Source organism: Oncorhynchus mykiss, chromosome 26 (genome assembly GCF_057628025.1).
Source record: "Oncorhynchus mykiss isolate SJ-2025 chromosome 26, ASM5762802v1, whole genome shotgun sequence".
Taxonomy (NCBI): domain Eukaryota; kingdom Metazoa; phylum Chordata; class Actinopteri; order Salmoniformes; family Salmonidae; genus Oncorhynchus; species Oncorhynchus mykiss.
Genome location: NC_143047.1, coordinates 20389743 through 20457500, shown reverse-complemented (window position 1 = coordinate 20457500; position 67758 = coordinate 20389743). Strand labels below are relative to the sequence as shown.

At 44.3% G+C, this 67758-nt stretch overlaps 2 protein-coding genes across 2 annotated transcripts; one reads left to right on the top strand and one right to left on the bottom strand.

The window, feature by feature from the left end:
* Nucleotides 1-9232: 9232 nt before the first annotated feature.
* Nucleotides 9233-28301, bottom strand: LOC110506591 (C-type lectin domain family 18 member A). Its single transcript, XM_036964197.2, has 12 exons — nucleotides 27862-28301; nucleotides 26925-27016; nucleotides 15700-15930; nucleotides 15341-15438; nucleotides 15062-15183; nucleotides 14382-14489; nucleotides 14132-14224; nucleotides 12489-12595; nucleotides 12229-12358; nucleotides 11990-12086; nucleotides 11348-11439; nucleotides 9233-9767 (listed from the first exon to the last, which is right to left on the bottom strand). Exons 1-12 carry the CDS (start codon nucleotides 27986-27988, stop codon nucleotides 9730-9732), a joined length of 1335 nt encoding a protein of 444 aa, XP_036820092.2. The 5' UTR covers nucleotides 27989-28301; the 3' UTR covers nucleotides 9233-9729.
* Nucleotides 28302-32759: 4458 nt separating this feature from the next.
* LOC149971417 (fibulin-7-like) lies at nucleotides 32760-40825 on the top strand. Its single transcript, XM_090223402.1, has 8 exons — nucleotides 32760-32825; nucleotides 36650-36809; nucleotides 37263-37433; nucleotides 38184-38309; nucleotides 38537-38668; nucleotides 39717-39812; nucleotides 40221-40356; nucleotides 40462-40825. Exons 1-8 carry the CDS (start codon nucleotides 32760-32762, stop codon nucleotides 40823-40825), a joined length of 1251 nt encoding a protein of 416 aa, XP_090079528.1.
* Nucleotides 40826-67758: the final 26933 nt, after the last annotated feature.

The window sequence follows — 67758 nt, the reverse complement described above, 5'->3', positions numbered from 1 at the left end:
GAAAGAGTGACAGGAGGAGTAATGGAAAGAGTGACAGGAGGAGTAATGGAAAGAGTGACAGGAGGAGGAATGGAAATAGTGACAGGAGGAGTAATGGAAAGAGTGACAGGAGGAGTAATGGAAAGAGTGACAGGAGGAGTAATGGAAAGAGTGACAGGAGGAGTAATGGAAAGAGTGACAGGAGGAGTAATGGAAAGAGTGACAGGAGGAGTAATGGAAAGAGTGACAGGAGGAGTAATGGAAATAGTAACAGGAGGAGTAATGGAAAGAGTGACAGGAGGAGTAATGGAAAGAGTGACAGGAGGAGTAATGGAAAGAGTGACAGGAGGAGTAATGGAAAGAGTGACAGGAGGAGTAATGGAAAGAGTGACAGGAGGAGTAATGGAAAGAGTGACAGGAGGAGTAATGGAAATAGTAACAGGAGGAGTAATGGAAAGAGTAACAGGAGGAGTAATGGAAAGAGTGACAGGAGGAGAAATGGAAAGAATGGGGCTGTTTTCTTTGGACATTCAAATAGCCAGTTTGTCCAGGAGGTTTGTCTTTCTCAGACTGAATGGAATTCTCCTTCACTGCCTCTAATCTGACCTAATCCCACCTCAATAATCCTGTTGGTCTTCGTTGATTTGGGCTAAATAAACTGTGAAGTCACTGTGTGTGCGTGTGTGAGTTTGTGTGTGTATCTGTGCGCTTGCACGGGTGTATATGTGTGTCTTTTCCCACCACTCTATTCTCCTCACGTCAAGACACCCGGTTTAAAATGTGGTCTTTCCAGCGCTGAGGGGAAATCAATATGGCACGACGCTAAATACAACAGAGACGACTAGCTCCACACAATAGAGAGCTGGATAAATACCCCAGAAAATAAAAGAGCAGGAATCTCACCACAGAGTGGAGCTCTATCCTCATACCAATGGACCTTCGATCAAGACTACAGTGTTTAGCTGCTCTATCAACGCATGGATACTCTGTGGTATGAGTTGGTGAAAGACAGGGAGGGGGTCACTTTGGAAGATGAGAGAGAGAGAGAGAGAGAGAGAGAGAGAGAGAGAGAGAGAGAGAGAGAGAGAGAGAGAGAGAGCGACCCATACTGAGAGAGTGCTTGGAGTGGTGACTAGTGTTGTTCCTCGCTGTAGGGAGTAGAGTAAGAGAGCTGTGTAAAGTCATGCCGACCACTCCTCCTGTCCAACTGCCTGCACAAACAAACAACAACAAACTCTGTCAGTCTTCTTTCACAATCAACTCATGAAGAGGATCAAAGACAAATAAATGTTTCAAAAATGTATCTGTCATCCAGCTCCATTCTTGTCTGCTCCTCTCACTCGTAGGTCAGACAGAGTAGGTGAGTGGGTGGCTTCCCTTTACACAGAAGGACACCCTTTCATCTGCTCTTTCCCTCTTCATCCTCACCCTTCCTCACCCCTCTCCTTCCCTTTCCTCCCACTTCGACTAACGATACCCCGCCCCCCCTCCCGTCGCACTGCATCGCCCTTTGAAGTTAATAAGACAAACTATCAGCCGTACCCATTTTAATTAGAAAACGGACAGAATGATTACATTTTTAATTGAAGCTGTCATTTTCAATTAAGATATGACGTCCTTGAGAGGCCCTCTCATCTCTCCCTCTGTTATTTATTCATTTATTGGCACACTCCCTCGCTTTTCTACTCCTCTGCCAGATCCCCTCCTCCCCTCTACCTCTCCTCTTCCCCAGAGCTAAAGACCCGTCTCATCAGTTGACCAGGTGCACCTCTCCACTGTAGAGGACCATCCTCTCTCTCCTCTATGCCCTTTTCCACCCTTCCTCTCTCTCTCTCCAGTCCAACTCCTCTCTCCTCTATGCCCTTTTCCACCCTTCCTCTCTCTCTCTCCAGTCCAACTCCTCTCTCCTCTATGCCCTTTTCTACCCTTCCTCTCTCTCTCCAATCCAACTCTTCTTATCGCTTCTCTTTTCCCCTCCCATCTCCTCTGTTTCTGCCTCACGCTCCGCTCCATGTTTTTGCTTGATCCCTCACTCCTCCATCTCACTCCTTCTTCCCTTGCTTCTCCCTGTCTCGTTTCGCCACACTCCTTCTCCCCCACATCCCACTTTCACTCTACTCTCCTCGTCTATCCCTGTATCCCTCCCACTCTCCAACACTCCTCATCCTCCCCTCCCTCCTCTCCGATAAATGGTTCTAATCAGAGAGCTGAAGAGATACATTAGCCTCTCTGGCGTGTCTGAGACGAGCCTTGTCTCTCCGCCTCGCCATCTCACGAATCAGCTCCACACACACACACACACACACACACATACACACACACACACACACAGCATTCCGCATTTAACAGAAGTATGCTTGCATCTGATTTTATTTTATTTTGATTTGATTTGATCGGAGCCTGACGATTATTTCGTATCCTCCTTGAGGACATTAAGTGTTTATAAATCAAATGCTAAGGAAGACTTTATTGGAATGAAGTAAACAGCAGGTCAAATCCATTATCTTCACAGTAGAGGCTCATGGACATTCTGAAATGTTCTCAATTTCCATAAAGACACTGGGACTAAATGTCGGAAAAACAGAAAGTCATGATAGATGCTCATTAAAATAAATGGATGTTACACTTTGCTTATGAGAATTATGAGTTCTATGATTTGCAATGAGCCTAGTCTATCTATCATGGCTTAATATCATCAGGTGGAACTAACGCATCTAAAGCAAACCAATCTACTCTATTTCCCATGTCCCACTCCAGTGCAAGTTGAATGTCTTGGCCTGAGCTGAACACGACCCTCTTATAAAGAGTGTGGTTAGAGGTCCCATTCAGGTTAGGTGCTGTAGATTCTGAGGACGGGGGACGCCATTTTGAGATGAAACCTGCAGCCGTAATGGAGAACATGTAAACAGAGGGAAAGTAGGGTAAATGTTTAATAAGAAGACAAAATGGTCACTGACTGAAAATGTACTGTTCCTCCTCCCTCCCCGTTATCATCCGACCTCTTCCCCATCCTCCCCATCCTCCCCCCTCCTATTGCCAGACATACCGTAGGTAGAGTGGGCAGCTCTTTTCTCTCCATCTTGTGGTGAGGGGGTCCTTAAGAGCAGCCAGGGCCATTCTGTCCTCACAGCACAATGCTACTTTCTCATTAACTCTTATCAAAGTTCATCTGGCATCCAAACGCAATGTGCCGGGCGCTCGGTCTGCAATAAAGAGAGGAGTAGACAAAGACAGAGGGAAGAGAGAATAGGGAGAAAATGTTCCCATAATGTAGATAAAGGGCTAAAAGATATTGGTTTAATGATGAGGGGAACTGTAGCGTATTCACAAGCTCCCTTTGAATAGATTCAGTTATTGGTTTGGGCTAAAATTAGTTACTGTTCCTATTAGGCAGCGGGCCTTGATAATTCTCTCTCCCCATAACCATATAATTGGCTTTGTGTGTATGGATTTGGAGGGCTGGGAAATAAATGAGAAATGCATTAGTACCTTGGAGAGAAATAAAGATGCAACCTTATCAACCTATCCTACAGAGTGTTTCTCTGAGCAGTGGCATGTTATTTACTCTTCAACTAGTTCTCCCAAACACAATGAGGTTATACAGGGGACAAGGGGTTCACATCTGCGTGGCTCTCGGGGGCAACAGTCTCTGATGCTGGCCCTTAATTTGGCAATCAGGGCCATTGATTGGTTGGAGAATCCCCTCACCTGGTGTCTCAGGTCTTAATCAGTTAGTAAAAGGTAGGGATGAAAACCAGAACACACTGCATCCCCCAATGACTGGAGGGACATAGGTTTATGATAACTCTATAGGCCTTGTCTGCAAATGTCTATCCCCTACCATCAACCTCCCCATAAGAGTCGTAATCAGACCCCTCCCAACCCCCCATCCCCTCCGCCCTCCCTCCTCGCAGGTGGGCATTGGAGCCCTCATTACCATTGGAATGTAAAAGGCTTTAATTGACTACTGATTGCAGCCTTCAGTAGCCCTGCTGCTTTGAGATACTTATACACCCAGAGAGAGAGAGAGAGAGAGAGAGAGAGAGAGAGAGAGAGAGAGAGAGAGAGAGAGAGAGAGAGAGAGAGAGAGAGAGAGAGAGAGAGAGAGAGAGAGAGAGAGAGAGAGAGAGAGAGAGAGAGAGAGAGAGAGAGAGAGAGAGAGAAACACCTCCAGAATAAATGAGCCATAGCAGAGGAGAGGAAAGGAAGGGTTGGGTCTGAAGGGGAGCTCAGTTATCTGTGGGCTCTGAGTAATTGGCTCTATTGTTGTGGCTGATTATCAGCCGCTAGTTTAACCAGACTTATCTGGAGCTCTCCTCCCCAATGAAAGGCCCACATATTTCTCCACATGCCGCCAGCTACACTACCACTACGCTGCTATTCAGGTACTTTATTCTTCTTCTGTGAAAGAGAGCAGTGAACGGCGTCACCATTTTTACCCCTGGCTTCCTCCATGGTGATTCACAGGGCACTTCGTTGTGTCGATAACTATCTGTAGGAATCAGAGGAGACTGTCTGATCCCATAAACACCACAGGAGCGTTTAATCATGACGGATGGTGTCTGTGGGAGTGGATCCATGCAGCTCAGACGAACCCCCGCTGCATTATGAAGTCCACAAACCCAAATATTTAAACGTGTTCAAATGAATAAGTCATGAGACTCAGTGTAACGTTAAATCAAACTCCACTAGAGTTATGCATGTGAGAGAATTCATTTGTGGGTGTGTGCTTGTGTGTCTGCTTGTGTTTGACAATGAGAAAGAAGTGCCTCAGTCTGTTCCTCTTAACGTGTGTGTGTGTGTGTGTGTGTGTGTGTGTGTGTGTGTGTGTGTGTGTAACCCTGAATAAGTGTGTGCGTGTAAGAGCTGTGGGTTGTGGGGATGCTGCTCTTCCCCTGCTCCCACTTTAATTGGCTCCTGGCCCATTGGCCTTGCTTGAATGGAGAGTCATTTAGAGACTTTCCCTCTCACACACAACAGTAATTGTCATCCTCCTTCCGCTCGCTGCCCCAGGAGAAATTGCATTCCTGTTTCCTTACAATGGTGGGTCGGTGGCGGACTAGGGCAGTAATATCACTGTTATTACCATGACAATGGGAGCTAATTCCACTGGCACTGCTTCCATTCTGAGGCAAGCTACGGCGCCAGCTTATCAGAGGGCACCATGAGACCAGCGGGCTGCAGGCCGGCCAGCCACGCTAACACTGGCTCTGGGATAGGGCTCTGTCTCTCACATGGAGCATGGGCGCACAGTCACACACACACACACACACACACACACACACACACGTGAAGGTACTCTCATACACACACACACGTATAGAACATGGGCAAACACACACTTTCTGTAACATGCATGATACACACATACAGTAGTATATCCAGTGCACGCTATGGCTGGGCGATCACATTCATTTGATTAATTCAAATGAACGTTTTTGCGCCATATTCCAAATGTCTGTATTACATTTTCATTTTAATGAATGTTTATGTCCTCTTGTTCTCAAGTTGTTTGGTCTCGTCTCCTTCACTCGTTCTGTGCTGTGTCAGAGAGGAAGAGGCGAAGCTAGAGGTATGACTCGCTCCAGAATCTTTCCAAAATAAACCCAATGCGTTTCTATGGGCTTATTTCGACCTAAGTTTGTCGCTGTCCTTCCCGCCTATGGGACAATGACTCCCATTGTTAGGGCGGAGACATGAGTATCTCATCATTATATACAGATCTCTGGCGGTGTGCACCTTCCCATTTACACACACACCAAGCCCCTCCCCCTCCCTCTCAAAACAAAGATGACATCACTTCTTCCTCTCTGATAAGCGGTTTCAACACGCTATTTGCATTTGAGGTTTGGTGGTCCAACAGAATCGGTCATATGGACACAGAAACCCATTGAGACATTATTTTACTGTAATAGAATAGAAGGTATTGATACTCTTTTTATGTCTCAACGTCTCTTAAACTGGAGTCTCAATGAACATTGATTCTGGAAATGCAATGCTCTGCACAGAATGACAGTGGACAGGCTGAGAGTAAAAACACTAGCATCAAACACCAATACAGAAAATACAAACTTTTCATCTTTACAGTTTGAACAATTTCAGTGACTTCATACAAAGTAATATTTTCTTCGAAGAAAAGAGTGACATTCTTTCACATGATTTATTACAATTTTTAGAACATAATTATTTAAGGTAAATGAAAATTAGCAGTTTGCTTCAATAGTCTGTAGTAATTTACGGAATTACAGTAATGAGAAAAAAAAGGTAGAAACTTAAAGTACATACTGTAATTCGAACAAATAATTGAGGGGCTAATCCTGCCTCTCTCTAGCATCAGGCCACAGGTTTTCTTCAACATCACATCTAATGTTTTCTCTTGCCATGCACCTGGGGAAGAACCTTCTGGAGTGCCTTATCCATCCCTGGCAGTCCCCTGGACTCGTGTCCTCACATCCGGCACGCATGGCTTCCAAAAGAGACATTTGGTCATGTGGGTTGTGACCAAACACTTTCCACCTCCAGGCAGAGAAAAACTCCTCTATTGGGTTGAGGAAGGGTGAATATGCAGGCAGGTACAAAACCATAAATCTGTGATGTGCTGCAAACCAATCTGTGACAGCTGCAGAGTGGTGAAAAGCAACGTTATCGCAAACTATGACAAAAACTTGGGGGTTTCTTACTGGCTCCCCCTGTTCTGCTGGCACTAGCTGAGCATAGAGCTGTTCTAGGAAAGCTATAAGCCTTTCTGTGTTGTATGGGCCAATGAGTGGTGTGTTGAGAAGCAAACCATCATTGGCCATTGCGGCACACATGGTGATATTTCCCCCCCTTTGGCCTGGAACCTCCACAGTGGCCCTTTGACCTATAACATTCCTTCCTCTGCGCCGTGTTTTGGCAAGGTTAAATCCAGCTTCATCGATAAATACAAATGAATGTGGTCTTTCCAGTGCTTCCACATCCATTACTCTCTGAAAAACAGTAAGTGCACAGTTTTACTGTAGAAATGCTAGTGTTTTTTTTTTACTGTAAATATTTTGTATAGCTGTGTACGTAACCTCAGACGTCTTACCTGGACATATTGGTATCTTTGCTCTTTTACCCGTTCACTGTTTCTCTCGAACGGTACAGTGTATAACTGTTTCATTGTAACTTGGTGTTTCTTTAGGACTCGAGCAATAGTTGTTGTGCTGACAGAATTAACATTTTCAAATATATCAGTATCAGCCAGCACTCTATCTTGAATCTCCCGCAGTTTTATTGCATTGTTGACAACAACCATGTCAACAATAGCATTTTCCTGCGCATCTGAAAATATTTTTCCTCTTCCCCCTGTTGGGGGCAGCCTTTGGGTCCTATTGTAAAAATATATTTTACAGACAAACTTACTGTAATATATATCTGTGTAAATATTCTATAATTGCAGTACAAAATAGATTCCTGTAATGTTTTCATTTACTGTAAGGATGTAACTCTCACCTGTTTGCATGATGGAAAATTCGCATTACAGATGCCACTGTGGATCTTTGCAGATTGGGTTGCACCCTCAACCCTGCCTCTCTCAATGAGAGACCATGGTTCACGACATGGTCTATAAGTGTAGCCCTTATTTCATCTGAAATAACAGCTCTTTGTCTTCTTTGTCTTCCTCCACGCATCCGCCCTCTCCCTGCCACCCTTCTCCCTCCACGAACCCATCTTCTTCCATTTCCAAAATGAGTCTTTCTGAGCTCTACCTATATATACTGTAATATGTGTGTGTATTCACTAACAAGTCTAAAACAAGACACCTGCTTAGCCTTTCAGCTGAAATTGCAATCAGCAGTGTTTGAAAGGCACAAGGCTGAAATCTATTCCGTTTTGAATGTATGGTTCACAGTTTTGACAGCAGTGTGTTAGCATTTGAACAAAGTGCTGTAAATCCACAGTGTTGTGCAGGTTGTGGTTAAAGTCATGGGATAAGTGTGTAGAGTTTTGAAAACTGTGTTCAAGCAATGAAAAACGAACTAGAGTTTGGTCCACATGAACTGCTGCTGTGCAGACTGTAGTTAGAGTTTTGCACATGTGACTCCAGTTGTGTCCACTTTCGTTTAGCAATCGAAAAAAACTGTAAACTATTTAGATAAAATAATTATGTTTAGCCTAGCCATAATTTCACAAGCCCTGAATTCATTAGATTATTGCTGACTGTTTGAAATGCAGTGGATTTGACCTTTAATTGTACAACAAAGCTTAGCTAGAAAAACCTTTAAATAATCTAGATACTGTATACCATGAATCGACCCATAAGTGAAATAAGAAATCCGAAGAAATTGAGATCTGATTTTTAGGCCATATCAGCCAGCCCTAGTGCACCCACACACTTTACATGCATACATGTAAATCAAGACTCAGTCGCAGCACACGCATTGTCATACAAACAGTTAGAAGCTCGAAAACCAGTTTCATCTGCATTATGGCAGGCACGTCTATCACACAAAGACATGAACACAGTATCTACGTATCTGCATCTACAATCAATATCATGTTATCAGTTTGTTCAATGTAGAGCAGAACAACCCTGACTATGACCTACTGTAAGTCAAAATACCTCCCTGTATTCTTGACTGTAAATTCAGTGATTTCTCAAGTCTGATTGCTGTGTAGTGAATATGGGTGATTGTACTTCCATTTTAAAAACAACTTTTTCAGTAGTTTTGTCTTTTGCACCAATCAGCTGTTGAGTGGCAGCGCGGCAACGCAGTGGGCTTGGCATTAACACCACTGTTTAATGCAGGTATGGTAAACACACACACACATACACAGATACACTGTTATTGCTCGTCTTCCTCCTCCACTGCCCACCTGTTAACCTGGTGACCTTCTCCCAGCTTTGTTCATTTGCATGATTCCACTGCAGCACTGCAGGTTGGTTTAATCCCTCTCTCTGCAGCCGACTCCTCCCCTCATACTCCCACCCTCATCCCCCTCTCCCCTCCTAGTGCTGCCTGACAAACAGCTGAACACACTCATCCCTGGTCCATAGGGATTCCTGGACACGGTCTGTGATGTCACCTCAGAGACGCTCCCAACACACAGGAGTAAAACTGGCCTCTTCCCAAACTATTGTAGAAAGACACACAGTGCCACGTTCACAAACTATTCCTAACAAACACTCACATACTAGAACACAAACGTTCCACTAAACACCACACACACACTAACAAACACAGAGACCAATAGAATTACCGAGTCTGGAAAAATACCCCACAGCACATTGTAGCAAACCGTTTTAATTAACTTACTGGATGACTGAGAAAGCAAAAATAGTGGTTGTCATGGTACTGTACATTCAGTGCATTGGGGAGAATTGTACATTCAAACTGACAATGCAGGGAGGCAGGTATGACAAACATCACAAATGAATCATAATTTAGCTAAGTCAGAGAAAAGAATATGCAATACAAAAAACAGTATCATACAAAACACAGATTTGTGCTGCCATGGACCATCTACAGTTGAGCTCAAACTCTGTTGGTTTGGAAGTTCTCCCATTGTGTGCTTTTTTCCTGCACTGGATAGACAGACCCAGTCCTGACCAGCAACAGGGGATATGTGCAACAAGAGTTGGCGTGAAAAACACTGGATGAAATAAGACCAATAAGACCAGCTTCTGCTTGACACACACCCAGACCGGGTCCAACGAACGGCCCAAACGACCCACCTCCCCAACCTCTCCAATTCTGTGCTCTCCACCCTCGAGTGCCGAGTTCATCACCGGCCAACCTCCCACAGGGCTATGTGCTCTGGAGCTGTGGATGTACACACACACACACACACACACACACACACACACACACACACACACACACACACACACACACACACACACACTGTATCTGGGTAATTGTGTGGACCCCTCAGGCTCCCTGTGCTTTCAGCTTATCATTTTATTGCCAATTAACAGAACACATCAATGCAGCTTCACAATTATACCTTCAGGGGGGTACGAGATAGAGTGTGTGTGTGTGTGTGTGTGTGTGTGTGTGTGTGTGTGTGTGTGTGTGTGTGTGTGTGTGTGTGTGTGAGTGTGTGAGTGTGTGAGTGTGTGGGGGAGCTATTAATCACAGTCAAATCCATTCATTTCACTCTTTGTTGCTCCAATGAATCTTTTGTTTTAGTTAGAGTGCTTGTGTAGAGGAGGGAGTTGAGTAAAACATGCTCCCCTCTAGTCCAGCTGTGTTCTCATGTGTTCTGTTTTCACCAGCCTTATCACTCCACTTTAAGCTCTGGTCAGGTCCATTCCACCCACCCACCCACCTACCTACCCACCCACACACACACACACACACACACACACACACACACACACACACACACACACACACACACACACACACACACACACACACACACACACACACACACACACGCTCACCTACCCACACACTCCTCTCCAATCCTCTATACTGACCCTTCTCTACACAAAGGCCTCTCGCTCTAAGAAGCCTATGGTTTTCCATCAAGATTCAGAGCTTTTAAACGGTGAGCTGTTAGAAACGTCCAGCAACACTGACTGGATTAGGACGGCCCTGGATGATCAATATGAGATTGCAGCGCTCGCCTCCTGCCTAGAACGCACACAATTAACCAAAACCAAACAAACAATACCACCCTCCAATTCTGACTCCATCACTCTGGTGAATTATAGAGGGGAGAAATGTGTGTGTTTGGTTCCATTGTAGGCCTGACGTATATCGATCTCTAAAAGGCTCTTTATGAGGAGCCCTGAGTGCCATTGATTCCAGCTGAGTGTATCATTAAAATGTGTGGGCCGTGTCACACAGCCTCTCCCTTGTAAACACAGACGGTAAACACTGCACCCAGATCAGGAGTTAGGGCTGTGATGTGTTTATGTGTTTATGTGTTCTCTGCTTGGGTTTTATACTGAACACTCACTTTGACTCCAGCATCCCTCAGCCAGAGAGACCAGGTAGGGTCCTGATGTCTTTCCCTTGCATGCTGATTTAAGGTCAAAATTTGGGGATAGTAAGCTGATCCTAGATCTGTGTGTACTGGTAACTTCTACCGATAGTGTATGAACTCCGCTCTGTCTGTCAGGAATTTTTACGAGCTATTGTCAGTCTCTCTTAATATGTTGTCACGGTGATGTCAATGTCCAACAGGTGTTTTAAACCACCTGCAGGTTTAGAGAGTTTTAAGATATATCAGTGAATGCTACATCTAATGGTAATGAGTCTGGATGCAGTGTGAGGACAGATTTCCTTGATTATGATATCTCAGCATCTCTCTGTTTCTCTCCACCTCTCTCTCCCTCCCTCTCTTTTCACCTCTGTCTCTTTCTGTCTCTCATAGAGTTGTGTTCTCTCACCGTACTGGCAGATGTATCGGTTGCATGTTTTACAGCGCTGGTCGTTCCAGTTGAAGGCGCTGGAAGCCTGCAGCTCCACACAGTTCCCGAAGCTGCAGGGAGAGAGACACAAGGGAGAGGAGAGAGGGAGGAAGAGTGAGATGGAGATAGGGGACACAGAGACATCTGGTGGTCAGACAGAAAATGACAGTTCTGCTTTCAAACACAGTAGCCTCAATGTCCAGGGCCCGTATCCACAAAGCATCTCAGATAAGGTGTGCTGATCTAGGATCTGTCCATATAATCATATTAATTTTGATCTAAAAGGAAAAACTGATCCTAAATCAGCACTCCTACTCTGAGATGCTTTGTGGGTATGGGCCCAGGCTTTTCTCCCCCTGACACAGAGGGTGAGGTGATAATGTGAGACTACGTGAGACTATACCTGTGTTCCACACAATATAGAATAACCATGATGGTATCAATATGTTCATTCCAGTAAAAAATTTAGTGGAGTCGCATTTGCAGTGCCACATTCCACCTGCTTACTGTAGATTCTAATATTATTTTATGATTATCCATTCAACAAGGTGACGTGATAATACAAAGTTATAATTGTTGTTACTATTATCATTAAGTTGTCAAAAGTTATGACTCTCTCACCCCTGGTTGTCAGGCTGTCCAAAGGCGAAGCTGTTGTATGTGGGGATTTCTCCTGAGTGCCAGCGGAAAGAGTCCTTCAGGGGTTTATATGTCAGCCCTGGACACAATACACACAACCTTACAGGATGCTTATCCTTATCTCACCTTGACACATCTCAAAGCTGCTCACACAAACTCCCAAAGTCAGTCTGTCAAAGCTATTTGGCTGTACGTATAGAAGGACAGTGAAAGTGACGTACCGATCCAGAAGTTGCGTGTCTCAAAGTCAGGGTCTGTGACCTCGTTGCTGGGCTCCAGCTGGCTGAGGTAAAATGCGAGGATGTCCTGAACTTTCTGGTTGTGGATCTGGGCCAGAATCCCTCCTCGCTCCTGGGGTCCAAACACACACCACAACATGGGTTACACACACACACACACACACACACACACACACACACACACACACACACACACACACACACACACACACACACACACACACACACTCTCTCTCTCTAACCTGACAGTGGGTCTTGGCTCCATAGTAGGTGTTGACCTCTGGAGACACCATGAAGCACTCTCCATCTATCCTCACGTCACAGTTGTGGAAGGGAAACTGCTGCTTCTCTACAGAAACATAAGCAACACACATTAGGCCTCAGTAAAGGAGACACCAGACACTGACCATCCATCTTGGCTCAAACTTAGTGTACAGACCGCAGTCCATTCTGATCACAATAAACACTATGACCTTTTATCATTTCGATTTGCTCACCTCCTGCGTCCTCTCTCCTCTGTCCTCACTCGCCACCTTTTGAAATCGTTCAAAGTTAATCGAGGAGAGTTGGCGAGCAGAGTGAACGTGGATGAAAATGTGCTTGCTTGAAATTAGATGGTCCTTCTGCAATCGCGCGTCAATAGGCAAATTATGTTTAAAGAGGTGGATCCCAAAATAAATGTGTAAAATGATCCAAATTAAGTAAGTTAGTTGTGCAAGACATTTTATAGATAAAACAATAAGTAGCATATTGTTTTTAAATGTGTGCATGTTCTTAGTCTCTGACAAAACAAAAGCTGATTCAAATGGGGGTGTGACAGATTTCAAAACTCTGGCTATCGAGGGGGGAGGACACTCTTCCTACTTACAAATTGACACACTGCTCGACGACATGACCACTTATCGGTTTCCAGTTCTAGGAGGAGAGAGGATGGAGGAGAGAGGACGGAGGACGGTCTTTTGCCCAAACAAGAAAAACCCCTGAGATGCATATGGCTTGATAACACAGTAAACATTGAATCTAATCAGGCTGAAGCTTAATAGAAGAGAGGGTGCATTGACTTAGATACAATGATGACAGGAGTTCATTCTGGTTTAAAGTAATGGTGTGACAGTAGCACAATGGCTACCTAAACGTATTCCCACCAGGGTTGGGGTCAATTCCATTTAAATTAATACAGTAAAGTTTCAATGTACTTCCTGAATTGACTGGAATTGAAATGGAATTGACCCCAACCCTGATTCCTACACACATATACACTCACCTGCACACTCAGCACCCCCATAACTAACATCACACTCACCTGCACATTCAGCACCCCCATAACCAACATCACACTCAGCAACCCCATAACCAACATCACACTCAGCACCCCCATAACCAACATCACACTCACCTGCACACTCAGCACCCCCATAGCCAACATCACACTCACCTGCACACTCAGCACCCCCATAACCAACATCACACTCAGCACCCCCATAACCAACATCACACTCAGCACCCCCATAACTAACATCACACTCACCTGCAAATTCAGCACCCCCATAACCAACATCACACTCAGCAACCCCATAACCAACATCACACTCAGCACCCCCATAACCAACATCACACTCACCTGCACACTCAGCACCCCCATAGCCAACATCACACTCACCTGCACACTCAGCACCCCCATAACCAACATCACACTCAGCACCCCCATAACTAACATCACACTCACCTGCAAATTCAGCACCCCCATAACCAACATCACACTCAGCAACCCCATAACCAACATCACACTCAGCACCCCCATAACCAACATTACACTCACCTGCACACTCAGCACCCCCATAACCAACATCACACTCAGCACCCCCATAACCAACATCACACTCACCTGCACACTCAGCACCCCCATAACCAACATCACACTTGCAGGAGCACTCCTCTTCTTTGTAGCGGCCGTGCACACACTTCACACTGCAGCGCACTGAAACACACACACAGTCACATACAGTATATCGACCATGATGCACCTACAGAGATACCTGAACACACACACTGCAGAGCATGCCTAGTCAGACACACAAAGATAATAATGACTATAGTAGACTGTCAGACTGGTAAACAGGCACATAGACTGGTACCCTGACAGAATCGTCCGGTGAACCTAGGTCCACAATGACACTGGCAGGAGGAGATGTTCAGACGACCATGCTGCCCACAGCTCATACGACATGGGTTCCTGGGGGTCTCTGGAACACAGATACAATTTCCTAAATACCTATGCTTAAAAGTCTTCATTTTTCCATTAATAGATTTAGCCTCCAGTTAGTGCTTGTTCTCTGACAAGGCCATCATTGCATGGTAAGTGGTTACGTGTTGGCTATACAGTTAAACCGGATTAAGAGAAAACCCCTTCACATGACAATACTTCAGTGAGGCAAAAAATACACTTAACGTCTTTGGCTCAAAATAGATAATGAACTGTCATCTTCAATAGAGGTGATAGGTCGCTTTTAGTGCACTAAAGAGATTCTAAGGCAACAATCTGTAGAGAACAGAGTTGGTTGAAATAGATACTACTTTGAGTAAGGAACAGCTAATATGATTAAAATGCTAACATTTCTCACTAATTTAAAGGTAGACTCAACTATATGCACAAAGTAAACAGCATAGTGGGTCCATTTCGACAACAACTAAGAGCGTTGATGTGCGAGGCTTCACCGCTGTTTTGGTCCCGTGGCTCTGCGGTGCTGCTCATGGCAACATCATATCACTGAGTCTACCTTTAAATGAATGAGAGTGTTCTCTATAGGGGTCTCACCACACAGTCCTCCCACATGGTCCCACAGTCTGAAGCAGCCTGACATGGAAGAGGTGCAGAGAGAACAGGAGAAACCAGTAACATAGGGCACCACCAACCTCCCATTCACCTCCCAGTTACCCCTGCAGAGAGACATATATCACGCACGTATACATGTACACACACACACACACACACACACGCACACGCACACACACACGCACACGCACACGCACGCTAAGGCTGAGTACTAAAACAGGAGGAGAAGTTTGACATCAGGTAAATTAATTGTGTTCTTACCCAGGGGAGTATGCACAGACAAACAGCTCCCAGAGAGCATCACCCCTCAGACACAACTGTCTGGCACAGCCCACATTACTGGAGGTGGCCCACACCAACTACAGCAGAGAGAGAGAGAGAGACAGACAGACGGACAGAGAGAGATTGACAGACAGGACAGACACACAGACAGAGTTAGAGAGAAACAGAGTGGGAAAGGGAGTATATTGGCAACACAATGTATTGGCAAGTGGGCAACACAAACTCAGTCACACCAATTAGTCAAATTGAAATGATAGTTGAATTGAGACTGCTTGTTTTGACACAAAGTTACTTGGGGTTGCTGCACAGTTGGCAGATCCAGTACTGTTAACCATTACCTGTGTGTAGTGTTGGCAGGTAGCATTCTCTCTGCATTGCCCACTCAAGTACATGAAGTCCCTCCCTTCCTCGAACCATGAGTCAATGACCTCAGCAAATGAAGTTGTGGCATGGGCTGAGTGATGGGTGTTCCAGCCAATGTGGCGGAGCTGTTGGTCCTGAGGAGAGGGGTCTGTGTGGCAAGACTCCGCCCTCTCCTGGGCAAGTAGAACCAGCTTCTCACTCCAGTCCTACAGATATGGGGAAGGGGGAGAAGACAACACACACACATACACACACACGCACGCACGCACACACACACGTTTAAACTAATACAAAGGGGAACAACCTTCCATTGACTGAGGGTGACAGACCGACTTCCTCTCTTTGTGACCTGAAGGGCCCTTTTTCAGGGACACATTTAGCTTTTGGGACACTCCCCATGCCAGGCTCACCATTTGGCCTCCCATTGTTAATGTTCACTGACAATGTTTCTTCTGAAGACTTAGTCGCAGAGCTCTGGAAATCTATAGCCTAAAATGGATACGGTATTTGTGCAGGAACTGATGGGGAGATCGATAAAAAAGGAGTATGGGAGGGAAATAAATAAATAAAGTTGGTTGTATGATCACAGACCATGGCAGAGTGACTCTGCTGCTCGGCCAGCTGACCATTAGGTCACTGAGTATACTATCTCATCCTCATAGGCCTTAAATAGATCAACAACAGCAAGTGTGCTATTCATCGCTAAAGGCCAGCACAGGCCATGTGATGGTACCTGATCTTAAACAGGACAGTCCTAAAGAAACTACACAGTCAGGATGGTGAACAGCGAACACCCTGGGAGGCTGAAAGGTGATCTCTGCTTTCAAAGCTGGTGCACTTAGGAGAGGATTCCGGCTAAGCAAGGTGTCCTATGAGCCCTGTATTTGTATTTGTGTTTATTATGCCAAGGCAGCAGCTACTCTTCCTTGGGGTGCAGCAAAATTAAGGCAGTTATACAATTTTAAAAACATTGCATTCACAACACACTGTGCCCCCTCAGGCCCTTACTCCACCACTACCACATATCTACAATACAAAATCCATGTGTACTTGTGTGTATAGTGCATATGTTTTCGTGTGTGTGTATGTATGTGTCTGTGCCTATGTTTGTGTTTCTTTACAGTCCTCACTGTTCCATTCGATTTTTTACATCTAATTTTACTGCTTGCATCAGTTACTTGATATGGAATAGAGTTCCATATAGAGCCTCCCATAGTCTGTTCTGGACTTGGGGACTGTGAAGAGACCTGTATTTAACATGAGATCCTCTAAGCTTTACAGGAATGTGGTTCTGAATATTAACAGCAACACCTCCACCATTCGCATTTCTGTAAATGTTATAACCTTGTATTGCTGCCACTGTATCAAAGGTATTATCAAGAACCTTGTTTCTTAAGCTACATATGTTAACGTGGGCTATTTTGAGCACTTTTCTGGGATGCTTACTTGTTTTCATTGCTTTACTGGGAAGCTTAGCAGAAGTAGATATGCTCTTGTTATTTATGTTAGTGCAGGGTGATCTGCACACAGTGGACTTCCTACTAGGGCACACTGCCTCAGTGCTACCAGTATAAATCTGGTTCATAGGCACATGATTACAGCATACAATAGCTGTAGGATCAGCAGAGGCAGTTAGAGGGACATCAATTAGGTTACTTACATTGTGTCTTCCAATGCCCCTGGTATAATATACATTTGCTTCAGCATTATGACAACTCAGTGTCACAATGGTAGGGATTAACTGAGCTGGGCTTTGGGTCATTAGTAAGTCATTGTCTCAACGCAGCCTTGTAAATGCTGTGAAAGGATCCAGGAGCCCAAATTATTTGGGTGGATCCCATCCTCCTTATAAAACATGTTTTGTTTCCAAAGGGTATTAAAATTGTCAACAAAAGTTACACACATTGAGCTCCTCTATGTCTCTCCTCTCACTATGAGAGGAGAGATATAGACACTGGTGGACTGGGATGTAGGGGGAGAGAGAAGTAAGGGGAGTTGGAGAAGGGGTCATGGAGTGTAGGGGTAAATTGGGGGTGGGGAGTAGGGGGCCAGAGGCGGGACAGTCTGGATGGGTTAGCGTCCTTTAGTCATGCCCTGGTCTGGTGAGAGGTGCGTGTCTCTAAAGTGGAGGAATCAAATGAAATCCCAACGTCACACACCTATTAACATTCTCTCCTCTCCTGGCACAGAGCCTGCTACAACATAGACAGACTCACAGGGTTATGCTTAAAGACACAGTACAGTCAGAGACATGATGGGCCTGTCAGTATCAAGTACTGAGTTGGGATATCCGCCCACTAAAGAGACACAAGGCACTGAGGCAGATGAAGAATTGAGTGTCTAAACAGTGTCCCAGTAGACACATTTATAAGCATACAGTGCATTCGGAAAGTACTCCGACCCCTTGACATTTTACACATTTTGTTACTTTACAGGCTTATTATAAAATAGATTATATTGTTTTTTTCCCCACATCAATCTACACACAATACCCCCTAAAAAGCAAAAATAGGTTTTTAGAAATGTTTGCAAATGTAAAAAATATTGGTGTGAGGATATATCACTGTGTTCTTGGGGACCTTCAATGCTGCAGAAATTGTTTTGGTACCTTTCCCTAGATCTGTGCCTCGACACAATCCTGTCTCGGAGCTCTACAGACAATTCCTTCAACCTCATGGCTTGGTTTTTTACTCTGACATGCACTGTAAACTGTGGGACCTTTTTTAGACATGTGTGTGCCTTTCCAAATCGTGTAGAAATCAATTGAATTTACCACAGGTGGACTCCATTCATGTTGTTGAAACAGGATGCACCTGAGCTCAATTTCGACTCTCATAGCAAAGAGTCTGAATACTTATGTAAATGAGGTATTTCTGTTTTTTATTTGTAATACATTTGCAAACATTTTATGAAAACCTGTTTTCGCTTTGTCATTATTGGGTATTGTGTGTAGATTGATGAGGATTTAAAAAAAAATATATTTTAGACTAAGGCTGTAACATAACAAAAATGTGGGAAAAGTCTGAATATTTTCTGAATGCACTGTATAAGCAGCATATAAACAGTGTGGGTTCTTCTGTTTTGCTGATGAGGAACTGATGAGGCAGCCTCTGCCTCTGTTAGGACAGGGAGACAGACAGTGGCTGTCACTCATTGGCTAAGCCGTTTGACCCCTGTCTCGTCTTGTGCGTGTCGAGTGGTAGCAGAATGTCTCCGCTCAGCGTTAGCTGCCCCGACAACTGCAGCCAGTTATCGTGGAGACGGCTGTCAGCACTCAGGACCCGAATGTGAAAGGGGCGTGTTTCCACATATGCCGTTTCACGACTGGCCCCCAAAGAAGCGGTCCTGTTTCAGAGATGGGGAGAGGGGACAGAGGGGGAGGAAAGGGGGAGGGAGAGAGGGTATCCTGGCACACATCAGTGGGATGTCATGCAAAGCTATCCGAGTCCCATTCGCTCTTCAGAGAGAAAAAAGTTAGCCAGGCCGTCAACATCCAACATCCAACATCCAACCATCTCCCCATTTCACTGACCCCCGTCTTCTCCTTCACCATTACTACAGCCCCCACCAGTCGCATCTTTCCACACCTTCTCAACGTTGCTCCTCAGAGATTCTGCCAGCCTTCCATCACCTTGAGAGGGACCCCAACACAAACACTCTCCAGGCCACTCCTGTCCTACTGATAGCCACAGCTCACAGCCTGCCTGTGTGTACTCAGCAGAGCTCACAGCTGGTGTTTTCACCTGAATGTGTGTTATATAAAAACACCCCCCTTAGAGGGGAGCAAGAATGAGACAGCCAAACAAATCAATGTCATTTCCTCCACAGTGGCTTTGACTGGGTCCACTGACGGGGTGAAAAGAGGGGAGTTTTCATGTTGTCACCTTTTAAGTTAATCTTCATCTGGTGCATCAGTGTTAATATTTAAGGGCCTTCTAAAAGGGAACACTGACCCGTTTGTCAATTATTCAACCTTGCAGTGAAGTAAGAGATCCTCAATACTCAGAAACACTAACTGGAGACATGTGTTTCAATTTATTAAGGAAAATACCTACTAAAACTCAGATGGTCTTATGACTGACACATGAACACATTGAAGAGAATACAACAGGCCCAGTGTATGGGAATATACATGCCGTACTATAAAGAGCTTGGAAAGGATGATGTTGCTTCCTGTAGGACTAACTTCATCATTAGCACTACTTCCTCATCATAGGACATTTGTTGTTTGATGAATGGAGGCATGTCCAGATGTCAGGGGAGTGACAGCTAATTCAGAGTCTGTGCTAAGCCCCTTTGAGCACATTGTTCCCTCTGATGTCCTCTGGTCAAAATCATCAGCGCACGCTTTGATGCCTCCAGAGGGGAGCAGGGTCACCGGGCAAGTCCCCTTCTTGAATGTTCCATTTTCACATCACAATGCATCAGTGCAAGGAATTAAGTAACTACAGTAGTAAAGCAAAGACCAGACATAGGAATATGTTTAGTCTTCCTCTGCTATGGTCCGTAAATTCAACAACTTATAGCCGAGGAATTGATGTTGGCAAGTAGTGTAAAATAAGCCAAGACAGCGGAGCTTTTAATAGCAGTGACAATCAGCAGGAACACTGTTTCCCAGTCGATGTTTTCATGCCCACTCAAATCTGTCTGTTAGCCGTGTGAGTCCTCAGCTAAGTGGAGACATTAAGCGGGTTGAACTTTGACCTAATGTACTGTAAATTACTTAGCTGCAGACATACACATCGCCCATACACTTTGTCTCACACATACCCAGCAGGCAAAACTTGAAATGATGTCATTACAACGAGAAAACAAGTTTCTGCAATGTGTAGACGTAAAACAAACGCCTCCCTCTCCTGTCTTACACCAAGAGAAAATACCTCATTTCCATTTCTGTATTTGAAGCAAAGTACCTCCTATTGTCAGACAGGCTTCCCCAGCCCTAGGTGAACCTCCAGAGGGCATGGACTGAGTACAGAGAGAGAAGAGCCTCATTTGTGAAACTGTGTGAAGCGCTGCTCTTTTATCTCCTGAAGAGAAGAAGAAGAGGGAGAAGAGGGAGGCTGCTGCAGGGCCACACTATAATCTCTTTACCGACACAATCAGTCAGTGCTTACCCACGCCTGCTGCCCTGCCTGGGTGGAAATTCCTCAAAGAGAATCACAAACGCAGCTAAAGCCCTGAGCCTTTTAAGCGTTTATCAGTAAAGCTCCTTAATATGCTTCTTCAGCTCGCCCGGGATTCCTCCATCGGCCTTTGCAAGCAAATTACCTGTAATACCACAGTCCTGAATGCAGCATGATAATATCCTCATCCTCTTTTTCTCATTACGTGTTATCAGCTATGTGCAGTTTGCCGATGCTTAGCAGCAGTCTAGGAACTCTGCTCTATCATTGGCTTTGAGAACGCAATCTATGATAAGTGACGGTTTTGGACAAAATGGCCATTAGGCCTCTAGGACATACACTATTCAACCCCACCGTTGTGTGTTTCATTATCCACTGATTATCCTCTGTCTTCGTCTGTCCTCATGCAATGTAAGCAAAGGGAGATAAGACTGGCACAGTAATAGATGGGAACAGATATAGAGCAACTGCCCAGTGGATTATCATTGGAGGCTTGTCACACATTCGTGTTGTTTCAGGTTGCACAGTGCCCACCCACACTGATCAAATACTTATTTTCCACCATAATTTGCAAATAAATTCATTAAAAATCCTACAATGTGATTTTCTGGATTTTTTTTCTCATTTTGTCTGTCATAGTTGAAGTGTACCTATGATGAAAATTACAGGCCTCTCTCATTTTTTTAAATGGGAGAACTTGCACAATTGGTGGCTGACTAAATACTTTTTTTGCCCCACTGTATGTGCAATAATAGTGTATAACATGATTTTTGAATGACTACCTCATCTCCGTTTCCCACACATACAATTATCTGTGAAGTCCCTCAGTCGAGCAGCGAATTTCAAACGCAGATTCAACCACAAAGATCAGAGAGGTTTTCCAAAGCCTCACAAAGAAGGGCACCTACTGGTAGATGGGTAAAACAAAAACAAAAAAACAGACATTGAATATCCCTTTGAGCGTGGTGAAGTTATTAATTACACTTTGGATGGTGTATCAATACACCCAGTCACTACAAAGATACAGGAAGGAAACCGTGAATGTTCCTGAGTGTCCGAGTTACAGTTTTAACTTAAATCTACTTGAAAATCTATGGCCTGAAAATGGCTGTTGAGCTATAATTAACAACAAATTTGACAGAGCTTGAATAATTTTGAAAAGAACAATGGGCAAATGTTGCACAATCCAGGTGTGGAGAGCTCTTAGAGACTTACCCAGAAATACTCACTGCTGTAAACGCTGCCAAAGGTGCTTCTACAAAGTATTAAATCAAGGGTGTGAATACTTCTGTAAATTAGATATGTATCTATTTAATTTTCAATAAATTCGCAAACATTTCTATAACAAAGTATTGAGATAAACTTTTGTTATTGACCAAATACTTATTTTCCACCATAATTTGCAAATAAATTCATTACAAAATCCTACAATGTGATTTTCTGGAATTTTTTTTCTCATTTTGTCCGTCATAGTTGAAGTGTACCTATGATGACAATTACAGGCCTCTCTCATCCTTTTAAGTGGGAGAACTTGCACAATTGGTGGCTGACTAAATACTTTTCCAGCATCTTCACAAGGTCCTTTGCTGTTGTTCTGGGATTTATTTGCACTTTTCGCACCAAAGTACGTTCATCTCTAGGAGACAGAACGAGTCTCCTCCCATACATGAAGGGCACATTTTGGCATTTGCTGTATGATCGATGAGAAACTCCATATTGCAAATGTACGGTCCCTACTAGACATCCGCGAATGTTTGTAAAATTCGATGGCGATGGTGGTGGGCCGTGCACCGGGGCCGGGAAGTCATCGAACGAAGTCTCTAGGACATTCGGTTTCCGTTTTATAAAATGTTCAAACTGGTCATTTTTCCGCTGTCCCGGTAAATTCCACCATATTGTGAATGGAATCTTATTGCAAATGTACAAAACATCACCAATCACAACATGGCCATTTCTCCTAAAAGGAAAAGACTTCGAAGACGAAACTTGGTGAGCATAGGTTTGGACTAATGGGCCGTTAGCCCCGAAAAAGACAGTGTCGAGGCCTCAACGCTTTTTGAGTTAAGGACATTTTTCCGGGCTTAAAGGTCAAAAACGAAAATAGTCAAAGTACATAAACCTACGGTGTCAGGAAAAAAGAACCAGCCATTTATCTATCGTAATTTAAGAGAAATCGTACAATGTACAATTGGTGATGCTCAAAAAAAATCTGTCAGTTCTTAACGTAAAGACTTAAAACTCAAAATTATGTAAGAGCCTACCCCAAAGAGGATATGTGTTCACTTTCCTGTGTCAACCGGAAGTGCCTTAAATTGGGGTCATAAGGGCTGTTTCGAAGGGTTAAAAAGGTCAGATCTTTTCAAAACTTCATATGTGTGATTAGGCAACACTCATGAACTGTAAATCAGTAATTTCTCCCAACAGAAGTCAAAGAAAAGCTCTCTCACACACACACACAAACAGCAAGGATGGAGTGACACAGTGCGGGGCTTAAAGACACAAAGAGCCTACAATGGCATTACCATAATCTCTAGGCTGTGCCGAGTTTAACGAGATGCCCCGCTTGACCGTAGCTCGCTCAGTCTGAGCGCAGCGACCATGAAAAAAAGTAGGCCCATAATGAAGCCTGGCCCTAAATTTCAGGTGCTTTTAGGGGACAGTGGCGGAACCATTAGGGTTAGAAGGACAATTCAACCAATGGAATGTTCCTGAGGTCCTCCCGATCTGTGCAAGCCTAACCTTGACTGTGTGGCATTAACCCTTAACAGTGAAAACAGGGTGTTTACATCAAACAGTTTGCAATGACTACTCTCCCCATAGGAATACATTGCCTGCTCCCTTAAATTCAACCTGAAGCCTATGTGGGTTATGAATGTCTTATGAACCTGTCTTCGATGACAATTCATCAGGCCACTATGAACTCCACCTGTGTTGATTCTAAGCTTCCTAGAGAAACCGGAAGTGGTTAAATACACCATAAAGGTGTTTTGATATACCCAACCTGCAGATTGTGAAAACACTGCATTCAACCCTCTGTAAATCAGTCAATTCTTAACGTAAAGACTTTAAACTCAGGATTCTGTAAAAGCCTACCCCAATGAGGATAGTCCCTTAAATTGAGGTCATAGGGGCTCAAGTCAGATCTTTCCAAAACTTCATACGTGTGATTAGGCAACCTTCATGAACTGTAAATGAATCATTTCTCCCATCAGATTTCCAAGGAAAGCGCGCACACACACACACACACACAGCAAGGACGGAGTGAGGCTTAGAGACACACAGAGCCTGCAATAGTTACCTTTGTTCAAACTATCAAAGAACCGTCAGACCTTGAGCTCGGACATTTTAGAAACCTGTTCTAGAGCTCAAGTCGATAGTGCACGGTGAGTTATGTGGCTCTAGAAGACCGAGAAACAGCCTCGTACATTTGCAATAACTTAAATTCATTTTGACCATCACGAAAATGACAACATTCAGAAAAGTACCAGAGTCGCAAGACTAGGTGCATTGAAACCGCCTCGGCCCATAGAGATGGGCCCTACATTTTCTGTCCGATAGCTCATTCAAGGACCCCGTAGCAACGCCCGGAAAATGTGGATTATCAGCACCAATTAAGGTCCCTGCTCTGGCTCCAAATGGCCTATCGAGCCGAAACTTGGGTTTCTGGGTTGCCTCAGCTAGACCTACACATAATGTCAGAACTGGACCCGCAGCTAGAACGTAACTACATGTTTTATGTTTTTAGTATGGTTTAAACCGAAGGTGCTGTGAATTTTGGGCCTGCTCTGAAATATGTGATAGTTGGCTTCTAAACAAGTTGGATAAAGTAGGTGTGGTGTCAGTTTGTATCAGTTTGGTGTCCGAATGATATCTAATTGACTGATGGATGGTGACTTGCTGGCTGACTTTTGTCCATTTGCAATATGTTTAAACAGTGTTAGACCATCACCAAATTGACATTCTGAAATCAACACCAACGAGCGATGGAGAGGAACCAGAATCACTGCCCGGCCATCCCAAGTTCAAATTCGTGATGGTAAATGCCCATTGAAACATATTGCAAATGGATAGCCGTGCGCCTGGTGATTGGAATGGGTTACCAGGAGCACATTTAATTATTATTTTTTTTATTGCCTTTAGGGGGGTGCAAGGGGTCTACTGCCCATCCAATAGCGGGCGCCCCTGGTCATTTTGGACGTTTTTCAAAAAATCATTAAAGAACAACAGAGTCCCACTGCTCTCTCATCATACATGACAAATAGACCATCTAGGTTGATTCATGGCTTAACATAATGCTATATATCATTTGGGCAGGATAAATTACATTTGAACATGGTTCACTGACTTTTGGGTTTGGAAACCGACTTCCTATGATCGTACATGGCAAATGGACATAACAACCTGATTTGACACTATCAACACTTTCATATTGCATTTGGACATTTCTTATGGCATTTGGCAATGGTTCACTGACTTTTGACTTCGACTTGTGACTTCCTATGAAATCATATTGCAAATGGACAAAACATATGCCTTATTGACAATTATTTTTTAAATGCCAATAAACATGACAAAAGTGTGTTCATACAGTTCTTATACATGTATAATTGACAAAAAAAATCTAAAGAATTTCAAAAAACGGTCCAGAAAGCACTTTTTTAAGGGGGTGATAAGTTTTTCATTTTTTTTCAAATTTTCCAAATTTGACCCTTGGGTCTTGACTTGATGTGCATTTGCAATGTGAAAATTTACCGTGGAGCGCGCTCGCAATCTATTGGATTTTTGCTGTGTGACACTTGGCATTTGCCATATGGCATTTGCAATAAGTTTTGAATGAAACAACGTCCATTTGAGTGGTATTGTACATCGTGTATATGTTTCGTGCGGTGCCAATAAGTTCCCATTCATTTTTGTCCATTTCAGGGTGGGTATTCCATTACTTATTGGTATGATGGCTGCGTGGTCCCATGATGTTTATACTTGCGTACTATTGTTTGAACAGATGAACGTGGTACCTTCAGGCATTTGAAAATTGCTCCCAAGGATGAACCAGACTTGTGGAGGTCTACAATTTTTTTTCTGTGGTTTTGGCTGATTTCTTTTGATTTTCCCATGATGTCAAGCAGAGAGGCACTGAGTTTGAAGGTAGGCCTTGAAATATATTCACAGGTACACCTCCAATAAACACAAATGATGTCAATTAGCCTATCAGTAGCTTCTAAAGCCATGACATCATTTTCTGGAATTTTCCAAGCTGTTTAAAGCCACAGTCAACTTAGTGTATGTAAACTGTTAGTTTGAGTAGAGACAGAGAGACACCGTATGTAATCCTCCTGGTATATCTATCTCAGAGCCCCAGTGACAGATCCCAGATCCACCCCACACAGTGGTTATGGCCTTCAGCATTAACACCCTGCCAGAGACAGCACCATACAGAACAGCTGTGGTGTCAGTGTCCCTGTGACTGCAACATGCACTGTCTTCGTTAACAGACTGATATTCACTATCTCTCACTGTTGGGAATATCAATGTTTCAACAGAAGATACCCTGAGAGAAATCTCTGGTGTCGCTGCCTTTCTTTAGTTGTTAGAGATGAGGAAATGGGGATACCCTCAGAGAGGGAGGAACTGTGACTACTTATGAGGATACAATTTCAACTGATCTGTACAGTACCTTTGGATATAATATATAGCTGTGTTATAAATCATGGATCAAATGGAGGGCCTTTACCGAGGGCTCGTTTAACCAAGAGACAGACTGTGACCAATTGTAATTGGGAGCATGGGAAAGAGCACAGGGGAGGGTTTCTGGCAGGGCTCTATTTCAGGTGACCTTGGTGTCCAGCAGGCAGCAGCAGCCATGTAACTCAGTGATGTGTTTCAAAGGGGCCAGCCTGCATGGCAGCACGGCTGTCGGCCGAGTTACATTTGCTTACAGCTTCGGGTAGAAGTTGCCCTTATAGAGCTAGGACCAGCCTATCCTCCCCAATCAGACGGGCAGACAGACAAACAGACAGACAAACTGACACACACACACAAAATAAATATAATGAAAGGCAGGCAAGGCAACTAACCATTTTTTGCATGTTAGCGGCCATGGGGGTGACCCAGCTGCGCAGCCTATTGTGCTGTGTAACAATCAGAAAATGCTCCTTCAACCCAAGCCCTGGAATAAAGAAAAGCACACAATTATTTAGGACTGGTCGCCATGGCAATGGAATGCAAGTGTCTGTAAGGGGGGCAAGGGGGTTGGCTGAAAGGTCTGTTGATACAGTAGCACTCCACAACATTGGGACAGTGTATATCCACAGCCGGTACATGTGATAGGTTAAACAAATGTGTATGGCCTGTCATTGGAGAGCTAAAATGTGTTTGGCCTATCATTGGAGAACTAATATCTCTATTCAATATATAGGCCTTGTATCCTTACTGAGAATATTTTTCCCAAATAGGATTCTGACAGAATTATAACAAAATCTTACAGTTTTCAAAATCCTATAGCATTCTTTATTTTATTGGGAAAGAAGAAAAATCCCACAGGTTATTTTGACTGGGGGATTAAACGTAGCATAGCATAATTTACTAATGAATGTCCAATGTTTAGCCTATATGCAAATCACATTTTTGCAATTTACAAAGGTTAAGATGGAATGTAGGAAACAGATGACAATTTACAAGTTGTATCTGCTTCAAATTAGTTGGTTAGTCCAGTAGGGCTCAGTTGATAGAACATGGGTTGTGGGTTCGATTCCCACGGGGCCCAGTATGAAAATGTAATCACTCATTACGATACATCGCTCTGGATGATAGCGTAAAATGTAAGCCTATATCCACCGTAAATTAAATAACATCCTGCATTAATTAGGATAGTTTAAGGATTTTTTGCAAGATAAGTTAATAAAAACAACCACACTTTTCTTCACATATACTGTATCGCGTGCATCGGCCACCCTGCTGTTTTCCTCTGACCAGCGCTGAGCCGAACACAGAACTATCGACGCGCGCTCTTACCGCTCTCAGATGAATCAGGGCGGCTCGGTTGCTCCGTGATTATCCTATTCGCGTGGGTGAGGTACGAGGTCTGGAGGGTCACCATGAAAAACAGAAGCAGACACAAGGGTCCCGTTAGAGACCCCATGGCTACTGAGGTAAATAGTGCCAAGTACTCTAAACTCCTTGTGGACAAGTGGCTCCCTTTTTTACCCTGCTCGTCTCTCCCTCTCGTTCACTCCCACTCCCCCTCTCTCTCCCCTTCCCACGAATTTTCAACATTTTGCAACTGTTCTTATCCACTCACGCGCACAAAGTTGGCCGCTACTCAAACTTTAGTTGAATGAACGATACATGATCTGCGATAAACCCACATGGACAACCAAACATATAAAAGCTTGACTGACCTTTCAACCACACAGTATTAAGTATCATGCAGTGGTGACCCTGGGGGGCTGTTTAGGCTGTTTAGCTAAAATATATATATATGTGCAGTACCAGTCAACATTTTGGACACACCTACTCATTCAAGGGGTTTTCTTTATTTTGACTATTTTCTACATTGTAGAAAGACATCAAAACTATGAAATAACACATATGGAATCAAGTAGTAAGCAAAAAAGTTTTAAACAAATCAAAATATATTTATATTTTATATTATTCAAAGTAGACGCCCTTTACCTTGGTGACAGCTTTGCACACCCTTGACATTATCTCAACCAGCTTCACCTGGAATACTTTTCCAACAGTCTTGAAGGAGTTCCCACATATGCTGAGCACTTGTTGGTTGCTTTTCCTTCACTCTGCGGTCCAATTCACCTCAATTGGGTTGAGGTCAGGTGATTGTGGAGGCCAAGTCATCTGATGCAGCACTGATGCATCACTCTCCTTCTTGGTCAGATAGCCCTTACACAGCCTGAAGGTGTGTTGGGCCAGTGACCTGATGAAAAACACATGATAGTCCCACTAAGCATGGGTTGGCTTTTCACTGCAGAATGCTGTGGTAGCCATGCTGGTTAAGTGTGCCTTGAATTCTAAATCAATCACAGACAGTGTCAACAGCAAAGCACCCCCACACCACCACACTTCCTCCTCCATGCTTCACGGTGGGAACCACATATGTGGAGATCATCCGTTCACCTACTCTGCGTCTCACAAAGACATGGCGGTTGGAACCAAAAATCTCAAATTTGGACAGATTTCCATTGGTCTACTGTTCATTGCTCGTGTTTCTTGGCCCAAGCAAGTCTCTTCTTATTATTGGTGTCCTTTAGTAGTGGTTTATTTTGCAGCAATTCGACCATGAAGGCCTGATTCACTCTCCTCTGAACAGTTCAAGGCACACTTAACCAGCATGGCTACCACAGCATTCTGCGGCGATAAGCCATCCCACGCTTAGTGGGACTATCATTTCTTTTTCAACAGGTCAATGACCCAACACACCTCCAGGCTGTGTAAGGGCTATTTGACCAAGAAGGAGTGTGATGGAGTGCTGCATCAGATGACCTGGCCTCCACAATCACCCGATATCAACCCAATTGAGATGGTTTGGGATGAGTTGGACCGCAGAGTGAAGGAGAAGCAGCTAACAAGTGCTCAGCATATGTGGGAACTCCTTCAAGACTGTTGGAAAACATTCCAGGTGAAGCTGGTTGAGAGAATGCCAAGAGTGTACAAAGCTGTCATCAAGACAAAGGTTGGCTACTTGAAAAATCTCAAATCTCAAATATATTTTGATTTGTTTAAAACTTTTTTGCTTACTACTGATGTCTTCACTATTATTCTACAATGTAGAAAATAGTCAAAATAAAGAAAACCCCTTGAATGAGTAGGTGTTCCAAAACATTTGACCGGTACAATATATATGTATATTAGCCCTGAATTACAGGTCGCCACTATAAAACACATAGGGTGTGTCTATATATGGAACAATACACCTTTTGACTTTTGTTCGACCAATAGTTTTTTTTAGTCTGGACCATCCCTAAGGCCAATGTATACCCTATGTAAAACAATCAAGAAAACATCAATTAAAAGTCAAAGGTGACTGTCAGTAGGCCTATCTGAGTGATCCCATGTGTAGTGTAGGGAAAGCTATATACAACAGTAGGCTACATCCGTGTTAGCACAAGTCAATTACTGTAGCCTAAACTCTTTATAAACAACAGATACCGTACTTGAGAGATAGACAAGGAGCCCAAACCGAGCAGACTTCAGTGTCACTGATCCATGAGAATAACATCGCAAACTTCTTCAGAGTCACAATGAAAATATTTATGTTTCACTGAAGGCCACAGACATAAAAAATATCTGACATGGCATTTTTTAAATTAAGGTTTTCCAAATAACAGATATTTTGTGTGTGTGTGTGTGTGTGTGTGTGTGTGTGTGTGTGTGTGTGTGTTTGTGTTTGTGTGTGTGTGTGTGTGTGTGTGTGTGTGTGTGTGTGTGTGCATTTGATGAGACTGGGCTACCAATGACTGGCATTACAGTCCTGACTATGGCATTCATTTGGAGAAATCTGCACCGCTTGTCCTATTTTCTCAGTATAGGTAACTACAGTGATTGAAGGGTGTAGCGCTGAAATAAATAGCTCATTCTGCCTTTATGCAATAGTGGGTAACACTGTGAGAGAGACCAAATAATCAGAGGTTTTCCTATGCCAGCTCTATACGACTAACGTCTGCAAACAGTACAACTAGAGAACGAGAGAAGTTTCAACAATCAGGGATGCTCACACACCATGAGGAGAAATCTCACCCATCTTTTCAGGAATCCTTTGTTACATAGTGGTCTACTACAGCAGTAGATCCCCACAAAGTCAAAAAAGACAATATAATCACCACAGTGAAACCATGAAATGTCTGCTGAACAGAAGAGTTCTGATACCCAATCATTCTCCATCATCACATCAAAACCCCCACTTTACCAACTACACCCCCGCCGCACAACACACAAAAACATCAAATGTCTTGACCATCAGTAGCAAATAATACGCGTAAATGTCATCAAAAACGACATTTCTCAATAAATCCCTCCAAACTTGAGTCTTCTCAAGACTCTGTCATTTAATTTGAGGGTTCATACTGTATTCTGTGTATTCTGTATACTGTTTTTCTGTGTTCCCCACAGAAACTGAAGGACAGGGGGTAGGGGGTGTGTATTGGGGAACCAGTTTCAACAGAACCTCAACTAGTTGTACTGTTCTGCTTCTTGTTACAGAAGGATCTCACAGTATTGAGAGCCATCTCGTGTTTCTGTATTCAATTCTCAAATCTATAAAAGAACAGACATTGTGGAGTGAGACCCCCATGCAGTGAGGCACCAATCAGTCACAAACAACTCACTGGTCATGGGCTATCGATTCTACATGCGGCTCTCTTCCCATTATCCTCTCATAGTGACATCACCTACTAGGATTAGGGAAGGTACTGTAGTAGCGCCGAGTCACCTCAGTGAGTAGGACAGAGATTCAGACATGGGGGTGATGCTTATATCACATCCTGGGCCTAGTGAAGGGCTTACAGTAGGATGGGGTACTGCACATGGGTGAGTAGGTGGGTGGGTGGCAGTGGGGAAGTTACTGCTGTGTGACTGTTGTCTTCAGTGCGGTCCTGGGTGATTTGAGACCATCATGTCAATGAGTCTTGAAAGAGACAGAGCTTTAACCCAAGAGGACGGGTGCAGAGGTCCCTGTGATGAGTGATGCAGAACCACAATCCCTGGAATAGAATGGAATGCAGAAGGGAAACATGTGTATCATAATGGACAGTGGGAGAGAACTATAGCTGAGCAAGCAGAAAAGAAAGGAGCAGTAAAGTAGAGGCCAGTAAATGCAGTACTGTTCAGTGCAGTCACAGTGGGTCTATATTACGTGGGTGGGTGGTTGAGAGGGAGGAGAGCTACAGGTGGAATCAGATCTAACTCACTGACAGGTCTGTGATGGCCCCAGCGTGGGGAATGAAACAGGACTCCTGATGCTTCAGCAGTTGGTGATTTACTATCTGGAGCTGATTATGGCATGAGAATGTTTTTATGATATGAGAACGTTCACCAGGCTAGGGGTACGACAGAACAACTAACCTTAGCTACACTTCCATGGTAGTGATGGTGTTATGTGTGTTCTGCTGGGGAGATGAGAACATAACCATTGAATTAGATGATGGCAAGGTGATGGACACTTACTCCCTGCAGAGGGCACACCTTCCCCACTTTCTATGCTCATTCAACAGTACGCTTTTTCTCTCAGGATATCTGCCATTCAAGATAACAGAAAAACACATTGGAACAAAGACTCATTGTCCATTAGGCTACTGTAATTACCTGGTAATAAGCACAAGGCTGAGTTAATTCAACAAAATGTGTGCTGCTCAAGTAGGTTATATGTATTCCTGTGTTACATAGTTATTTCCCTAGTGAAAGATGGGTTTACATTTCCTCGTAAATCATGAGAAGATGCAACCTGTATGAGTTGTGTCTCACATTACCCTGCTTGTCACCTTCCCACAGTGCCCACTGCCCAGTGGAACTTGCCTCAATCCATCCAAGCTTCCTGCAAAATTAGTTTTTCTCTCCAGTTTACAAATTCCACATCTGAGAGGCTTTCATGAGTGAGGAAATTTGCCATGTGCCTTCCAAAAATAAATACACATGCCTACGCAATGGTTATTTTGTAAAATGTGGTCAACAGGTCTTCTAGTCCCATAACCTGATTGGTTCTCGAAGAGTAAACCCTACATTCCATAAAGTTTCGCTTTGGCATCTTGTCTGACATGTGAATTAATTAATAGCATTTCTCACAAATACCACTGAGGTACTTATAAGTGCATTTTACACACTGGAAATTCACTGTACCCAGAAGATACCCAACCCATAGCGCTTCGTGACTGAGTGTATTCACAGTACAGGATTAACTGAAAATGATTTGGATGCACGCTGTCATTGTGTTCCTGTGTCTTTGTCCAATCCTCGCTGCATTTGGGAAGGTGAGTGTTTCCTGCGGTTGTCAGTGTCATGAGGGCACCTTGGCCACTATTAAGAGACAACATATGGTGTTTCTTGGTTTCATTTTGCACAGCTGCTTGGTCCAAACAAAAATGTAACTGATTTAAAAGCACGTATCACACCACATATCACAGAGTGATACGTAAAATCTAAATAAATGACTGTATTTGATATGATCATGGGTTACAATTATAATCTCTATGAGTGTGTTTTGATTCAATGTAGTCTATTGTGGTTTCTGATCTGTTTAGGTAGTCCATTAACGTAAAAACTCAGAAAACATTTCCAGACCAATTAATGATCAAATATACAGTATTCTCGGGACATAGTTAAAATTCTTGCCATTATCTAATGTCCTGAAAAGACAGTGGGTAAATTTCACACAAGATTTACAACTGAGAAAATAGACCTGAGAGAAAGATTGTCTGAATGCTCTTTTCATGGATAGGCTTCAATTCAACATCTAACACTGAGCAACGCAGCATTGATGTCTGGGTGTTGTTGAAGGTCAAAACGCATCAAGCTGAAGTGACAATCTCTTGTCAAAGTCAGGAGCCTGCAAGTCCAGCTATAAGGTCATTATCCATGCATCATGACATGGACAGATACCCATTGATAGAAATGGTGTTTGGTCGACCTCAATTCCCAGGCAAGCTGCACAAACAATTACTAAGGCCTCTTGATGCATGTTCACACACCGAGAGGCCCATCACCTCTGACGTATTTCAACACAAAACTGCTAAACCTCTCTACCTTGTCAAAGGGCAAGGGTCTATATTACAGCAGGCTGGTGTGTGTGTGTGTGTGTGTATGTGTGTGTGTGTGTGTGTGTGTGTGTGTGTGTGTGTGTGTGTGTGTGTGTGTGTGTGTGTGTGTGTGTGTGTGTGTGTGTGTGTGTGTGTGTGTGTGTGTGTGTGTGTGTGTGTGTGTGTGCTATGCCGTACTCTCTGTTGTTCAGTTAGAAATTAATGTGGAATGTCAAATTGGGACTCAATTTAGTTTTTGTCCACGTTTGGTTAAGATCATGACGTACTGTGTGGTAATGAGCTGTGTGTATAAGGAGTCTGTTCAGGTCTCATTAGTGATCTTTGGCTTGTTCTTGTCATGGCACAACTCACACTGCAGAACTGAAGCCATGCAGTGATTACATAATTGAACAAGGTCACCCAGAGTATTATTAGCTACAGGACACTTTTCCTTTCATGCAAAAACTTTCTGCATCACAGAATTCACTTAGAACAATCTAGAATCCTTGGATTAGATCACCATGTTACTGTGGCCTTCATCATTGCACTGCACACCTCTCGATTCAAAGAGCAGCTCAGAACTTACTGAAGGAGGCTATAGGTATGTTACCTAGGCACACCAAGATAATGTCACAGACACATGAAATGCAAATGCATGAAATGTTTTGCAGCGGAGGCAGAAAAAGGACATTATCGCTGGGGCACACAAACAGCAGCCTTTCCCTCCCTCCCTCCCTCCCTCCCTCCCTCCCTCCCTCCCTCCCTCCCTCCCTCCCTCCCTCCCTCCCTCCCTCCCTCCCTCCCTCCCTCCCTCCCTCCCTCCCTCCCTCCGTCCGTCCTGACTGATGTCGCTCCAGCAGCATAGCTCCCTGCTCCAGTTTCAATCAGCCAGGTGTTTTCACAGGATGACCAAATATTTACTTTTCTTACATAACTTCTGCCAGATGAAAACACTAATTGGCTTTCTGAAAACATCCATGAGCGGACAGAGAGGAGGAGGAGGGAGAGAGTTGAAGTTTAGGGAAAATATACTACTAACACTCCCTGATTTTCTCAGCCAATGGGAGGAGAGGCTGTGCCTCATACACAGGTGATGTTTACCCTCTGGGTGTTTATGCCACACCATCTGATCCCAAACAGCCTCTCCAACTTACAGTACGCCCACCCCTGCATCAAACAATGAACGCTATGAGCAAGCAACATTTTTTTCTGCCTCCAAGGAGATCATTCCACTGACTGTCAGAACTTCCACACACTTCTGGGCTGAAGAGATAGAACAGCAGAGATATGCTGGGATATGAGAAAAGACAGAATGGGAGGGTGTTTAGTGTGATGGGAATCTGTTGTGAGAATGAGTCCAGATAGGATTGGAGCCACTCTTTCTCTCATGGAGTGTGTCTTTAGTGTTTCACAGCAACCCCCTTAGACCGTACAGGAGGCCTACAGGACTTCTCTCTAGCACCATCAAGTAACACCACGCAACCTCCAAAACATAAAACTACTACCACTAGAGAACAACTCACTTTGCACAAAGGCAAAAGCCTACCAACACTACAGCCACCTCTGACTTCAAGCTCCCCATCTGGTGGTAGGGGTTGTTGAGCTGCCCATGCGTGCTCAGAACTCTTGGTTCACTTGTACAGTAGGTCAGACAACCAGGGGGAAGATGTCGCCGGCTCAATTAATTCATTCACCACATTGACTAGGCTGCCTACTGTGGACAGTGATATTAAAAACATGACCATCTGAGTGCTGATGTAGTGTTGAAGCAGGTATGTCTACTCTGATGTCTCTCCTCTGGTCTCCCCATAAACTCAGACCAGTGACCTTTTTAGCAACTGTTATGTACTGTACACTACATTCTTTACCTTTCAGTGCTATCTTAGGAAAACCCCTCGAATACTTTCTAAATGCAGTAACAAATCACTTCATGTGGCTCACCAGCTGCTAGTTTATCATTCATAACTCAAGCCAATGGACATTAACTTGTTGTTGTTGGTGAGGTCATTTCTCTGTTCTGTCCAGTGATTAAGTTGCGAGGACATTTGCCTTTGCAGTGTATGTGTAATGAACACGATGGAAGACAAAGAGCTGGTTTCAAGCGCAGGTGTTTATTTGTAAAGGACCACAGGAGGAGGCAGGTAGCTGGGTCCAGGGGCAGGCAGGTGGTCATACACAGGAGGAGGCAGGTAGCTGGGTCCAGGGGCAAGCAGGTGGTCATACACAGGGGATCCTAAGGCCACAGGACAGGCAGGGAAAAGGCTAGTAACTTCATCCGGGAGATCAGGTAGTAGGTTGATAACAGGAAATCCGATAAAGTACAGGCAGGGAATAGGCAAAAGGCATCGTTAATGAGGCAGGCCAAAACTGTCATACACGGGAGCATTACATTTTGGGAAAACCAGAGCTCCCAATAGAAGTGTGTCACAAAACAAACAATACCTCACAATGATGGGGTGCAAAGAACTTAATAGTGTGTGATAACGACATACAGGTGTGTGAACAGATCAGAATGTAGGTGATTGGCATCTGGAACCTGAGCTGCATTCAGGGGCTCTATGTGTTTGAGAGTGGGAGTTGGAAGCATACGTTACAGAATGTGGTCTGTACAACTGAGTGATGTCAAATTCTAGGAAGCTAATGTAAGAGTTAGTTCTGCCTCCATCCTCTGACCAAGTCACCTGTGTCTCACGGTCCCTGACTTAAGTTTAGATTAGGCAGTCATCTATCAACTGTAACTGCATTTCACTAGGCTACACAGAGAGCATTCATTGCCTATGTCAGTATAGGAAAAATAAGTTTGCATGCTCCTCAATGTTTTAATGGATCTTACAAACCCATGTTTGTAACCTGCCCCTTTGCTAAAATGCAGTTAAGATCTTCCTGAATTACGGCTTCTTAAAATACAGTAACTCTGCAAATGAATTGCCTTTTTGGGGATGACTCTCTTGTCAAGTTATCCCTGTATAGCCCTTTTTAACTGTTCCACTGCCCCTGACTTCCCCTGTTTCTGTTGGACAATAAAGTGTTCACCTGCTTACCATGCCCTGTCCCTGTAGGACTGTCCCAGCAGGCAGGACATGCAGAGCTCCCTAAAGCAGGTCCAGAAGCTGCTGTCGACCCACGAGGCTGCATACCTTCAGAGCCTCCGCACCCTGAGGAAGAAACTCAACTTGCTACAGAACACAGCCACCAAACAGACTGGCAAAGTAAACAATGGTAAGTCTGCACACAGCCCAAACATCAGTCAAAGACGCAACATGCAACATGCTTAAATTAGATTTCTTCATGTTCTTTTTAAGTACACTGAAATGCCTAAACTGGCTTTTAGTAGGCCTGCTGCTTTTTATTTTATAATTCAATACTAATGTTTCTGCTATTGTTGTCAACCTCATGAACGAGAACCAATCGTGATTCAGTAAGTTGTGTAGGCCTACACACAGCACAGCCGGACAGAGTAGTCCTGGTAAAACTGCTATTAGCAGAGTCACGCTGCGTTCTAAAAATTTTAACTCTGGTGGATTGTTATTCCTTTGCCACTACTGGTATGTAATTTGACATTTGGTGGTAAGCGGTAGGTAGAAATGTTAAATTTAACTCCTATGGACCTATGGCTGGAGAGTTAAGTCTTGGCTTATGTCCCCCTACCAACCGCCCCCCACCGCTTTACATATACCTGTCTAAAACTGGACACGCCTGCCAACAGCAGGAAGTTGGGAAAGGCGCAGAACCCAGGTCACGAGGTTCACTTCCTGTGTGATGCGGGCTATGAGTTGGTGGGAGCAGAGTTCAGGATGTGTCAGGAGAGCCTCACCTGGAGCGGCCAGCAGCCCACCTGCAGCAGTGAGTGACCCTACCATCTGCTACAGATTACCCTACCCCTAATCCAAACCTTAACCATTAGTGAGATTAACACATATCTGACGTGAAATCACTATCTTTTGTCAACTACCATCTACTTCTCTAGCTCCTGTCAGGTGTCCCCCCCTTATCTTCTCCTTTCCTCTTCTCTGTCCCGTCACTCATCTATTTATCTTCTCTAACATCTCTCTCACGTCCTTGTCAGCATCCTCTTTGTGCCCCCCTCTTTTCTTTATCTCCCTTTCCCTCATTTTAAACTTCATGCATATTACTAACATTTATCTAGATAAGATGGCTTGCATCCATATGCATTTCATTATCACATTTCCTTTTTATGTATTTTCATGGCCATCCAGAATGGGTTATTGAATCCAGTGACTGTGACACATAGTGATAGCAGCCCTCTGTCTTGACAGCTCGCTAACATTTAGATAACACTTCAAAGACGTTCTGTCAGACTAAAAGTCAGGCCATCCCTTTTCGCTCCAGTTAGGTTGAGTACTCACACACACGGATGCACACGCACATTCATGCTCACGCACGCAAGTGTGTGCATGCACACACACACACACACGCAGAGAGAAGGAGCTTTTCTCTTTTGGTTCATGCATCAGAGCTATAAGGTTCCACCTGTGCTTGTCAGTGAGTTAGCTAGCCAACATTTACATCAGGGCTAATATTACTTCATTCTCCTCTCTTGACTAATCCCTTACTCCTCCTGTCTTTCCTCAGACATAAATGAGTGTGGCTCGTCTCCCTGTCTGAACAGGGGGACATGTGTGGACGAGATGAACCAGTTCTCCTGCACGTGTACCAAAGGCTGGGCCGGAGCCACCTGCCAGAGCCCTGTGCCAACATGTAGGTAGAGATGCTTAAGCAATAAGGCCCAAAGGGGTGTGGTATATTGGCCAGTATACCATGGTTAATGGCTGTTCTTATGCACGACGTAAAGTGAAGTGCCTGGACTCAGCCCTTAGCAGTGGTATATTGGCCATATACAACAAAATCCTTGAGGTGCCCTATTGCGATTATAAACTGGAACCAGAACTTAGTCCTATATATATCTCTATGCTATGTCTAACTAGTAGCAACAACACACAAGGGCCAGACACCGAGGGAGACCCAGGTCCACTCCCTCTCGCTGGTTCTGGCTGGCTGGGCTATCATACACACTCAGGGCTCCAGGCAGAGCCTGCGCCTCAATACGGCCCAGTTTGGTTTTGTTTCTCTCTGTCTGTTTGTCTCATTTCTCACCCATGTGTACAGTACACTGCTGTAGGTGAGAGCCACACACAGAGTAATGGGGATTTGGATGGACTTTGACCATGACTAACACTGCTTGCACTGTGTGGGAGCCTTCTATAAGTCTATCATCCCACTCACACACAGCCCACTGATAGAGGGCTGCATGGTGCAATGGATGTGAACACTGAGGTCAGGATATGTTGGGAATCTACAGTGTTGCATGACGGTTTAATTTCATTTTTAAAAAGTTTAATGTAACCTAACATAAATTGCAAGTCAGTCTAAACCAGTGTTGTAGTACTCGAGACCGTCCGCCCACCTCACAGCTTTCATGCCACGCAGCCAGGTCAATCAAGGTGTAGATGGAGGATCACCAGATCAAGACACTGTCGTGGCCAGGGCCAATCTCCAGACCTGAACCCCAATGAAAACCTCTGAAATGTGATCAAGAGGAAGCTGGATGGTCACAAGCCACCAAACAAAGCCGAGTTGCTTGAATTTTTACACCAGGAGTGGCATAAAGTCACCCAACATCAATGTGAAAGACTGGCCAAGATGCTTGAAAGCTGTGATTGAAAATCAGGTTTATTACATGTTATTATATGAAATATTGATTTGTGAACTCTTCCTAAGTTAAAACATTAGTATTGTGTTTAAAAATGAATATGAACTTATTTTCTTTGCATTATTTGAGGTCTGACAACACAATCATTTTTGTTATTTTGACTAGTTGTCATTTTCTGCAAATAAATGCTCTAAATGACAACTATATTTTTATTTGGAATTTGGGAGAAATGTTGTCAGTTTATAGAATAAAATAAACTTTTTCATAAAAAACAAAAAAAACAAACACATACCTATAAATAGTAAAAAGCAGAGAAACTGATCATTTTGCAGTGGTCTCTTCATTTTTTCCAGAGCTGTATATTCACATGTGCGCAGCACACACAGCCTAGTTTCAGCAGAATGTCATCTGCAGGCAGCAAGAGTGCACAGCTCTCAACTGTTTTTTTGGAATAGAGCAGCTCACACATGCCTGTGTTAACACTCCTGGAGGCTACCGCTGTACCTGTCCTGCTGGATACAATGTCACCCGCGATGGACGCAACTGCAAAGGTGAAAGGAGACCACACACACTGTACCAAAGTCTCAAATGCTCCCGCAGCGCTGAACACACACACTCACACACACCATCAAATCCTTTGGCTCAAAACATGCCAGTTATGCCAGAGGAATACTAAACATTTGAATAGTCTACCACAAAGAGAAAGAAGATCATTTGGCTGAAGGATAACGAATGTTTCCTATTATTTCCTATTCGTTGTAGCAGTAATTCCATGCAATTCTGTTATCCACTGGCTGAATAATTAAACAAACCATACATCTGGTCTGAATCCATGTTTGTTTTTGTAGACAATTACAATAAATCAGTTATTTCTCTGTCTCGCTCTGTTTTCTCTCCGTCTCTTTATCTGTCCCTCACGTTTACACACATTATTCTCCCTCTCTCTCCCTGGCCTGTAGACATAGATGAGTGTGCCTCTAGACTGAATAACTGCACCCGGGACCAGATGTGTATAAACAACTACGGAGGGTTCCAGTGTGTACGTGTGGACTGCTCCCGCATACGAAACGCCACCTACAGCAAAACCTCACCCCTATGAATACATCCTCTTATAGTTAATCAAGAAAATATTTGATAACTATTTTTATCAGTGTCTTGCAATAATCCCTCTTAATGCCTATATCCTTCCCCGTTCCCCAGGCGTTGTGAGCGTAACCCCTGCTCTGTGGACAACAAGGTGTGCTCTCAGGCCCCTAACTCCATCTCCCACCACTACCTGTCTGTCGTATCCAACCTGTCAGCACCACGCACCATGTTCCGTGTGTCGACCCTCCGCCTCATGGGCGACACACTGCGTTTCTCCCTGCTGGGCCGCGGGCAGGTCCGACGCCACTTCGCGGTGCAGCGGTCGGACCGCCAGACAGGCCAGCTGGTGCTGGGGAGCCCGGTGCAAAGACCTGCTACACTGGAGGCAGAGGTGGAGATGACTGAGCTGGAGAAAGGGGTCCAGCTGGGGCGGTACATCACCAAGATCACCATGTTCATCTCCCAGTACGAGTTCTAGAGGGAGAGAGAAAGGGAGGGGTGTGAGTTGAGGGAGGCCAGCTGGAGGTGGAGGGAGAATGGAGGGAAGAAGAGTGGATATGGTGAACGGGGGGGGGGGGGGGGGGGTGGGTATGGAGAGGATTTCAAAGAGACAATAGTTTAGATAAGAGTTTGGACGAAGGGCCGTTGGCAGGGGGGTGCATGAAAGGGTACTGTGGTAAGAGTTTTGGAGTGGGGCAGTTGCTAGGGGGCTGGGAGGGGGGTAGAGAGGGTTGAAGTCCTAAGGATCAAAGAGGGACTAAAAGGAGGGGAAGAGGGAGTCTAAGTTGAGTCGAGACATACAGGTATGGCAGGAACAGATGCATTTGGTAGAGTTGTATCAATTCTAATGACAGAAAGGGAAGGGTTCAATTATGGTTTAGGGGCGTGCAAAATTATGGATGGGGACAAGGGGTCAAAGACATGAAAATTAGAAAATGGCCACTTGTGGTCGAGATTGAATGTTTGAGAGAGAGCTGGGCTTGTAAATACGAGCTCCTTAACTGGTTTTATTGTTTTACATCCAACATATGACAATCAATATCTGTAAGATGAGAAGACATGAAGCTACACATTGACAATCCTTTATTTCCTGGTCTTGTGTTAAACTTATTTTGATACACATGTTGAAGTCGAAGTTTACATACACTTAGGTTGGAGTCATTAAAACTCGTATTTAAACCACTCCACAAATTTCTTGAAAACAAACTATAGTTTTGGCAAGTCGGTTAGGACATCTACTTTGTGCATGACACAAGTAATATTTCCAACAATTGTGCATGACACTGTATCACAATTCCAGTGGGTCAGAAGTTTACATACACTAAGTTGACTGTGCCTTTAAACAGCTTGGAAAATTCCACAAAATGATGTCATGGCTTTAGAAGCTTCTGATAGGCTAACTGACACCATTTGACTCAATTAGAGGTGTACCTGTGGATGTATTTCAAAGGCCTACCTTCAAACACAGTGCCTCTTTGCTTGACATCATGGAAAAATCAAAAGAAATCAGCCAAGACCTCCACAAGTGTGGTTCATCCTTGGGAGCAATTTCCAAACGCCTGAGGGTACCACATCTGTACAAACATCATGGGACCACGCAGCCATCATACCAATAAGGAAGGAGACGCGTTCTGTCTCCTAGAGAGGAATGCACTTTTCACACCAAAGTACAAATCAATCCCAGAACAACAGCAAAGGACCTTGTGAAGATGCTGGAGGAAACAGGTACAAAAGTATCTATATCCACAGTAAAACGAGTCTTATATTGACAAGACCTGAAAGGCCGCTCAGCAAGGAAGAAGCCACTGCTCCAAAACCGCCATAAAAAAACAGGCTATGGTTTGCAACTGCACATGGGGACAAAGATTGTACTTTTTGGAGAAATTGAACTGTTTGGCCATAATGGCCATTGTTATGTTTGGAGGAAAAAGGGGGAAGCTTGCAATCTGAAGAACACCAACCCTACAGTGAAGAACGGGGGTGGCTGCATCAGGTTGTGGGGGTGCTTTGCTGCAGGAGGGACTGGTGCACTTCACAAAATAGTTGGTATCGTGAGGCAGGAAAATTATGTGGATATATTGAAGCAACATCTCAAGACATCAGTCAGGAAGTTAAAGCTTGGTCACAAATGGATCTTCCAAATGAACAATGACACCAAGCATACTTCCAAAGTTGTGGCAGAATGGCTTAAGGACAACAAAGTCAAGGTATTGGAGAAGCCATCACAAAGCCCTGACCTCAATCCTAAAGCAAATGTGTGGGCAGACCTGAAAAAGCATGTGCGAGCAAGGAGGCCTACAAACCTGACTCAGTTACACCAGCTCTGTCGGGAAGAATGGGCCAAAATTCACCCAACTTATTGTGGGAAGCTTGTGGAAGGCTACCCGAAACGTTTGACCCAAATTAAACAATTTAAATGCAATGCTACCAAATACTAATTGTAAACCTCTGACCCACTGGGAATGTGATGAAAGAACTAAAAGCTGAAATAAATAATTCTCTCTTATCATTCTGACATTTCACGTTCTTAAAATAAAGTGGTGATCCTAACTGACCTAAGACAGGGAATTTTTACTTGGATTAAATGTCAAGAATTGTGAAAAACTGAGTTTAAATGTATTTGGTTAAGGTGTATGTAAACTTCCAACTTCAACTGTATTTATTTTGAAGGTGTTGTAAACCCCTCTTTGTGATCTGCTTTTTATTTATCTGAGAAAGCACTTTTAAACATTTAATCAAAACACTACTGTATGATTTCTAGGGTTTAATTATTTACTTTTCCTATATATGTATGTATGTCTCTGCACAGGACTGAATAATGGGCTTGCCTTGAAGTGTAACCTGTAGATGATCTGTCCGTCATAGTGGATGAAACAGGAGTGTGATGTACAGTATGAGTAGTGCAGGTCTGGGGAAGACATCAGGCATGGCAGTACAGAGCTACACTGTGCAGCAGACAGACAGCCAAAGACACTCTGCTCAAAGAGCTACTAGATCCTTACAGTATATGAATGAGCTAAACCACACACACTGTGTATATTGGTACTTAATGAGATATGACAAATTGAAATGCTCTTTTCCACCTTTTTAGCACTGGGTGTTTGGGGGCTTAGGAGTACATGCCTGTGTGTGTGTGTGTGTGTGTGTGTGTGTGTGTGTGTGTGTGTGTGTGTGTGTGTGTGTGTGTGTGTGTGTGTGTGTGTGTGTGTGTGTGTGTGCGTGCGTGCGTGCGTGTGTGGTGCGTGCGTGCGTGAGATGTACTGTAGATTCGGCTGGTGTTGTTGTGTGGGTTGTAGAGGAGGCTGATGAAATGTTTCACCCCTGTGTCAAGCTGCCCACAAACCTTCCCCACTCTCTGCACTCTATCAGCTGGACGGACGTGAAACCCCTGGTTAACACCACACCACACACACGCGGCCAATGCCACACACACACACAAACAAGATCCAAGTGAGCAGTGGTGTGAGAACGCATACACACAAACTATTACACATGACCAGTAGTGTATAAGATATCCCACATCCCAGCTCCCTCAACATGGAGCACCCTGCAACGACCACAGCACAGTGAGTGTACTCGAAAGTTTATTTGTCACGTGCGCTGAATACAACAGGTATACAACAGGTATACAACACCTGTTGTATTCAGCGCACGTGACAAATAAACTTTGATTTGATATAGAGTACACTCACTGTGCTGTGGTCGTTGCAGGGTGCTCCATGTTGAGGGAGCTGGGATGTGGGATACCTTACAGTGAATTGCTTACTTACAGGCTCTAACCAATAGTGCAAAAAGGTATTAAGTGAACAATAGGTAGGTAAAGAAATAAAACAGTAAAAATACTATATACGGTAGCGAGGCTATAAAAGTAGCGAGGCTATAAAAGTAGCGAGGCTACATACAGACACCGGTTAGTCAGGCTGATTGAGGTAGTATGTACATGTGGTGGGTGGGACACAATGCAGATAACCCGGTTAGCCACTGTGTGGGAGAACTGGTTGGTCGGCCCAATTGATGTAGTATGTACATGAATGTATAGTTAAAGTGACTATGCATACAGTGCCTTGCGAAAGTATTCGGCCCCCTTGAACTTTGCGACCTTTTGTCACATTTCAGGCTTCAAACATAAAGATATAAAACTGTATTTTTTTGTGAAGAATCAACAACAAGTGGGACATAATCATGAAGTGGAATGACATTTATTGGATATTTCAAACTTTTTTAACAAATCAAAAACTGAAAAATTGGGCGTGCAAAATTATTCAGCCCCTTTACTTTCAGTGCAGCAAACTCTCTCCAGAAGTTCAGTGAGGATCTCTGAATGATCCAATGTTGACCTAAATGACTAATGATGATAAATACAATCCACCTGTGTGTAATCAAGTCTCCGTATAAATGCACCTGCACTGTGATAGTCTCAGAGGTCCGTTAAAAGCGCAGAGAGCATCATGAAGAACAAGGAACACACCAGGCAGGTCCGAGATACTGTTGTGAAGAAGTTTAAAGCCGGATTTGGATACAAAAAGATTTCCCAAGCTTTAAACATCCCAAGGAGCACTGTGCAAGCGATAATATTGAAATGGAAGGAGTATCAGACCACTGCAAATCTACCAAGACCTGGCCGTCCCTCTAAACTTTCAGCTCATACAAGGAGAAGACTGATCAGAGATGCAGCCAAGAGGCCCATAATCACTCTGGAAGAACTGCAGAGATCTACAGCTGAGGTGGGAGATTCTGTCCATAGGACAACAATCAGTCGTATATTGCACAAATCTGGCCTTTATGGAAGAGTGGCAAGAAGAAAGCCATTTCTTAAAGATATCCATAAAAAGTGTTGTTTAAAGTTTGCCACAAGCCACCTGGGAGACACACCAAACATGTGGAAGAAGGTGCTCTGGTCAGATGAAACCAAAATTGAACTTTTTGGCAACAATGCAAAACGTTATGTTTGGCGTAAAAGCAACACAGCTGAACACACCATCCCCACTGTCAAACATGATGGTGGCAGCATCATGGTTTGGGCCTGCTTTTCTTCAGCAGGGACAGGGAAGATGGTTAAAATTGATGGGAAGATGGATGGAGCCAAATACAGGACCATTCTGGAAGAAAACCTGATGGAGTCTGCAAAAGACCTGAGACTGGGACGGAGATTTGTCTTCCAACAAGACAATGATCCAAAACATAAAGCAAAATCTACAATGGAATGGTTCAAAAATAAACATATCCAGGTGTTAGAATGGCCAAGTCAAAGTCCAGACCTGAATCCACTCGAGAATCTGTGGAAAGAACTGAAAACTGCTGTTCACAAATACTCTCCATCCAACCTCACTGAGCTCGAGCTGTTTTGCAAGGAGGAATGGGAAAAAATGTCAGTCTCTCGATGTGCAAAACTGATAGAGACATACCCCAAGCGACTTACAGCTGTAATCGCAGCAAAAGGTGGCGCTACAAAGTATTAACTTAAGGGGGCTGAATAATTTTGCACGCCCAATTTTTCAGTTTTTGATTTGTTAAAAAAGTTTGAAATATCCAATAAATGTCGTTCCACTTCATGATTGTGTCCCACTTGTTGTTGATTCTTCACAAAAAAATACAGTTTTATATCTTTATGTTTGAAGCCTGAAATGTGGCAAAAGGTCGCAAAGTTCAAGGGGGCCGAATACTTTCGCAAGGCACTGTATATAGGCACTGATGTAGGTGTAGAGTGTGAGGGGTTAACCAGCCCAGTGCAGCCACACAGAGCCAGGCAGTGTGCATCAGTGGAGACAAACAGGCACTAACACGCTGAACCTAGCTCCACCTCGGAGTCACCCTGTTGGGCTGAGAGAGAGACGATGGGGGGAGGGGGGGGGGGCTCCCCTGACCTGGGTGAGACCCACTAGGGGACCACAGGGGAGGGGGGGGGGGGGGGTGAGGATCCCAAAATAAGATTGCACACTGAGGGACGGGGGAAATGATAAAGAGAGATAGAGGGAGAGAGTGATGGCTGAATAGAGTGGTCTGAATATCAAGCAATTCAAAGCAGTTAGTCAGTCATCGGCTGAAGGCTGCTGTGAATTAAGAGACCAGTGTCTCTATTTCTGCTCTGAAAGAGACCCCTCGCTGTTCTTCACTCTGTCTGTATCTCTCTCCCTTTCTGTCTTGATGAAAGGAAGGGACAGAAAGAGAAAGGAAGAAAGGAGATGTATAGTTGAATGGCATCCTGTCCCAATGTTGTCTGTCCCCCTCACACAGACACATTAAAGGACCAATGCAGCTGTTTGTTTTTTTATGTCAATATCAAATAATTTCTGGGTAACACTTAAGTACCTTACTGTAATAGATTTCCATTCAAATGGGCAAAAATTCTAAACTATTTCTTAAGATAGAATTTAATTTGTCTATTAACCAATTTACTGCATGGTGGTGTCACCATGAAAAGTCAAATCTCCCACCCATACAAATCTGTGTGGAAGACTGTATTTTAATCCAGCAACATTTTTTAAATTTAAATAGGCAAGTCAGTTAAGAACAAATGACAGCCTACCAGGGAACAGTGGGTTAATTAACTGCCTAGTTCAGGGGCAGAACAACAAATTTTTACCTTGTTTCCCCCGTCAGGGATTCGATCCAGCAACCTTTCAGTTACTAGTCCAACGCTCTAACCACAAGGCTACCTGCCGCCCCAAGAGAGATAACACTGATAAATGTTTTCACACTTTCATCAGCTGCACTGGGCCTTTAAAACACAAGCATGGACAAACATGCATCAGCACCCAGGCACATGCACACACACACACACACACACACAAACACACCCTGGGTCTGAGTTGAAAACAGAGTTGGAAACAGTAGCGAGCGTTCCAGTACTCTTTATCTATTAGTAACCTTAGACCACAATTCCATTCCAACAACATCAAAGAGATCCAATATCTCTTCCTCTCTATCCCCCTACACATGCATGCACACACACACACACACACACACACACACACACACACACACACACACACACACACACACACAGTGCAGCCAATAGGGTGCTCTGATGATTTCATCTATCACGGCCTGTCTGTGGGTGCCCATGTGTCAGGTCTAGAGTGTCTCTCCTTCCCTCCATCTCTTTTTGCCTATCTCTCTCTCTCTCTCTCTCTCTCTCCTCTCTCTTTCCCTAGATCTTCCATTGTTATCTCTCTCTCTGTCTGATGTGGTGGAAGAGTCACCCTCTGAGCAGATAAACCTCTGAGTGCCAGCGGTGCCAACTCTCTGAAATCAATATCCTCATTCCAGTCTGGCCTCCCCACACAATAAGAGCTTATACTCCTATAAGCCTTTACCTAGTCCTCTTAGAAGCCCCTCTCAGTCAGACATCAGGATTGTATGTGAAAGGGGACACTCCGTCCCTGTCGTGGATTTAAGGGAAGGAAGGAGAGTTGGGGCCCAGACCCTTGTCTGTTGACTGGACCCAGGCAAACTGAGACATGCCCTAGATCTAGAGCCAGAGTTTGGCTGGCACAGGCCCAACCTGGGTGGGTGCGCTGGCCAGGTGAGGGGGGTTGGTATGCATGGTAGCAGTGCCCAGCTGTTACAATGGGAGGTCTGTGAGAAGTACGGCCAGGGCCAACAAAGCCCTGACTGTGCCCACGTCAATCCCCCAGTCCTAGAGCCAGGGGAGCAGGTAACACATGCAGCCAGGTGTGGAGTGGGGGAAGGAGAAGGGGAGGAACTGTTCTGGAATATGTCTGATCTGACCTCTAACTGTCCGTTACTCCTCTCCCCGGGACTCCTCTATTCCTCCCTGTCCCACCCTCTCTCTGCCCCTTCCTCTTTTCTCCATTGAAGGTGTTATGGAGGTGTTATGAATTCCCTGCTGGTGACTGTTATCAGCACCTCACAGCCCTTCCAAGCTGCTCACTCCACTACCAATCCCCCACGACCGGAGCCTGAGAGTGTAGAGGCACCTTAGACTGTCCTCTCAAACTCTCCCTGAACTGTGTGACCTGGCCCTGATTGATGGTTGCTAAGGGGAACGTTGTTAGGGGCCAGGACACCCGGCAGCACTTCAGACTGTGCAGGCCACTATCTCCTCACTTGTCTGAGTGGACTTGTGGATTGGAATGCAGAAAACCACATCCTTCCCACTAACTATATGTTGTATGTGTGTACGACATTAAAGTTCCCTTGTGTATAACTCTGAGGCTACCTCATTCAGCAGTAGAGGTGCTACAGATCAGAGAGTCACTCTCTTTCAGGCTACAGTCCCACTTCAGTCTTTGATGGAAATTCATTCCTCGCTCTGATTAGTACCATAGATTCCAAAGTATGTGTGTGGTTATTATGGGGCATTTGGGGAACACTGCAGCTGTGTGTAACAACTACAGAGGGTAGTGCAAACGGCCTAGTACATCACTGGGGCAAAACTTCCTGCCATCAAGGACCTCTATACCAGGTGGTGTCAGAGGAAGCCCCTAAAAATTGTCAAAGACTCCAGCCACCCTAGTCATAGACTGTGCTCTCTGTTACAGCACAGCAAGCAGTACCGGAGCCCCAAGTTTGGGTCCAAGAGGCTTCTAAACAGCTTCTACCCCCAAGCCATAAGACTCCTGAACATCTATCAAATGGCTACCCAGACTATTTGCATCGCTATTGTTATTTTACTGCGTCTCTTTAACTATTTGTAACTTTTATTTCATTATGTTTTTCAATATTTTCTTAAAACTTTATTGTTGGTAAGGGCTTGTAAGTAAGCATTTTACTGTAAGGTCTACACTGGTTGTATTTGGTGCGTGTGACAAATACAATTGGATTTGATTTGATTTGAAGATCGGTTTACCAGTCCTTCACATGGGGCTGCACTGCTCCCTAGTGTCAATAACAAGGCACTTTACCAGCCTAGGGGAGGCATGGGTTTATGTGGAGGCATCATCTTAATGGAACAGCACGATACCACTCACCAAACATGCCTCCCCTATAGATCCTCCCCCCACTTTGTTTAATTGATGTCAAATTATTAATTTCAGGATGTGTCAGATTGGTCAATAATGGTGTTATACCACAAGGTGGCAGCACCAGCTAACATTGATTCACTAATATGGTAAAAGGTGAACTGAGCTGCCACTGCTTCTCCACAGCTCCTGTTTCCCTTGCTGTGAATTCAATATCCCTTTAAAAGGACTCACATCTCACAATCGTCGCATCAAATGAATCAATAAAGTACTCGTAACACAAAAGTCTCTCCTGTTATTGATCCTAAATGTTGATATCAGGTTAATCAATGATTTCGGAGAGGTTGATGTTGTTTTCTGTGACTGCAGCATGAGCGACTCAGGTTGTTTCCATCTATTAGCTGTTGTTCATCAGCAAATGGAGCCTGCAGTGTGTTTCCTCTTCTAGTTTGTTATTCTTCCTCATCCCTCTCGTACTACCTCCATCACTTATTAGACAGTCAAGCTCACAAACAGGTGGTCGTTCATATCTTTCTACCTTTACTGTGTGGGAGAGAGCATGTCTGTGTGATTACTCTGGCTCAGTGACAGAAATAACACAAGCTTTCCCAATTACAGCTCCAGTGTTAAGCCACCTGTTTCTTCCCGAACATCATGCTCAGGGTAACTGTACCTGCAGGTATGATGGATTTAAATACTGTAACCCATTTGTTCCCACATTTTTCACAGACATGACACCAAATATTTAGCAATTAGTAAGCCTAACATGTAAGCCATATTGACTTTTTTATACATATTAAAAAGTATATACCGCGTTCAAAAGTTTGAGGTTGCTTAGAAATGTCCTTGTTTTTGAAAGAAAAGCACATTTTTTTGCCCATTAAAATAACATAAAATTGATCAGAAATACAGTGTAGACATTGTTAATGTTGTAAATGACTATTGTAGCTGGAAACGGCAGATTCTTTATGGAATATCTACATAGGAGTACAGAGGCCCATTATTAGCAACCATCACTCCTGTGTTCCAATGGCACGTTGTGTTAGCTAATCCAAGTGTATCACTTTAAAAGGCTAATTGATCATTAGAAAATCATTTTTTAAAATTATGTTAGCACAGCTGAAAACTGTTGTACTGATTAAAGAAGCAACAAAACTGGCCTTCTTTAGACTAGTTGAGTATTTGGAACATCAACATTTGTGGGTTCGATTACAGGCTCAAAGTAGCCAGGAACAAAGACCTTTCTACTGAAACTCGTCAGTCTATTCTTTTTCTGAGAAATGAAGGCTATTCCATGTGAGAAATTGCCAAGAAACGGAAGATCTCGTACAATGCTGTGTACTACTCCCTTCACAGAACAGCGCAAACTGGCTCAAACCAGAATAGAAAGAGGAGAGGGAGGCCCCGGTGCACAACTGAGCAAGAGGACAAGTACATTATATTCCAAAATATTGCAAAACATGCATCCTGTTTGCAACATAGCACTAGTAATAAGTAATCCTGCAAAAAATGTGGCAAAGCAATTAACTATTTGTCCTGAATACAGAGTGGGTAAATCAAATACAACACATTACGGAGTACGACTCTTTATATTTTCAATCATTGTGTTCACTCAAATCAAATAAAATGTTATTGGTCACATTCACATGGTTAGCAGATGTTAATGCGAGTGTAGCGAAATGCTTGTGCTTCTAGTGCAGTAATATCTAACAAGTAATGTAACAATTTCCCAACAACTACCTAATACACACAAATCTAAAAGGGTGAATGAGAATATGTACATATAAATATATGAATGAGCGATGGCCGAGCGGCATAGGCAAGGTGCAATAGATGTGATAAAAGACAGTATATACATATAATATCAGTAATGTAAGATATGTAAACATTATTAAAGTGGCATTATTTAAAGTGGCATTATTTAAAGTGGCATTATTTAAAGTGGCATTATTTAAAGTGGCATTGTTTAAAGTGACTAGTGATACATTTATTAAAGTGGTGAGTCATTGGGTCTCAGTCTAGGCAGCAGCCTCTCCAAGTTGGTGATTGCTGTTTAGCAGTCTGATGGCCTTGAGATAGAAGCTGTTTTTCAGTCTTTCGGTCCCAGATTTGATGCACCTGTACTGACCTCACCTTCTGGATGGTAGCGGTGTGAACAGACCATGGCTCAGGTGGTTGTTGCCCTTGATGATCTTTTTGGCCTTCCTGTGACATCGGGTGCTGTAGGTGTCCTGGAGGGCAGGTAGTTTGCCCCCGGTGATACATTGTGCAGACCGCACCACCCTCTGGAGAGCCTTGCGGTTGAGGGTGGTGCAGTTGCCGTACCAGCCTGTGATACAGTCCGACAGAATGCTCTCAATTGTGCATCTGTAAAAGTTTGTCAGGGTTTTGGGTGACAAGCCAAAGTTCTTCAGCCTCCTGAAGTTGAAGAGGCACTGTTGCACCTTCTTCACCACACTCTGTGTGGGTTGACCATTTCAGTTTGTCTGATGTGTACGCCGAGGAACTTAAAACTGCATCATGTTATAGGTATGCTTGTAATAGTTAAGGACTGGGGAGTATTTCAGGATAAAAAAGAACAACACATGCAAAATCCTAGAGGAAAACCTGGTCCAGTCTGCTTTCCACCAGACACTGGGAGATGAACTCAACTTTTAACCAGAGGAGGCTGGTGGGAGTACCTTTAGGAGAACAGGGTCATTTGTAATGGCTGGAATGGAATGATGGAACGGAGTCAAACATGTGGTATCCATATGTTTGCTGTGTTTGATACTGTTCCATTAACTCCATTCCAGGCATTACAATGAGCCCATCCTCCTATAGCTCCTCCCACCAGCCCACTGCTTTCAACAGGACAATATCCCTAAACACAAGGCCAAATCTACACTGGAGTTGTGTGTGTGTGTGTCTGCATTGTACTGGGCCATTAGGATGCTGTTGTTGATATGTTGTTTGGACTGTGAATGCTAATTGGGACACTTATAATCCAGTCAATGATAAGAACTCCCTCCTGCCCCTCTTCCCTGTACGCATGCTCCCACGGACGGACGCACACACACAGACATAGACACACACACCATCCACAAACAGCCAGCTCTGCTGTGGTCTGGTCGGATGCGTCCCTGGAGCAGAGCAGAGATGAAGACACACTGAGCATGTGATGAGGCAGTGAATGGCTGCGAGCAGCGGGAGCTCTGAGGGATAGGGGGAGAGGTATGGGGGCTCATAGGAGCACTGGAGCAGTATGGGGGACTGAAAGGAGCTTTATAGGGGGCTGTGGGGGACTGTGAGGAGCGGTGTGGTGGGCTGTGGGACGACTGTGAGGAGCGGTGTGGTGGGCTGTGGGACGACTGTGAGGAGCGGTGTGGTGGGCTGTGGGAAGACTGTGAGGAGCGGTGTGGTGGCCTGTGGGACGACTGTGAGGAGCGGTGTGGTGGGCTGTGGGACGACTGTGAGGAGCGGTGTGGTGGGCTGTGGGACGACTGTGAGGAGCGGTGTGGTGGGCTGTGGGACGACTGTGAGGAGCGGTGTGGTGGGCTGTGGGACGACTGTGAGGAGCGGTGTGGTGGGCTGTGGGACGACTGTGAGGAGCGGTGTGGTGGGCTGTGGGAAGACTGTGAGGAGCGGTGTGGTGGCCTGTGGGACGACTGTGAGGAGCGGTGTGGTGGGCTGTGGGGGGGCTGTGAGGAGCGGTGTGGTGGGCTGTGGGGGGGCTGTGAGGAGCGGTGTGGTGGGCTGTGGGGGGGCTGTGAGGAGCGGTGTGGTGGGCTGTGGGACGACTGTGAGGAGCGGTGTGGTGGGCTGTGGGACGACTGTGAGGAGCGGTGTGGTGGGCTGTGGGAAGACTGTGAGGAGCGGTGTGGTGGCCTGTGGGACGACTGTGAGGAGCGGTGTGGTGGGCTGTGGGGGGGCTGTGAGGAGCGGTGTGGTGGACTGTGGGACGACTGTGAGGAGCGGTGTGGTGGGCTGTGGGGCGACTGTGAGGAGCGGTGTGGTGGGCTGTGGGGGGCTGTGAGGAGCGATGTGGTGGGCTGTGGGACGACTGTGAGGAGCGGTGTGGTGGGCTGTGGGGGGGCTGTGAGGAGCGGTGTGGTGGGCTGTGGGACGACTGTGAGGAGCGGTGTGGTGGGCTGTGGGACGACTGTGAGGAGCGGTGTGGTGGGCTGTGGGGGGGCTGTGAGGAGCGGTGTGGTGGGCTGTGGGACCACTGTGAGGAGCGGTGTGGTGGGCTGTGGGACCACTGTGAGGAGCGGTGTGGTGGGCTGTGGGACGACTGTGAGGAGCGGTGTGGTGGGCTGTGGGAAGACTGTGAGGAGCGGTGTGGTGGGCTGTGGGACGACTGTGAGGAGCGGTGTGGTGGGCTGTGGGAAGACTGTGAGGAGCGGTGTGGTGGCCTGTGGGACGACTGTGAGGAGCGGTGTGGTGGGCTGTGGGGGGGCTGTGAGGAGCGGTGTGGTGGGCTGTGGGACGACTGTGAGGAGCGGTGTGGTGGGCTGTGGGACGACTGTGAGGAGCGGTGTGGTGGGCTGTGGGGGGACTGTGAGGAGCGGTGTGGTGGGCTGTGGGACGACTGTGAGGAGCGGTGTGGTGGGCTGTGGGACGACTGTGAGGAGCGGTGTTGGTGGGCTGTGGGACGACTGTGAGGAGCGGTGTTGGTGGGCTGTGGGGGGACTGTGAGGAGCGGTGTGGTGGGCTGTGGGGGGACTGTGAGAAGTGGTGTGGTGGGCTGTGTGGGGACTGTGAGGAGCGGTGTGGTGGGCTGTGGAGGGACTGTTAGGAGCGATGTGGTGGGCTGTGGGGGGGCTGTGAGGAGCGGTGTGGTGGGCTGTGGGGGGGCTGTGAGGAGCGGTGTGGTGGGCTGTGGGACCACTGTGAGGAGCGGTGTGGTGGGCTGTGGGGGGACTGTGAGGAGCGGTGTGGTGGACTGTGGGACGACTGTGAGGAGCGGTGTGGTGGGCTGTGGGGGGGCTGTGAGGAGCGGTGTGGTGGGCTGTGGGACGACTGTGAGGAGCGGTGTGGTGGGCTGTGGGACGACTGTGAGGAGCGGTGTGGTGGGCTGTGGGGGGGCTGTGAGGAGCGGTGTGGTGGGCTGTGGGGGGGGTGTGAGGAGCGGTGTGGTGGGCTGTGGGATGACTGTGAGGAGCGGTGTGGTGAGCTGTGGGACGACTGTGAGGAGCGGTTTGGTGGGCTGTGGGACGACTGTGAGGAGCGGTGTGGTGGGCTGTGGGACGACTGTGAGGAGCGGTGTGGTGGGCTGTGGGACGACTGTGAGGAGCGGTGTGGTGGGCTGTGAGGAGCGGTGTGGTGGGCTGTGGGACGACTGTGAGGAGCGATGTGGTGGGCTGTGGGAAGACTGTGAGGAGCGGTGTGGTGGGCTGTGGGGGGGCTGTGAGGAGCGGTGTGGTGGGCTGTGAGGAGCGGTGTGGTGGGCTCTGGGACGACTGTGAGGGCTGTGGGACGACTGTGAGGAGCGGTGTGGTGGGCTGTGGGGGGACTGTGAGGAGCGGTGTGGTGGGCTGTGGGGGTACTGTGAGAAGCAGTGTGGGGTGCTGTCAGAACCTGTGGGAGGCCTTCCACTCCTCACCCAATACATTCACAGCCTGCATCACCAGGCGACAGCACTCAATTTAATATCAGCTGTCAGCAGTCCATGCGTCTTAGTGTTGTAACAGGCCTCTCCTCGGGTGGCGATCACGCTTTCAAAGACAACATCTGTACTGAGATATATAGCTGCTATGAAATAATGAATTATATGTGGTGAGATCAATAGTTGGGGGCAAACTCCTCCTAAGCCTTCATGTTCTAGTCTTGACAATAGGGTGTGAGAGGGTTCAAGGGGATGGTTCTATTGCTGTTTATTTTCCCTCCGCCAATGAGTCCTTATATTTGAAGTATTTAGCTATTTCCCCCGATGTTCTGTTTTCTCTAACTATGTTTTTCATGCTTCTTTTTTAAAATGTCATTTTAAAAATCAGTGTCTATGTGACAGCGACATCAGAGGAAAGGGAACAGAATCATTGATGATGAATATGCCAGAGCCAAACGCACAGGGAGGGTGTTATCTCCTAGTTTGTAAATAAATGCACTGTATGCACTCCCTGCTGATGTCAAATGATTTCTCTGTGAAGAGAGAACAACATAATCAAAACCGGAAGTATGGTGTGTCAATATAGAATATTTAAATATGATAACGCTCTAGAGAAAAAAACATCAATAACTACAGGGGTCTATGTAGTTGATACACAGTTGGTAGAATAAGAGATTCAATCTTTTATTTCTCTTTTGTCATACATGTATCTATAAACATAGATTGTGAACAAAAATGCATTCTCATTTCCAACAACAGCCAGCTGAAGACTTGCAAGAGAGTGTTAAGGGGTTGAATGGGCAAATTAGAAGCTGGGGATGATTAGGTTGGTATGATAATACTGTATGAAGGGCCATATTAGGAAACTAGGAAACCGGATCGATAACCCCTCTCATGACAAGTGCCATAGGATTTTTAGTGAACACACAGAGTCAGAAGCTAAGTGTGTGACACAATCACTAACAACCTGATTTTCCTTGGAGGTATCCGATCCAAGTAGTTAGCCCTGCAAATTAGTAACAAATTGAAAATAACAAGTTAAGAGTTGCTGGTCACATACAAGGGTTAAATGTAGAAGGACTGGAGGTGTTCGTCATTAACGACAACCTTATTCCTCTCAATGGGTGCTCCCCCGTCACACTGTCACTCTGTAGGACCCAGAGAAAGTGAAAATTACATACCTCCTTCTCTACAGGACAGAAGGGACCCTGCCCTCTGGTAAGAAACACTCAATAAAATGCCATCTCTCATTAAACCACCTTTTCTTCCTGTTGGAAGTGACTGGTGAGATAGGGATTTCTGATTAGTGTGGTTCACATAGAGAAACACTGCCCTTATGTCTGGAAGTGTTGTTATCTTAAGACAAGGATCATGCTACAGTCAGAGATGTGTATTGTCATGGCTTTGGGTCAAAGTCAAGACAGTCCTTTGTTGGACACCACAAAGGAGACGACCCCGGGGCCGGTCAAGGACCCTTGTGGCGTGGGTTTGTTGCAGACTTATGCTCCACAAGGAGCAAAGAAGAGGGAGTAAGAAGGCTCCTGTTGTTGATGACATGACCTGTTGCTAAATCTGTTGTTAAATCAACCACTGACTTTGCAGTTAGGCAACCTCTATGGTAACAAGTGATTGCATAAGTAGAGGCACAGCAGGGTTAAATCATATGGACTTGGCAAAAATCAACACACTGCAGTTTACCACGAGGCCATAACAAATTGCCATCTTTAAGACAAAACCAGAATAAGACCACTTGTAATTACTGAGACTGTGTGTGAAGAACACAATAAGAAATTCGTTGTTCGTCATCCATCATTTCTTTGGGCCATATTTCATTGGAGGCCTAAATGTATTTTTGTTATTCATATATATATATATATGTATATTTTTTTTTTATTTTTTTTATTTTTTTACATTAATTCAAATACTAATTTAACTACAGCACATCCTCCCGTACCCTGGCTCTTGGAGAAGTGCATGGTATTTTAGGGCTGCATCTAAAAAGGGTTAAGATTCTTGCCCTTTCCCACTATTACATCAGCTGCTTCGTTGCCATGACAACAGCAATTAGCAGGAACTCAGTTTCCAGGCAGGCAGTGAATAACTCTGTGCCTTGTCACCATGGCAACCAAGGTCAGGGCAGCCACACACACATCTGTCTGAAGTGAAAAGCAGCCATGATGGTGTGGAGCAAAGCACATGGGCTTCTCACTGTGGGGACAGATACAATTTATCAAAACACAACTATCTAAGCTAAGCAAAATGTATAGTGCATGAGTTGCATTAAGTATAGGATAAGTTCATTTTATTCCTTTGTGTAGTCATATCACCCTTGGCTACTGAAGAGATGTGATGCCATATTTCTTCCAACCCCTACCATCTCTGCCTACAAAATACTAAAATGTACAAAATTATATTTGATTCATAGAGCATTTCATATCCAATACTTATTTGTATGACTTATTGAAAATGATCTATGCATGGCTGCAATAATGCATAGCCTCATATAATTTCCAAAGGCTAAGGTAGAAATACGAAGATTTAAAATATGTGAATACACTGGAAAAATTGTAAAACACAAGCACAGTAATTACTCTACATTTTAGCCCATTGTTAAGAATAATAATTATTCTACTGATCAGACTAAATAAAGTAAATAGATAATAAAATATCCTAAAGACAAGATTACACACATTTGCTCCTATAACCTAACCAAATCATTTGTTGATTCATTGTTTCCCCTATAGAATCAAACGTACCCATATGGAATCACAACTGTTTGACAAAATGATATTCATGGTTACAGTTCACCCTACCAAACTTCCTTGCTAAAACATACTGTAGCTCTCTGCTGCCCTTTCGTTGTCACAACCTTAATTCCAATCACCAAACGAGGGGACTAATGCAAGTGTGGATTAAATCGATTTTAGTACATGCTGTCAAAAGGCTGCATTCTGCAACAGGGACAGGAGTAGCAGCAACCACATTTTGTTAAAAACAACGTTACTATGCTGTTCTTTCTACAGTTTCATAAACTCAGCAGAGAACGTTCTCTCTCAATTCAGCGTCACTCTAATCTTGAGGGGCGTTCCTTTAAAAACTGTATCCAATCCCCGTGATATCTTACATAGCTAGACCAATCATATGCTTCAAGGTGCCGTGGTTCACAGTGCTGTGGCAAGACAGAACAATGATAGAGATTCCGCCCGTGATGTTAAATTGCAGTCGCAGATGCTCCGACTTCAAAACGATTTGGAGGTCAGTTGAAAAGTCAACGCACTGACTATATAATGGACTAATTAGGAAAATAAAAGCAGTACTTTTCAATGCATGAGATATAAGAGGTGTGCCGTGTGAGCGTGAGAATAGGGTAAAATACGTGTGTTTCACAGCCAATGCATATGAGTTGGCAGTTATGATGTTACATTATCTTTTAGTTTATGTGGCATGATATGATGGACGCTCACCGGAAGCGTTCATGGGGATGGTACATGTCTTAGTGTGTAATGTAATATGGGAGGTCAACACCGTTGATCAAATCTACTATATTTACTCAAGAAAACCATAATAATAAAGATGTGTCTACTGTTCATCCTGTTCACATCACAAGGTCAAACATGACCAAAATACACAGCCTGTATGCAAATGCTTATGGTAAATGCAGTGGAGCATTAATGGCAACAGGTTTCAGTTTTTTTCAAACATATGAGATTACTGTTTCATTGCACATGTTATTTAAAGCAGTTTACAGTTAAGTCATATACTGTATAGACATGCATGCAAGCACCATGCCTCAACAACCTGAGCCATCGGGAACCAGATTTAGCAATTTAATAAAAACTGTGAACCTTCAAACTACATATGGACTTAGGAAATACCCCCGACAATGAGGAGAAACTTTTATAAGGTCACTAAGAGATCGTAATTTAAAAAATCCACTTTCATGTCATTTGCTCTTGCATGAAGTACCTGCAATTCTAACTTTTCCCAAATTAGAGAGAGGGCTGAAGTGATTAGACTGAAATAGGGACTCCTGTAGGGTTTTCTGTTTCATATTACAGGTCTGGCATTCAGGTGAAATCAAATGGAAAGCATTCCACATGCGGACGGACACCCTCACACACACATCCAACGCTCTAGCCTAGTGGTTAGACCGTTGGTCTAGTAACCGGAAGGTTGCAAGTTCAAATCCCTGAGCTGACAAGGTAACAGGCAGTTAACAGGCAGTTAACCCACTATTCCTAGGCCATCATTGAAAATAAGAATTTGTTCTTAACTGACTTGCCTAGTTAAATGAAGGTAAAAAAAAAAGGAGGAGCTGCTGTAGAATCACACCTCTCAGAGAGAGTAAGATAATTAGAATTGTACACTATCAGTTCACCTCACACACATAACACAATCAAGGCAAATTCACAAACTAACACAGAATATTCCAATCAATTATTGACCAGCTCATAGAACACAAATTCAACCCTAAGATGAGGGCACACCAGCTCCACTGTCTTGCTCTCTCTAAATTGTGTTTTTTTCTTCCAGATGGCCATCCTGTCCTAAATAGTTTAACAGTCCTTCCTCCTAAACGTGTATCTTAGTTCCCCAATCCCCCCCCCCCCCTTCCTACCGAAGGATCAGTGTCTGTTAGCAACAGTCCTGTGAATAATCCTTCACTGTAGAACATACTGTATCTTTCTCTATGGAGGGCTTTCAAGAAGGATTCAGGTCAATACAGGACAATATCTCATACTAGGGATTGGCAGTTTTCAGATGTTCACACCTTCATACCGTTCCTGGACCATACCGGTAAACGGTATTACGGGCAGTACACACAAGGGGCACTATTTCTTTCCAAATGTAACAAAAATACCAATGCTAACAAGCGAACATAAACTAATTGCAAGGGCAGACAACCCAGCTCATAAAATTATAAAACTACTGTATCTTAAAAGGCTACTCACAGTTTGGTGCATGAACAAAACAAATTGGGGTGGACATGGAGTTGGCCTCTTTGCTCAGCGCCTGCTTGATGTCTGCATAGCGAAACCGCACATATTGAATGGCATGATATCTGGATGCCCATCATGTGGGGCACAGTCTTTTCAGGGTCGGGTTTGGGAAAGTGGAGGGGATTGATTGTCTCTGCTGTAAAAAAGAAGCTTGATCTTGCAAGCTAGCCACTTAGTTAGAATGTTAGCAAACCAAATGCATAGCTGGAGCCTGAGCTGGAGTTAACTATCTAAGATTTGCCAAATAAATTAACTTATAGTTTTTACACTGAGTTTACAAAACATTAGGAACACCTGCTCTTTGCAGAACATCATAGACTAGACTGACCAGGTAAATCCAGGCGAAAGCTATGATACCTTACTGATGTCACTTGTTAAATTCACCTCAAATCAGTGTAGATGAAGAGGAGGAGACAGGTTAAAGAATGATTTTTAAACCTTGAAACCTTAAACCTTGAGACTGTTGTTCAGAGGGTGAATGGGCAAGACAAAATATTTAACTACCTTTGAACAGGGTATGGTAGTAGGTGCCAGGCCCACTGGTTTGAGTGTGTCAGGAACTGCAACACTGCTGGGTTTTTCACGTTCAACAGTTTCCTGTGTGTATCAAGAATGGTCCAACACCCAAAAGACATCCAGCCAACTTGACACAACTGTGAGAAGCATTGGAGTCAACATGGGCCAGCAACCCTTTGGAACGCTTTCAACGCCTTGTAGAGGCCATGCCCTGACAAATTAAGGCTGTTCTGAAGGCAAAAGGGGTACAACACAATATATCGAAGGCGTTTCTAGTGTTTTGTAAACTGAGTGTGTATAGAGAGTTGGGCAAATGCAATTTCTGTCTGAATGTTCCGATAGTGCCACTTTTTCCTCCATAGTCATTGCTAAGTGATACAGTGTGTTAATTGACACTTCTGTGTTGTGCTATTTATTTCTGATAGTTTTCAAAACCTATGAAGATGTCCAACCCCCGAATACCATGGGTATTTCAAAATACCCTGGTATTCGGTATATACGGTATACTGCCCACGCCTTTTTTCATTCCATTTAATAACCTTGCTAAGGACATACAGTATGTCACAGCATTGGGTATTTGTTTCAGGATAGGTTTCAATGGTAAGACGTCTTGTGAAAGGCCTTAATGCAAAGTCCACAATGAAAAGTCTCCTTTATACAGTATGCAGTTTTACCGCTTTCTCATACAATTGATTTGTCCTACAATTTTCATTCATTTCTTTTTTTTTTACATTGGATGTACCCAACTATCATAAGCCCATGTTCTTTCAACCCTTACATGTGTCTGTTCGTCAAATATGAACAAGAATGGCATTTTAAACTCTTTTGGTATCCATTATAGCATTCTGTTATTGTATTGTATTCTATTATATTTAATATTACATTTTTTAAGGAATAACATATTGATTTTAGATTTTCTTTATACGACAAAGAAAACACAAACAAAAGAAACGGTCTTCTCAGCCCCCTGTTTGGTCTTGCTCTGTGATTCAGTGCGCTCTAGCAGCGATGGATGTGTGTATAAAAAAACAGCACAAAAAAAGAGCGAAAAAGGCTTAAAACAGTGGGAAGGACTGCACACGTGGCCTTGAGTGCAGCATAATGGGTCTAACACCAATTATCCCTGTTCCACGCATGGCCACTCTACAACTTGTCATTTTCTTTGCTAGCAGCATGTTATAGTACAGGCTAACATTAAAACAGACTTTAAAAATGAGGGAAAGAACATTAGAGTTTCTTAGTGAACATTGCAGTATGTACCGTGGATTCTCTCTAATAGGGGCTATGGGGACAAAAGGTCTTCATCTTTTCATCAGGGTAAAACTCACATCCTGTACGTGGTATGGCTATATCTGTGCCTGTCCAGGGTTGTTCTGAGGACACACACATTTGGCCCAGCGTTTTCCTGAGTACATGACATTATTAGTGTATTTCTAGAAATGCAATTATACTAGTCTTGCTCGCTCAGGCTTTTAGCAGAAGCCTGAGATGTATTATGAAGATTGACTAGACCTGTGAGTGACACAGTGAGAAGGAGAGAGAGAGAGCAGTACTTGTGCCATCAACGGAGGAAGGCAAGGGGGCCTACTTGAGCTCCATTTGGTGACTCTCACCTGCCTCTCTTCTGTAAAAAGCTCCTTTGTTCTGCAGGCGACCATGCGGGAGGTTGGAGGGAGGATGGAGGATGCAGATGCTCAGGAGGGGGACTGCATTTGTTCCTCTAGCGTTGTCTAGACATGGTGGTGGTGGGCCAAGCCATTTTAGAAAAGGCAAATTATGAAAGGAAATTAAATTCAGGTACGGTCGGGGATCTGTGACGGACGTGACTGAAAAGTTTACTATTGATACAAAAAAGCTTTATATTATATTAATAATACAGTACCAGTCAAAAGTTTGGACACACCTACTCATTCAAGGGTTTTTCTTTATTTTTTACTATTTTCTACATTGTAGAATAAAAGTGCAATAAAGAAAACCATGCAATAAAACATATGGAATCATGTAGTAATAAAAAAAAGTTTAATAAAAATATTTTATATATTTGAAATTCTTCAAAGTAGCCACCCTTTGCCTTGATGACAGCTTTGTACACTCTTGGCATTCTCTCAACCTGCTTCAACTGGAATGTTTTCCAACAGTCTTGAAGGAGTTTCCACATATGCTGAGCACTTGTTGGCTGCTTCACGCTGTGGTCCAACTCATCCCAAACCATCTCAATTGGGTTGAGGTCGGGTGATTGTGGAGGCCAGGTCATCTGATACAGCACTGCATCACTTTCCTTCTTGGTCAAATAGCCCTTACACAGCCTGGAGGTGTGTTGGGGTCATTGTCCTGTTAAAAAAACAAATGATAGTTCCACAAAGCGCAAAACAGATGGGATGGCGTATCGCTGCAGAATGCTGTGGTAGCCATGCTGGTTAAGTATGCCTTGAATTCAAAATAAATCCCCAACAGTGTCACCAGCAAAGCACCCCCACACCATTACACCTCCTCCTCCATGCTTCACAGTGGGAACCACACATGCAGAGATCATCCGTTCTCACAAAGACTCAGAGGTTGGAACCAAAAATCTTAAATAATATCCATTGTTTTTCTTGGCGCAAGTCTCTTCATCTTATTGGTGTCCTTTAGTAGTGGTTTCCTTGCAGCAATTCATGAAGGCCTGATTATGCAGTCTCCTCTGAACAGTTGATGTTGAGATGTGTCTGTTACTTGAACTCTGTGAAGCAGTTATTTGGGCTGCAATTTCTGAGGCTGGGAACTGTAATGAACTTATCCTCTGCAGCAGAAGTAACTCTGGGTCATTCTTTCCTGTGGCGGTCCTCATGAGAGCCAGTTTCATCATTGCGCTTAAGGGTTTCTGTGACCGCACTTGAAGAAACTTTCAAAGTTCTTGAAATGTTCTGGATCGACTGACCTTCATGTCTTAAAGTAATGATGGACTGTCCTTCCTCTTTGCTTATTTGAGCTATACTTGTCATAATATGGACTTGGTCTTCTACCAAATAGGGCTATCTGAACACCAGCCCTACCTTGTCACAACACAACTGTTTGGCTCAAATGCATTAAGAAAGAAAGAAATTCCACAAATTAATCTTTAACAAGGCACACCTTTTAATTGAAATGCATTCCCGGTGACTACCTCATGAAGCTGGTTGAGAGAATGCCAAGAGTGTGCAAAGCTGTCATCAAGGCAAAGAGTGGCTACTTTGAAGAATATAAAATACACTGCTCAAACAAAATAAAGGGAACACTTAAACAACACAATGTAACTCCAAGTCAATCACACCTCTGTGAAATCAAACTGTCCACTTAGTAAGCAACACTGATTGACAATAAATTTCACATGCTGTTGTGCAAATGGAATACACAACAGGTGGAACTTATAGGCAATTAGCAAGACACCCCCAATAAAGGAGTGGTTCTGCAGGTGGTGACCACAGACCACTTCTCAGTTCCTATGCTTCCTGGCTGATGTTTTGGTCACTTTTGAATGCTGGCGGTGCTTTCACTCTAGTGGTAGCATGAGACGGAGTCTACAACCCACACAAGTGGCTCAGGTAGTGCAGCTCATCCAGGATGGCACATCAATGCGAGCTGTGGCAAGAAGGTTTGCTGTGTCTGTCAGCGTAGTGTCCAGAGCATGGAGGCGCTACCAGGAGACAGGCCAGTACATCAGGAGACGTGGAGGAGGCCGTAGGAGGGACACAACCCAGCAGCAGGACCGCTTCCTCTGCCTTTGTGCAAGGAGGAGCAGGAGGAGCACTGCCAGAGCCCTGCAAAATGACCTCCAGCAGGCCACAAATGTGCATGTGTCTGCTCAAACGGTCAGAAACAGACTCCATGAGGGTGGTATGAGGGCCCGACGCCCACAGGTGGGGGTTGTGCTTACAGCCCAACACCGTGCAGGACGTTTGGCATTTGCCAGAGAACACCAAGATTGGCAAATTCGCCACTGGCGCCCTGTGCTCTTCACAGATGAAAGCAGGTTCACACTGAGCACATGGGACAGACGTGACAGAGTCTGGAGACGCCGTGGAGAACGTTCTGCTGCCTGCAACATCCTCCAGCATGACCGGTTTGGCGGTGGGTCAGTCATGGTGTGGGGTGGCATTTCTTTGGGGGGCCGCACAGCCCTCCATGTGCTCGCCAGAGGTAGCCTGACTGCCATTAAATAAATAAAAAATGATTTATATAGCCCTTCGTACATCAGCTGATATCTCAAAGTGCTGTACAGAAACCCAGCCTAAAACCCAAAACAGCAAGCAATGCAGGTGTAGAAGCACGGTGGCTAGGAAAAACTCCCTAGAAAGGCCAAAACCTAGGAAGAAACCTAGAGAGGAACCAGGCTATGTGGGGTGGCCAGTCCTCTTCTGGCTGTGCCGGGTGGAGATTATAACAGAACATGGCCAAAATGTTCAAATGTTCATAAATGACCAGCATGGTCAAATAATAATAATCACAGGCAGAACAGTTGAAACTGGAGCAGCAGCACGGCCAGGTGGACTGGGGACAGCAAGGAGTCATCATGTCAGGTAGTCCTGGGTCATGGTCCTAGGGCTCAGGTCCTCCGAGAGAGAGAGAGAAAAAGAGAAAGAGAGAATTAGAGAGAGCATACTTAAATTCACACAGAACACCGGATAGGACAGGAGAAGTAGTCCAGATATAACAAACTAGGTACCGAGATGAGATCCTCAGACCCCTTGTGAGACCATATGCTGGTGCGGTTGGCCCTGGGTTCCTCCTAATGCAAGACAATGCTAGACCTCATGTGGCTGGAGTGTGTCAGCAGTTCCTGCAAGAGGAAGGCATTGATGCTATGGCCTGGCCCGCCCATTCACCAGACCTGAATCCAATTGAGCACATCTGGGACATCATGTCTCGCTCTATCCACCAACGCCACGTTGCACCACAGACTGTTCAGGAGTTGGCGGATGCTTTAGTCCAGGTTTGGGAGGAGATCCCTCAGGAGACCATCCGCCACCTCATCAGGAGCATGCCCAGGCGTTGTAGGGAGGTCATACAGGCACGTGGAGGCCACACACACTACTGAGCCTCATTTCGACTTGTTTTAAGGACATTACATCAAAGTTGGATCAGCCTGTAGTGTGGTTTTCCACTTTAATTTTGAGTGTGACTCCAAATCCAGACCTCCATGGGTTGATAAATTTGATTTCCATTGATCATTTTAGTGTGCTTTTGTTGTCAGCACATTCAACTATGTAAAGAAAAAAGTATGCGATATACTCCTTGAATGTTTCAGAGTAAAACCCTTTTCAATACTATGCCTATTCATAGTTCATAGTAATATCAAAGAATACTGACAGAGTACATAGCTCACCACATGAGAGAAGACTAGTTTAACAGCAAACAACCGTGCACCACCAAGAGCGTAGTCATCCAATATATATATATATATATACTTTTTTTGTGGGGACCAGATAATTAAAAAAAATACATGCTTTGTTATATTAAAAGCAATGCCTGACATTTTGAAGAAAGCCTCATTTAGAAGTTAACTGAATGACTCACTACATCCTCATCAAATTGTGTAGTACATGAGTGAATAAAAATTGTTTCAGCTTGCATAGAATTACATAGAATGTTCTAGACAAAATGTGTCTGAGTAAATGGTACTGGTTTATTCAGATTTATTGAACAATTATCTCCCCTTGGTAACGCCACGTCATATTACTCTAAAGCTCAGAGAGAAGATACTGTAGTTGTTCGGCTGTGAAAATCACACAAAATAAAGATACAAAAAAAACATATATATATATATATATATATATATATCAAATTGGTGGGTGTTTATATTTGTCCTGTTACACACAAGTGTATAATACAAATGTGTTTCTTGCATATCTCAACTCCCCCTGAGATACCCGCAGGAAGTGAGGTGGCCAAGGTCACCATTGTCCTACGCCCCTGTTGAACCATAATGACTCAAAGAACCCTTTGAGCGCGTCAATGGTTCTTTGCAGTTCAGAAAAGGGTTCTTTCCTCTTTCTGTGATAATTAAAATGTAGGGGCGGCAGCTCATGAGAATATTTTGAGGTGTCGTTTGCGCACACCTTTTTTGTACAAACGTAAGTGTCATTCCAGTTTATCAAATGTGTTGTCTTATACCATTAAATGTTGAACATGACTACAGCCAGAAATTGTGTCTCGTGAAAGACTCACGTAAGTCCTTGTGTCATGGGAACTGTTGTCGAAATCAGTGGTTCTCAAACCTCTCCCTGGGGACCCAGAGCAGTTCCATGTAAATGATCTATTCCACAGCTAGCTCACCAGATGAATCAACTAACACTATAATAACAACAAATAATATAATATGGCTAACCAGAATAAATAACCCTGTATGGTTTTCAAAAGGGTATTGAGATTCTCCATAAAGGTTATGTACAGAAAAAAAGGTAAAATATAGTACCAGAAAAGGGTTGTGATGATTTGTTGTGCTATATATATATATATATATATATATATATATAAACTATATGGTATGGTTCTTTATGGAAGCTTAGGAAAGGATTCTTAATAGCACAATAACACTGGGGAGTTGAGGCGACAGGTAACCTAGTGGTTAGAGCGTTGGACCAGTACCTGAAAGGTTGCTGGATTGAAACGCCGAGCTGACAAGGTAAAAATCTGTCGTTTTGAACAAGGCAGTCAACACACTGTTCCCTGGTAGGCCGTCATTGTAAATAAGAATTTGTTGTTAACTGACTTGCCTAGTTAAATTAAAAATAAATGAAGGTTCCATTTAGAAATGTATGAGCATGGTTCTTTATAGAACCTTTAAAAACGAGATCTATATAGCACCTAAAAGGGTTCCGGTATTTTTAAGAGCCAAATCACCCTTATTTGGCTCTATGTCAAAAAAAATATTTAAAAGTGACACCTGAGTAACGTGTGATGTGTAAAAGTAGCCGTCTCTGTCTGTTTCCCCACCCAGTCAGAGGGACTAGTCCTACTCCTCCCGCCCTGCCTGTGCTGCTTCATCCTGTTCACTCACTGAAAAACAGCTCAGGAAAATATTGGTTGCTTTTTACTCTAATGCTGGTTGCCATGGAAATAGATATGTGCCAAACAAAGGACAGAGGGAGAGGGAGAGAGAAACAGGAAGGAAAGGAGATAGCTTAACAACTCACGTGACGTGTGTGTATGGCTTGTCTTGCATCCAGTAAAAGATTTATTCAGGTGTGATTGAGTAATTGTGTATATTTGCTTAAAGGAAGTTCAGAAGCTATCAAGACACCTATAAATATTTGTGAAACGTCTTGGACTTTTGATTGGTTTGATTGATTGGTGTTTAATTGGCTACTTTTATGTGTATGTTCAAGAGGAAGAGAGAGGAGGGGAGAGAAAGAGGGAGAGAATGAGC

Coding starts and splice junctions, on each gene's coding strand:
- LOC110506591 (XM_036964197.2), bottom strand. CDS start 27,988: ATGGGGTCTCTAACGGGACCCTTGTGTCTGCTTCTGTTTTTCATGGTG. Junction 12,359..12,488: donor GAGCCAAGACCCACTGTCAG/GTTAGAGAGAGA, acceptor TTTGGACCCCAG/GAGCGAGGAGGGATTCTGGC. Junction 12,087..12,228: donor GACACGCAACTTCTGGATCG/GTACGTCACTTT, acceptor TATTGTGTCCAG/GGCTGACATATAAACCCCTG.
- LOC149971417 (XM_090223402.1), top strand. CDS start 32,760: ATGATTTGGATGCACGCTGTCATTGTGTTCCTGTGTCTTTGTCCAATC. Junction 38,669..39,716: donor CCTCAATACGGCCCAGTTTG/GTTTTGTTTCTC, acceptor TTTTTGGAATAG/AGCAGCTCACACATGCCTGT. Junction 40,357..40,461: donor TACAGCAAAACCTCACCCCT/ATGAATACATCC, acceptor CCCGTTCCCCAG/GCGTTGTGAGCGTAACCCCT.